This window comes from Pelophylax lessonae (assembly GCF_965119305.1).
Source record: "Pelophylax lessonae genome assembly, chromosome: 6".
In the NCBI taxonomy this organism is placed as follows: Eukaryota; Metazoa; Chordata; class Amphibia; order Anura; family Ranidae; genus Pelophylax; species Pelophylax lessonae.
Window position 1 is genome coordinate 61526365 of NC_138773.1, and position 72089 is coordinate 61598453.

Sequence of the window (72089 nt, forward strand, 5' to 3'; positions counted from 1 at the left end):
AGGAGAGGGTGCGCTCACATAGAGGGAGGAGAGGGTGTGCTCACATAGAAGGAGGAGAGGGTGCGCTCACATAGAGGGAGGAGAGGGTGTGCTCACATAGGGGGAGGCGAGGGTGCGCTCACATAGAGGGAGGAGAGGGTGCGCTCACATAGAGGGAGGAGAGGGTGCGCTCACATAGGGGAAGGAGAGGGTGAGCTCACATAGAGGGAGGAGAGGGAGGGTTAACAGAGGGGGAGGAGAGTGTGCGCTCACATAGGGGGGGAAGAGAGAGTGCGCTCACATAGGGGTAGGAGAGGGTGCGCTCACATGGGGGGAAGAGAGGTTGCGCTCACATAGGGGGAGGAGAAAGTGCGCTCACATAGGGGGAGGAGAGGGAGAGTTCACAGAGGGGGAGGAGAGGGTGGGTTCAAATAGGGGGAGGAGAGGGTGCGCTCACATAGGGGGAGGAGAGTGTGCGCTCACATAGGGGGGGGAGAGTGTGTGCTCACATAGGGGGGGAAGAGAGAGTGCGCTCACATAGGGGTAGGAGAGGGTGCGCTCACATGGGGGGAAGAGAGGTTGCGCTCACATGGGGGGAGGAGAAGGTGCGCTCACATAGGGGAAGGAGAAGGTGCGCTCACATAGGGGGAGGAGAGGATGCGCTCACATAAGGGGAGGAGAGGGAGGGTTCAAATAGGGGGAGGAGAGGGTGCGCTCACATAGGGGGAGGAGAGGGTGCGCTCACACGGGGGGAAGAGAGGTTGCGCTCACATAGGGGGAGGAGAAGGTGCGCTCACATAGGGGGAGGAGAGGGTGCGCTCACATAGAGGGAATAGAGGGTGTGCTCACATAGGGGGAGGAGAGGGTGAGCTAACATGAGGGGAGGAGAGGGTGAGCTCACATGGGGGGAGGAGAAAGTGCACTCACATAGGCGGAGGAGAGGGTGAGCGCACATAGGGAGAGGAGAGGGTGCGCTCACATAGCGGGAAGAGAGGGTGCGCTCACATAGGGGGAGGAGAGGGTGCGCTCACATAGAGGGAGGAGAGGGTGCGCTCACATAGAGGGAATAGAGGGTGTGCTCACATAGGGGGAGGAGAGGGTGAGCTCACATGGGGGTGAGGAGAGGGTGAGCTCATATGGGGGGAAGGAGAGGGTGAGCTCACAAGGGGGGAGGAGAGAGTGCGCTCACATAGGCGGAGGAGAGGGTGAGCGCGCATAGGGGGAGGAGAGGTTCCGCTCACATAGCGGGAAGAGAGGGTGCACTCACATGGGGGGGGGGGGGAGAGAGGGTGCGCTCACATAGGGGGAGGAGAGGGTGCGTGACGACTGCTGGCAGTCAATGGCCCAGTCATGTGACTTGATAACATAATTTCTCTGAGATGCTAAACGTACCATCCCCCTACAATCGCAATAAACACAATATTTCCGAAAACCTGGTTGGCCTACAACAGTGTTTCCCAACTTCATTCTTCAAGTACCCCTAACAGGCCATGCTTTGGGTATTTCCCTTTGATAAAATACACTATATTGTCAAAAGTATTGGGACACCTGCCGTTACACCCACATGAACTTTAATGGCATCCCAGTCTTAGTCCGTAGGGTTACATTTTGAGTTGGCCCACACTTTGCAGCTATAACAGCTTCAACTCTTCTGGGAAGGCTGTCCACAAGGTTTAGGAGTGTGTCTATGGAAATGTTTTACATTTCTTCCAGAATTGCATTGCATGCGTGAGGTCAGGCACTGATGTTGGATGAGAAAGCTTGGCTCACAGTCTCTGCTCTTATTCATCCCAAAGGTGTTCTATTGGGTTGTGGTCAGGACTCACCCCAAACTCGCTCATCAATGTCTTTATTGACCTTGCTTTGTGCACTGGTCAAAATACTTTGGTGGAGGGGGGATTATGGTGTGGGGTTGTTTTTCAGGGTTGGGGCTTAACCCCTTAGTGTCAGTAAAGGGATCTCTTAAGGTGTCAGCATGCCGAGACATTTTGGACAATTTCATGCTCCCAACTTTGTGGGAACAGTTTGGGATGGCCTTTTCCTGTTCTAACAAGACTGCACACCAGTGCACAAAGCAAGGTCCATAAGGACATGGAAGAGCAAGTTTTGGTTGGAGGAATTTGACTGGCCTGCACCTCAACCCGACACATCACTGCGAGCCTGGCCTTCTCGTACAAAATCAGTACCTGACCTCACAAATGCGCTTCTGGAAGAATGATCAAACATTTCTATAGATACACTCTTAAACCTTGTGGACAGCCTTCCCAGAAGAGTTGAAGCTGTTATAGCTGCAAAGGGTGGGCCAACTCAATATTAAACCCTATGGACTAAGATTGGGATGCCATTCAAGTTCATGTGCGTGTAAAGGCAGGCGTCTCAATATTTTTGACAATATAGTTTAGCAGGTTTACCAGGCATTGGGCCTGATGTGGGTCTGCCATTGTTACTGGCAGGGCCGGACTGGCCATAGGGCAGACCGGGCATATGCCCGGTGGGCCGACCTCTGGGCGCATGTCATTTTGTGTGCCAGTCCCAGACAGTGTCCCTCCCTCTGAGTCCCGTCCCAAGCTGGCCCTCCGCGGCCGGCCGGCCGGCCGGCCGCGTATTCTTCTGGCCGGCCGGCCGCCGGCCGGGTATGTCACTGCACTCACTGTAGTGTCCCCCACTCCCCCTAGTCTTAGGCATAGTGGCAGCAGGCTGGCAGCCACCGGGCTGTGCTCACTGCGGCCGGCTCCGTGAAGGGGGAGGAGCTAGGCGGGACTCCTTCCTGCTTGATCCGGGCCTGGCGGGAACAGTGTGCAGCCACACCGAAGACACCGGCACCCAGGGCCTGCAGCTCTGCAAGGTGAGGAAGAAAGGGTACTCTACTCCTCACAAGACACTCTGTCTGCTGCCTGTGCCTCCTCTCATCATCCATCCCACCTCCACCATCCCCTCTGCTGTGCCTCATCCCACCATCCATCCCCTCTGCTGTGCCTCATCCCATCATCCATCCCACCTCCATCCCCTCTGCTGTGCCTCATCTCATCATCCATCCTCTCTGCTGTGCCTCATCCCACCATCCATCCCCTCTGCTGTGCCTCATCCCATCATCCATCCCCTCTGCTGTGCCTCATCCCATCATCCATCCCACCTCCATCCCCTCTGTTGTGCCTCATCTCATCATCCATCCCCTCTGCTGTGCCTCATCCCACCATCCATCCCCTCTGCTGTGCCTCATCCCATCATCCATCCCCTCTGCTGTGCCTCATCCCATCATCCATCCCACCTCCATCCCCTCTGCTGTGCCTCATCCCACCATCCATCCCTTCTGCTGTGCCTCATCCCATCATCCATCCCCTCTGCTGTGCCTCATCCCACCATCCATCCCCTCTGCTGTGCCTCATCCCACCATCCATCCCCTCTGCTGTGCCTCATCCCACCATCCATCCCCTCTGCTGTGCCTCATCCCATCATCCATCCCCTCTGCTGTGCCTCATCCCACCATCCATCCCCTCTGCTGTGCCTCATCCCACCATCCATCCCTTCTGCTGTGCCTCATCCCATCATCCATCCCCTCTGCTGTGCCTCATCCCATCATCCATCCCACCTCCATCCCCTCTGCTGTGCCTCATCCCATCATCCATCCCACCTCCATCCCCTCTGCTGTGCCTCACCCCATCATCCATCCCCTCTGCTGTGCCTCATCCCATCATCCATCCCCTCTGCTGTGCCTCATCCCATCATCCATCCCACCTCCATCCCCTCTGCTGTGCCTCATCCCACCATCCATCCCCTCTGCTGTGCCTCATCCCATCATCCATCCCACCTCCATCCCCTCTGCTGTGCCTCATCCCATCATATATCCCCTCTGCTGTGCCTCATCCCATCATCCATCCCCTCTGCTGTGCCTCATCCCATCATCCATCCCCTCTGCTGTGCCTCATCCCATCATCCATCCCCTCTGCTGTGCCTCATCCCATCATCCATCCCACCTCCATCCCATCTGCTTTGCCTCATCCCATCATCCATCCCCTCTGTTGTGCCTCCTCCCATCATCCATCCCACCTCCATCCCCTCTGCTTTGCCTCATCCCATTATCCATCCCACCTCCATCCCCTCTGCTGTGCCTCATCCCACCATCCATCCCCTCTGCTGTGCCTCATCCCATCATCCATCCCCTCTGCTGTGCCTCATGCCATCATCCATCCCCTCTGCTGTGCCTCATCCCATCATCCATCCCACCTCCATCCCCTCTGCTGTGCCTCATCCCACCATCCATCCCTTCTGCTGTGCCTCATCCCATCATCCATCCCCTCTGCTGTGCCTCATCCCATCATCCATCCCACCTCCATCCCCTCTGCTGTGCCTCATCCCACCATCCATCCCCTCTGCTGTGCCTCATCCCACCATCCATCCCTTCTGCTGTGCCTCATCCCACCATCCATCCCCTCTGCTGTGCCTCATCCCACCATCCATCCCCTCTGCTGTGCCTCATCCCACCATCCATCCCCTCTGCTGTGCCTCATCCCACCATCCATCCCTTCTGCTGTGCCTCATCCCACCATCCATCCCTTCTGCTGTGCCTCATCCCATCATCCATCCCCTCTGCTGTGCCTCATCCCATCATCCATCCCACCTCCATCCCCTCTGCTGTGCCTCATCCCATCATCCATCCCACCTCCATCCCCTCTGCTGTGCCTCATCCCACCATCCATCCCCTCTGCTGTGCCTCATCCCACCATCCATCCCTTCTGCTGTGCCTCATCCCATCATCCATCCCCTCTGCTGTGCCTCATCCCATCATCCATCCCACCTCCATCCCCTCTGCTGTGCCTCATCCCATCATCCATCCCCTCTGCTGTGCCTCATCCCATCATCCATCCCACCTCCATCCCATCTGCTGTGCCTCATCCCATCATCCATCCCCTCTGCTGTGCCTCATCCCATCATCCATCCCCTCTGCTGTGCCTCATCCCATCATCCATCCCCTCTGCTGTGCCTCATCCCATCATCCATCCCATCTGCTTTGCCTCATCCCATTATCCATCCCACCTCCATCCCCTCTGCTGTGCCTCATCCCATCATCCATCCCTTCTGCTGTGCCTCATCCCATCATCCATCCCCTCTGCTGTGCCTCATCCCATCATCCATCCCACCTCCATCCCCTCTGCTGTGCCTCATCCCACCATCCATCCCCTCTGCTGTGCCTCATCCCACCATCCATCCCTTCTGCTGTGCCTCATCCCATCATCCATCCCCTCTGCTGTGCCTCATCCCATCATCCATCCCACCTCCATCCCCTCTGCTGTGCCTCATCCCATCATCCATCCCCTCTGCTGTGCCTCATCCCATCATCCATCCCACCTCCATCCCATCTGCTGTGCCTCATCCCATCATCCATCCCCTCTGCTGTGCCTCATCCCATCATCCATCCCCTCTGCTGTGCCTCATCCCATCATCCATCCCCTCTGCTGTGCCTCATCCCATCATCCATCCCATCTGCTTTGCCTCATCCCATTATCCATCCCACCTCCATCCCCTCTGCTGTGCCTCATCCCATCATCCATCCCCTCTGCTGTGCCTCATCCCATCATCCATCCCCTCTGCTGTGCCTCATCCCATCATCCATCCCCTCTGCTGTGCCTCATCCCATCATCCATCCCACCTCCATCCCATCTGCTTTGCCTCATCCCATTATCCATCCCACCTCCATCCCCTCTGCTGTGCCTCATCCCACCATCCATCCCCTCTGCTGTGCCTCATGCCATCATCCATCCCCTCTGCTGTGCCTCATCCCACCATCCATCCCCTCTGCTGTGCCTCATCCCATCATCCATCCCCTCTGCTGTGCCTCATCCCATCATCCATCCCCTCTGCTGTGCCTCATCCCATCATCCATCCCCTCTGCTGTGCCTCATCCCATCATCCATCCCACCTCCATCCCCTCTGCTGTGCCTCATCCCACCATCCATCCCCTCTGCTGTGCCTCATCCCACCATCCATCCCCTCTGCTGTGCCTCATCCCATCATCCATCCCCTCTGCTGTGCCTCATCCCATCATCCATCCCTCTGCTGTGCCTCATCTCATCATCCATCCCACCTCCATCCCTCTGCTCTGCCTCATCCCATCCCTCCCACCTCAATCCCTCTGCTCTGCCTCATCCCATCCATCCCACCGCCATCCCTCTGCTCTGCCTCATCCCATCTCTCCCACGGCCATCCCTCTGTCTGATCTCCACCCCTCCCATGAGGAAGTGGTGATGGGGGGATAAGGATGACATCAGTGGCAATGGTGGTGAGGATAAGGATGACATCAGTGGCAATGGTGATGAGGATAGGGATGACATCAGTGGCAGTGAACATTGTCATTCCTATCCCCACCACCACTGCCACTGATGTTATCCCTATCCTTACCACCACTCCCACTGATGTCAAACCTATCCTCAACACCGATGTTATCTCTATCCCAACCACCACTGATGTCACCCCTATCCCCACCACCACTGCCACTGATGTCACCCCTATCCCCACCACCACTGCCACTGATGTCACCCCTATCCCCACCACCACTGCCACTGATGTCACCCCTATCCCCACTGCCACTGATGTCACCCCTATCCCCACTGCCACTGATGTCACCCCTATCCCCACCACCACTGCCACTGATGTCACCCCTATCCCCACCACCACTGCCACTGATGTCACCCCTATCCCCACCACCACTGATGTCACCCCTATCCCCACCACCACTGCCACTGATGTCACCCCTATCCCCACTGCCACTGATGTCACCCCTATCCCCACCACCACTGCCACTGATGTCACCCCTATCCCCACCACCACTGCCACTGATGTCACCCCTATCCCCACTGCCACTGATGTCACCCCTATCCCCACCACCACTGCCACTGATGTCACCCCTATCCCCACCACCACTGCCACTGATGTCACCCCTATCCCCACCACCACTGCCACTGATGTCACCCCTATCCCCACCACCACTGATGTCACCCCTATCCCCACCACCACTGTCACTGATGTCACCCCTATCCCCACTGCCACTGATGTCACCCCTATCCCCACCACCACTGCCACTGATGTCACCCCTATCCCCACCACCACTGATGTCACCCCTATCCCCACTGCCACTGATGTCACCCCTATCCCCACCACCACTGCCACTGATGTCACCCCTATCCCCACTGCCACTGATGTCACCCCTATCCCCAATACCACTGCCACTGATGTCACCCCTATCCCCACTGCCACTGATGTCACCCCTATCCCCACCACCACTGCCACTGATGTCACCCCTATCCCCACTGCCACTGATGTCACCCCTATCCCCACCACCACTGCCACTGATGTCACCCCTATCCCCACTGCCACTGATGTCATCCCTATCCCCACCACCACCATACGAAACTACATACAAATTTTGGGGGCGCCTGTGAACAAAAATCCTGATTTTACTACACGTGTAATATATGACCCTGCACACTGGAATGAGAGCAATAATTATAGGATCATTGTTCATGGTAACTCTGAACTGATGACCTCTATGATCTTTAATAGCTTTGCCTATGGAAAATATAGGGTACTGAAATGTGTTGCCATTTTCGGGCATGCATAGTCTTAAGGTTTGACATGTTGGGTATTTATTTACTTGACACAAACTCATCTTTTATATTTTACCCAAAAATTGGGTAATATATTTTTAATGTACCCTAAAATTACCTGTTATCTCTTAGCCTGGGTTCACACTAAATGCAGACTTCATCTAAATAGCAACCCGTCCATGCAAACAGATTGCGGAGTGTATGTTAGGTTAACGACACTCCGCAATCAGTTTCCAAAACGCGGCACGATTTGCAGAATTGGATCGCATGGGTGTGCAGGCTAAATATAACTAAAAAACATAGAGAAACCGGTAGTTGTTCATCATTGGTCATTTTGTTAAAAAAAAAAATGGGCTGCTCAGCCTAAATTGCCCGGGCCTATTTTTTGTCCCAGTCCGGGCCTGGTTACTGGTGATACCTTCAGCCCATTTAAGCTGAATACCCGAGTGTGAGATTGGAGACAATGACCATTCGGGCATCTTTGGTTTGTTTTGTTTATTTTATATTGGGGATGGGAGAAGGGAATGAGTGGGATACTCCTCTGGCTCAACTAGGTAAAATTGGGACACTTTGTAGAAAAATGCCTGTTAGCGCTGTCTTGACGCCAGCTGGATGCCGAGCAACGCTTACTGACCCTTGAAAATCGCTTTTTTACTAAACTGTGCTAGAACTTGACTTATAATCCTCTGGTTAACTTAAAAGATCCTGGACTGTAGTGAAACTTGACTCTTGACACTCTATTAAGTTCAAAAGTCCTGTGAACAGCTCCCTCCAGCCCTTCACTGACTGAGGTAGCTCCTTGTAACTGCTTGTGCTGCTGCAATTCTCAAAACTGCACACTGCACGCTGTACACATTAACTCTTCAGGGCCCAACCACTGGCGCCTTCTTCACACTTTCAGGGTCCTCTACCAGGCACCCCCTTTGCACTTCAGGGTCCTCTCAATAGGCACCCCCTCTGACACTTCAGGGTCCTTTCAATAGGCACCCCCTTTACCGCTAACTAGCTCCTGGATCCCTTGGACCTTCACCGGAGCGGTCCCCTCTCTGCTAGGCAGACCCCCAGGGGCAGTTACAGTACTCACAAACTGGGAATGCTTTCCTGAAACTGGGCCCCCTCAACTCCGCTGGTCCTCGGCACACCAGATCCTCTCTGCAGCTCAGCTCTGCTCTCTGGACTCTCAGGCAGCCACCCAAGACACCCGATCCTTCTGACAGGAGGAGAGACAGCGGTACTCTGCCTCCTGGGACTGTGCTTCCCACCTAAGACGCTGCGTCATGCGCTCCCTTCAAACTTATACCCACTCCCAGAATCCTGTGCAGCAGAATCTGCCTTTCTGGGGTAGATACAGGCCTGAATGTGCCACTGATTGGGTTTACTCCAGTACCCAATGAGAACCCTTCTCATGGAGCCAGTGGGGAGACTTCCCAGTCTCATTAGCTACACCTGGGAGACATGACAGCCCAGCTGAAAATCATGGCCCTGCTGTTAGGCAGCCGAGGCACACTATACTTTACCTAGCTTCTACCTTGTAGGGTGCGACATCGTGTAATTCTCATAAATACCGAGCCATTGACAATGATTTAAAGCCCAATTCCAGGCATAAAGAAAAAAACATTCGCATGCGGTGGGGCTGTGCCCGCACTGTACAGGTCAACACCTTGTCTAGGGGTGAGGAGAAAGTTTATACTCACCAGATCCTTCATTCCACTGGAAAACAGCACTCCCCCATGGTCCAGCAGTGGACTGTTCCGGGTAATGACGTCAGAAACAGTCCACAACTCAAAAGCACTGGAGTGTGGGGGTGCTGGACCGGTCGTGTGCTGGGAGGATCGGAGGATCAGGTTGGTAAATCTCCGCTCTCCTCTCCCTTAGACAAAAATGAGCAGTTAACCTGTGTGGTGAAAGCACGGCTCCACTGCATGGGGAAACTTTTTTTTGCCCATATTTGGGCTTTAAAGCACCTGTACCAAGTGAAGGAAATCCTGGAAACATGGCCTGCTGGGGGTGTTTGAGGACAGGGGGTGGGAAGCCCTGCTCTCCAGGTATGTAGTGTGAGGGAAGCTGAATCTCTCTGCACTGCACAATCATTTCTCACCCTCTGGGGCTCCTAGACTGCTGTGTAATCTTTATTATAAAGGTGAATCACCCCTGTAAAATGCAGGTAGGTGCTCATAGGACGCATGGATGTGAAGTGCATTCAGCAAACAGCTTTTCTATACCATGCAGGCGGGATCATCATGGGGGGGGGGGGGTGGGTGCTGTACATAGCTCACAGCCCCCCCCACCTCAGTACTCCTCTTAGGAACCCTCAGCCCTGATGAAAGCAGTGGGCTGGCTCTTGGGAGGAGTTATGCAAATATAAAAAAAACTCTTGATTGGAGGGTGTCAGTCTGGAGGGGTGGGCGTTCCCAGGTGGGATATATTTGCATACAAACCCCCCTAGGTAACACCTACATGTGATGCTCCGCCTCCATAACTGAAATCAAATGAATAAAAGGGGGCGGACCAAAGACAGTCAGGCTGAGGAGGAAAGGGCTAGATATTGCTGGATGTCCGCCAGCAAGGAAATAAAGCAGGCTCTATATAACTTCCAATACACATTGTGACAAGCTCACAGACCCATTTCAGTCCAGGAGAGGAGCCGTACAACTGTGCAGGACTGAAGGGAAGGCTGGAGGTTTAGCTTTATAGTCTTTGTAAACGTTTGAATATAAAAAAACAAACACAAACATGTCATACTTGCCTGCTCTGTGTAATAGTTTTGCACAGAGCAGTCCGATCCTCCTCTTCTGGGGTCCCCCACCAGAGCTCCAGGTCCCCCCTCTTTATTGGGTGTCCCCATGGAAAGCCGCTTTCCCTGGGTGCACTTATATGTGCTCGCTCCCGAGTCCCTCTGCATCCATTGACACAGATGGCAGGACTCGGCCCCGCCCTGTCACCAGTTTTGATTGATGGCAGTGGGAGCCAATGGCTCCTGCTGCTATTAATCTGTCCAATGAGGAGAGAGACAGCGGCGGGAGTCACTGCGCTCGTGCACATTGCTGGATCGGATCGGGTTCAGGTAAGGAAAAGGGGGGTTCTGGGGGGGGGAGGTGCAGCACAGAAGGTTTTAAGGCTTTACAAGCACTTTAAATGACCCCTCTGCTGCTCGGCCCTAAAAAAGGGCACCTGAAGGCCTCATACATAGGGCGGCGGGTGCAGGAAATTATCCGGCGCCATAGTTGTTTTGTCCTCCGTTGCCCCCACACTGCTGTCCCTTTTTGCCATTGAAATGAATAGGCCAGTGCAAGGTAATGTGGTGCCCACTGAATGGCAGTATATCTATGGATGTGTCAGGTGGTGGCCTGCCAACCAATCAGGTTTAATCAATTATAAATGCATTTGCCAAGTGCCCCCTTTGTGGGGCCTGTGTGTGTATAAAGCCTCGCTTGTCAGTAAAGTTGTGGTAATTTGAAAACATTTCTATATATAAATAGGAGGTGTTCCTGTATGTGAGCTGCTCCTGCGGTCCCTCCTCACCTCTTACATATAGAGGCGTCATCACAGGCGCCCCTCACAGCCTCATCCGCGGTGTCACAATCCCCGGACATGTCTACTCAGCCTCCGCCTCTCACCACAACACTCCGCACCTTGGTGATCTTCTACAGCCTCACACGCCATTGGCAGGCTGGTTTCCATAGCGAGCGCTCCCATTGGTCTCGTCTTCCACCACACCCCTGTTCACCTCATGTCATGCAATGATATTGGATACGCAGCCTAGAGGGCAGTGATGGCGGCGGCCATATTTAGTGAGGGAAAGCAAAAATGCAGTCACATTCTGTGGAGCTGTTATTTACATTTAAAAAAAAAAAAAAGAAGGACACCAATTGATATTAATAAAGAGAAGAAAACTCGCACAATGTCAGGTGGTGTACTGCTCACTGCACTAACATGACACTACTTACTGTCCTGCTAGTTTATACTGCCCTGCACCGTTTCCATAAATTGCCCTAATAAAATAAAAACTGTCACTTCATCTCCGGAAGGTTCTCCCCCTTCCTGACCACGCCATTTTATGTGATTCGCCACTGTGTTGTTTTAACCACTTGAGGACCAGGCCTATTTCTGACACTTGTTTACAAGTTATTATCAGTATTTTTTGCTAGAAAATTACCTAGAACCCCCAAACATTGTATATGAATCTGCCGCTGGGACCACCCTTATCTGAAAGAGGACTGCCCGCCGTTTCGAAAAAGACCGGGATTTTGGCAGCTATTTGCTGCCATTACCCCGATATTTAGCGTCAAAGTACCAATGTAAATCGTCAGCGTGCGGTCGGTAAGTGGTTAAAATTGCACATGTTCATGGAATAGCGACAAACTTTGGTACTTAAAAATCTTAAAAATCTCCAAAAGCGACGCTTTAAACAAACATTTTTACAGGTTACCAGTTTAGAGTTAGAGAGGAAGTCTAGTGCTAGAATTATTGCTCTCACTCGAACGATCGCAGCGATACCTCACATGTGTGGTTTGAACACTGTTTACATATATGGGCGCGACTTGTGTATGCGTTCGCTTCTGCGCGCAAGCTCGAAGGGATGGGGTGCTTTAAATTTTTATTTTTTTTTATTTTTACTTTTTATTTTTACGCTGTAGCTTTAACCACTTTACCACTTTACCACTAGAGGATTTTGCTGTCTTATGTCTGGGCCACTTTTTGCGATTCGGCGCTGTGCGACTTTAACTGACAATTGCGCGGTTGTGCGACGCCAGACCCAAACGAAATTGTTTTTTCCCACAAACAGAGCTTTCTTTTGGTGGTATTTGATCACCTGTGCGATTTTTACTTTTTGCTCTATAAACAAAAAAAGAGCGTTTATTTTGAAAAAATAACAATATTTCTTAAAATTTTTTTATATGAAATTTCCCCCCAAAAAAATGTAAAAATCAAATTTTTAAAAAATTTTTGACCAATTTGTTTTATGCTACCTATGTTTGGTAAAAAAAATCACAATAAGTGTATTTTGGTTGGTTTGCGCAAAAGTTATTGCGTTTACTAACAAAGGGAAAGATAGGAATGTAAACATCCCAATAGAAATAAGCAGGACAGATCCTCTTTAATGTGAGATCTGGGGTCATAAAAACCTCAGATATAACATTTACACCTAAAAGCAATATCAAATAAAAAGTTAAAAAAAAAATTGGCCCTTTAAGGAAATTGGGTTTGATGTCACTCCGGTCCTCCAAGGGCATAGAGATGACCGAGAAGCGGCAGGTGGGGGGTGGGCACCTCTCCTGACTACCATAAAAGAGATCCTGTGGTGAATCCGGATCTGGGACCACTTTTATGTTAAAGCGGACCGCCTACTGTGTAAAAAAATACCAGGGTTATGGCAGTTATCTGCTGCCTAAATGCCGGTATTTAACGGCAAAGTAGCGACGTAAAAACACAGTGGGCAGCCTGGAAGTGGTTAAGAAAAAATGGCAGTTATTTTTTTCTGATTACAAGAAGATTAAAAAAAAAAAAAAAAAATTCTCTAAGTGTATTGCATCTGTATACTGAGTGTACAGCCAGAATTAAAAAAGCTAACAAAGAAAAAAACATCAGTTTTTTCCTTGCTGAGTACCAGGAGATAAAAAAAACAAGAAAAAATGAACTTCTGCTAGCGTATTGGATCTGTATACTGAGTGTACAGGCAGAACTCACAAAGCTCACAAACAAGGACAGGGTCCCTTTAAGAAAAAAAAAAAGTCAGTTATTTTTAGCTGAGTCATGGCTGGGAGGAGCCATGGTTGGGAGGAGCCTGGGAGGAGCCTATATAAGGCAGCTCCCGGAAGGATCCTGGCAGAAACAGAGCGCTCACTGTACCTGTACAGACCTGTTTCTACTCTGGGCGATTGTGTTATTGCGATTCTATTCTAGCAATTTCATTCACATTGATTTCTTTGCGATTTCATTGTGACTCGCTCAGAGCGTTCATTATTCTACATAATGAAGTTATTTCAGCGCAAACGACCTGTTTATCATATGAACACCAATGATATACAGACACATATGGAAGGGGAGATCATTGAACAGCTGGCAGATCCCCCAACCAAGATGCCCACAAAACTGAAGAGTTTTCGGGCTTTCCTACGCGGCTGCATTAGAGCGGCTGCTGGATGTTTTTACGGATTTGGACCAAATCAGACAGAAGACTCTATGGGTAAGTATTGTGGATATTTATAGATACATGGCGGCTGAAACCCTTTCATGGTATCCTTTGTTCTCATGTATGACGGGTCACATTCAGGCAGAATTCACAAAGCTAACAAACCAACACAGGGTCCCTTTGGGAAAAAATGTCAGTTATTTTTTACTGAGTACAAGGAGATTTAAAAAAAAATGCTGTTATTGTATAAGATCTGTATACGGATTGTACAGGCAGAATTCACAAAGCTAACAAACCAGGACAGGTTCCTTTATAACAAAATGTCAGTTATTTTATAACAAAATGTCAGTTATTTTTTGCTGAGGAAGGAGATTTAAAAAAAGAAAAAAAAAAAAGAAAAGGTTCTTTAACTGTATTGGATCTGTATACTGAGTGTACAAAAAGACAGAAAACAATCAGCGCAGACAGATGAACCTAAAGACTAAAACTGCAAGCTGGACACCAAAGATAAATGACTCTTATCTCATACAGAACCATTAATATATATAGTGCAGCGCAATCAGCAGATCATTTTATGAGGGAATAGTCCATAATAAAAGCCAGAAGTCCCAGAACAGTCCATATGGTGCAGGAAAAATGGAAACAGATCGATCCCCTCCCCCTGTGATTACACCGCGCTCACCTGAAATATAAAAATCAGCGCTTTCTGTGAAAGGGTTAAACACCAGAGGCCGATTCCTCACACCCACCGCTTTATACAGGGAACTGGTTAAATCCGGACTGATTCCACTCACCGATAATTACAACATGAAATAAAAAGGCAATCTAAGTGCTCTCCGTATTGAACTGTTTATTTAAAACATAAAAGACAGGAGCGCACTTTCATAGAGAAAAGCAGATGATAACATAACAGCTCTCTCCGGTAACACTGCCCTCTGGTGACGGGAGACGCAGTGCCGCTGTGACAATCACAGCTTCCGACTACAGCTGATCAGAGGATGAGTGAAGAGCGGCTCCACCTCCCGTACATGTATTGTCCAATGAGGGAATTCATCAAGCGGGGGTGGGAAGTCTCACCGTCACCCTCTTCATTAAACAGCATCAAGTGTCAGTCTATGGCTGGGACACAAAAGGCCTCACACTGCCATCTACTGGTAAATTTAAAAATGACAACAAATGAGAAAATGCTTTTCTAACACAGATAACCAAACCTACTACAGATTCAATTAACCTCCCTGGCGGTATGATTGTTTCCGATTTTAGGTGTTGAAAGTGGTACCATTATTTTGCATGTAATTCTTAAGGACGAGCAGCCCAAACCAACTATTTACATGTGATTTTTTTTACTGTGCATTCTTCTTTATAACATCTCGGGTATGATCACAAATAATAGTATAATAAATAATTATAAAAAAGTTAAAGTATATATATATATGTATGTATGTATGTGTGTGTGTGTATATATATACATATATTATATATATATATATATATATATATATATATATATATATATATATATATATATATATATATATACACACAGACAAACACACACACACACATATATATAGTACAGTAAAACTGCAGGCAAGGGCATTGGGGGCAAACTAATGTCAATTTATGTTATTTAGTAATGTAATCCAATAGGATTACAATATATCAGTGTGTTTGTGTGTTTTACTTTTCAAATTTGCCACCGGTTTCACCCCCCTGCGACGTGACGCTCACAGGGAACAGAAGCCGGGTACAGAGCATCAGGCGGAAGATCCGGCCACCCTATGCTGCAGGAACACATCACAGGATCCCGGGACAAGGTAAGTAACCCCTCTACCAGGATCCAGAGATGCTCCCTGGCGGGTACCCCGAGTGTGGCTCGGGGTTACCGCTAATGGCACTGAAATTCCACCCCGAGCCACACTCGGGAATACCGCTAAGGAGGTTAACATAATCACCCACCGCCATCACTACTGATCCTACACCCACAAAAACAAAATAGAGAAACATAAAATACATATAATAAATAGTGTTGAGCGAACACGGACTGTATTATTCGTGTTCGTACCGAATAATTGGATTTTTTTTACCCGAACACGGACACGGACACTTTACTGTATGTTCGGGTAAAAATCCGTGTTCGGTCGTTTTATTTCCGGGTTTTGCATGCTTTGGCGCTCTTTTCATGGCGGGCTTTCAACAGCCAATCAACAATCGTTTAACTGGTGTGCCTTAAGCCATCCCAGCCATGCCTGCAAATGTCTTAGTAGCTGTGATTGGCCGTCTGAAGCATGTGACCAAGTCTTTATAAGTTCGAGGCAGCCGCCGCAGCAGCGTCATTCTGCTGCTTAGCTAAGGGACAGAGCACACATCAATGTGCTGGCTGCTGATTAGGGAAAGATAGGCAGGAAAAAACCATTTGTGTCCGGATAGAATTGAGGGACAGGTCGGAGTGTTTAGGCAGGGCGAGTTGTAGGCATTTTAGGGATAGAGTCTGCTGAATTATAGGGTCAGTGTCTTCTACAAACTACAATCGATATTGCTGTGTGGGGGGTGGGGTGAATCTGCACTCAATCCTGATCTACGATCTCTTCTCAATCCTGTTAGGGACAGAGTCTGCTGAATTTTAGGGAAACTGTGTTCTACAAACTACAATCGATATTGCTGTGTGGTGTGGGATTGGAGATAGGCAGGTGTCAGTGATCCACATCCATTTTTCTGTGTGTGAGCTGCAGTGAACACAATCTTTTTGGGCTGCAGTGAACACAATCTTTTTGGGCTGCAGTGAACACAATCTTTTTGGGCTGCAGTGAACACAATCTTTTTGGGCTGCAGTGAACACAATCTTTTTGGGGTGCAGTGAACAAAATCTTTTTGGGGTGCAGTGAACACAATCCTTTTTGGTGTGCAGTGAACACAATCTTTGTGGGGTGCAGTGAACAAAATCCTTTGTGGGGTGCAGTGAACACAATCTTTTTGGGGTGCAGTGAACAAAATCCTTTTTGGGGTGCAGTGAACAACATCCTTTTTGGGGTGCAGTGAACACAATCTTTTTGGGGTGCAGTGAACAAAATCCTTTGTGGGGTGCAGTGAACACAATCTTTTTGGGGTGCAGTGAACACAATCTTTTTGGGGTGGAGTGAACAACATCCTTTTTGGGGTGCAGTGAACAAAATCCTTTTTGGGGTGCAGTGAACAAAATCATTTTTGGGGTGCAGTGAACACAATCTTTTTGGGGTGCAGTGAACACAATCTTTGTGGGGTGCAGTGAACACAATCTTTTTGGGGTGGAGTGAACAACATCCTTTTTGGGGTGCAGTGAACAACATCCTTTTTGGGGTGCAGTGAACACAATCTTTTTGGGGTGCAGTGAACACAATCTTTGTGGGGTACAGTGAACAGAATCTTTGTGGGGTGCAGTGAACACAATCTTTGGGGGGTACAGTGAACACAATCTTTTTGGGGTGCAGTGAACACAATCTTTGTGGGGTGCAGTGAACACAATCTTTTTGGGGTGGAGTGAACAAAATCATTTTTGGGGTGCAGTGAACAACATCCTTTTTGGGGTGCAGTGATCAAAATCCTTTTTGGGGTGCAGTGAACACAATCTTTTTGGGGTGCAGTGAACAAAATCCTTTGTGGGGTGCAGTGAACAGAATCTTTGTGGGGTGCAGTGAACACAATCTTTGGGGGGGTACAGTGAACACAATCTTTTTGGGGTGCAGTGAACACAATCTTTGTGGGGTACAGTGAACAGAATCTTTGTGGGGTGCAGTGAACACAATCTTTGGGGGGTACAGTGAACACAATCTTTTTGGGGTGCAGTGAACACAATCTTTGGGGGGTACAGTGAACACAATCTTTTTGGGGTGCAGTGAACACAATCTTTGTGGGGTGCAGTGAACACAATCTTTGGGGGGGTACAGTGAACACAATCTTTTTGGGGTGCAGTGAACAACATCCTTTTAGGGTGCAGTGAACACAATCTTTGTGGGGTGCAGTGAACAACATCCTTTTAGGGTGCAGTGAACACAATCTTTGTGGGGTACAGTGAACAGAATCTTTGTGGGGTGCAGTGAACACAATCTTTGGGGGGTACAGTGAACACAATCTTTGTGAGGTGCAGTGAACACAATCTTTGTGGGGTGCAGTGAACACAATCATTGTGGGGTGCAGTGAACTCAATCTTTGTGGGGTACAGTGAACACAATCTCATACTTCTGAAGATTTGAGGGTGCTGCCTGTTCCATACTCCCCCTACTCCTCATCTAGCCTTTTAGGGGTACAAACAATAGTAATTGGGGCCTAGTGTGGTTGTGTACGTGTGATATACATACACTTTTTTTGGATCATATTTTCTATTCCGCTATTTAATCAAAAACCTTTGGGGATCAGTTAAATTGGGGGATAGTCTGTGTTGGTACGTGTGAGAGAGATCCACCTTTCCAAGTTGTTGGGGTTCATCTCATACTTCTGAAGGTTTGAGGGTGCTGCCTGTTCCATACTCCCCCTACTCCTAGCCTTTTAGGGGTACAAACAATAGTAATTGGGGCCTAGTGTGGTTGTGTACGTGTGATATACATACACTTTTTTTGGATCATATTTTCTATTCCGCTATTTAATCAAAAACCTTTGGGGATCAGTTAAATTGGGGGATAGTCTGTGTTGGTACGTGTGAGAGAGATCCACCTTTCCAAGTTGTTGGGGTTCATCTCATACTTCTGAAGGTTTGAGGGTGCTGCCTGTTCCATACTCCCCCTACTCCTCATCTAGCCTTTTAGGGGTACAAACAATAGTAATTGGGGCCCAGTGTGGTTGTGTACGTGTGATATACATACACTTTTTTTGGATCATATTTTCTATTCCGCTATTTAATCAAAAACCTTTGGGGATCAGTTAAATTGGGGGATAGTCTGTGTTGGTACGTGTGAGAGAGATCCACCTTTCCAAGTTGTTGGGGTTCATCTCATACTTCTGAAGGTTTGAGGGTGCTGCCTGTTCCATACCCCCCCTACTCCTCATCTAGCCTTTTAGGGGTACAAACAATAGTAATTGGGGCCTAGTGTGGTTGTGTACGTGTGATATACATACACTTTTTTTGGATCATATTTTCTATTCCGCTATTTAATCAAAAACCTTTGGGGATCAGTTAAATTGGGGGATAGTCTGTGTTGGTACGTGTGAGAGAGATCCACCTTTCCAAGTTGTTGGGGTTCATCTCATACTTCTGAAGGTTTGAGGGTGCTGCCTGTTCCATACCCCCCCTACTCCTCATCTAGCCTTTTAGGGGTACAAACAATAGTAATTGGGGCCTAGTGTGGTTGTGTACGTGTGATATACATACACTTTTTTTGGATCATATTTTCTATTCCGCTATTTAATCAAAAACCTTTGGGGATCAGTTAAATTGGGGGATAGTCTGTGTTGGTACGTGTGAGAGAGATCCACCTTTCCAAGTTTTTGGGGTTCATCTCATACTTCTGAAGATTTGAGGGTGCTGCATGTTCCATACTCCTCTTCCTCATCCTCCCTTTAGGGTAGGAAAAAATTTAATCGGGCCTAGTCTGTGTTTGTACGTGTGAGATACACAGTTTTTTATCCTATTCCGCTATTCAATACACACCCTTTTGGTGTAAAAAACATTAAATTGCGGCATAGTTTGCATATTTGACATTTGCATATATTGTGCCTTGTTGCGCTGTTTTGGGTACTCCACCAACATGGCCAGTGGCAATGACGCCATTCTCAGCTTAACTATCCCACTTCTATGCCTCCTTGAAAAAACAATTTGGGCGATGATGGAAGAGGATGTGGCACAGGATGAGGAGGAGGAGGAGGAGGATGAAGAGGTAACATTTCAAAGGCTTTCAGGGCAGTCATTCGCAAGGGGCTCCGAGGGTGGGTTCCTGCACACACAAACGCCAGGGACACAATTGTCCAGCAGGGGCACAGTTCTGGAGGATGAGGAGGATGAGGAGGAGGAGGAGCTGGAGGAGGAGATGGAACCATGTTCACAGCAGGGTGGCACCCAGGCCAGCTCATGGCCATCACTGGTGCGTGGCTGGGGGGATACAGAGGACACGGACGATACACCTCCCACAGAGGACAGCCTTTCGTCGCCTCTGGGCAGCCTGGCACACATGAGCGATTACATGCTGCAGTGTCTCCACAACGACCGCCGAGTTGCCCACATTCTAACTTGTGCTGATTACTGGGTGGCCACGCTGCTGGATCCCCGTTACAAGGACAACGTACCGTCCTTAATTCACTCACTGGAGCGCGATCGCAAGATGCGCGAGTACAAGCGCACGCTGGTAGACGCCATGCTGCTGGCATTCCCATCTGACAGCGGGGCCACAGTGGAAGCACAAGGCAGAGGAGGAGGAGGAGGAGGTCGCCAACGCAACCAGGGCACCGCCAGCACCTCAGAAGGCAGGGTTAGCATGGCCGAAATGTGGAAAAGCTTTGTCAGCACGCCACAACAAACAGCAGCACCAGCAGCTCAGATGGAACGTCTTAGCAGGAGGCAGCATTTTACCAACATGGTGGAGCAGTATGTGTGCACACGCCTACATGTAGTGAATGACGGGTCTGCCCCCTTCAACTTCTGGGTCTCCAAATTGGGCACATGGCCTGAGCTTGCCCTTTACGCCTTGGAGGTGCTGGCGTGCCCTGCAGCCAGTGTATTATCTGAACGGGTATTTAGCACGGCTGGGGGCGTTATAACAGACAAGCGCAGCCGCCTGTCCAGAGACAATGTGGACAAGCTCACGTTCATTAAAATGAACCAGGCATGGATCCCACGGGACTTTTCCGTACCTTATGCAGAATAGCAATGGATACCGACCTTACACACCCATTGTTCCATTTTTGCTCTTTCTCACTCTTTTGGGGTGTACCCTCATTTAAAATTTTTGAAAAGAAGCAGTGTTGGCTACCTCGTCCTCCTCCTCAGGGCCAGATTAATGTAGGGGCTATTGGAGCTGCAGCTCCAGGCCCCTACCTTTTATATAGGCCCCGGGTTGGCCATATTCACTGTTACCGCTCTTCTGTCACTTGTAAACACAGAAGTCTGGCTTCTATGCTCGCTTCCCCAGGCAGCACCCTCAGAACCTCCCCACACAGCGTGAAGGCCGGACAAGGAGGGACAGTTGGCGATGCATGGATGTGTTTATGGGCTTCAGAGACAGCATCCCATGTTGAATTAGGCATGCATGGCTGCACCCTTCCTCCTCTGGGTGCATGGCAAGGCACGGCCCTTAAGGCCCTTCAAAATCCTCAGCACCAAGCCCATGATGCTATTAATCCGGCCCTGGTCCTCCTCCACCGCCGCTTCCACCTACACCGCCCATAGGTGTGCGCAGCCTATTGCATTAAGGTGTGCACCCCAAAGTTGAAATACACATGCATGTGTTTGCCAGCAGGGAGAGTAATGTATCGGGGCCATGTACCTGTAGGCAAGGAGAAATAGAGCAGAGCAGGTCCCAGGGAGATCTTTCCCATCTCCTCACTGGCAATGCTATGTGCCCTAGGTGATTAGGGTGTGCCCAGGCACACCCAGCACACCCTGTGCGCACGCCTATGTCACCGCCACATCCACCACCACCTCAACCTCCCTCCTACTCCATATGGGCCTCGTCCTTCAGAGATGAAGAAGAACATTGTTTTATTTTTCTGTTTTTTTTTGTTGTTTTAAGTTATTTCCCTATCCACATTTGTTTGCAGAGCACTTGCCATGCTCTTAATTACGTTTTGCTGCCATTTGCAGCACTCTAGCCCTTTCCTTTGGTGTTTTAGAGCCATTTTAGTGCCTTAAAGTTCGGGTCCCCATTGACTTCAATGGGGTTCGGTGTCCGGGAAAAGTTCGGTAAAAGTCCGGGACACGGACCCGGACTTTTTTTTAAAGTTCGGCCGAACCCGTCGAACACGGACATCTAGGTGTCCGCTCAACCCTAATAATAAATAATGATTTGCGCTGACTAAGCCGTCTGATAAAATGACCTCCTCTCCAGTGCTTACACGTTCAATGGCCCAGAATTTTAGTTCTCTGGGATCTCTATTATGATGGATACGGAAGTGCTTGGACACACTATGTGTGACTTTTCCTTTCTTAATGTTACTGATATGTTCAGCAACTCTCACATGTTGGGCTCTCGATGTCCTGCCTACAGAGATGTATAGTAACGAAGTAGAACTACTTAAGTACTGTACTTAAGTACCGAAATGCGGTATCTGTACTTTCCTAGAGTAGAATTTTTTTCTCCTACTTCTACTTTTACTTCACTACATTTTTTCGATGATTTCGATACTTCTACTCAAGTATTTTTTTTTTGTGCTGCATAGTTACTCGTTACTTTTAAAAAAATTACCACTGCCAGAACAGTAGATGGCAGGTTGCATAAAGCTCAAAAAAAATGCGTATAATGTCATTTGTAAATCAGCGCATACGAAAATAAAGGCTGTGTATAATAAAAGCTGCTATACCAAATCTTTCCAATAAAAAGAAAATATGAAACAAACAAATAAATGGTGCTACAGCGCTTAAAGTGCACCAAGAAACTACTAACAAACACAGGTTAATCATTTGAATAAGGCTCGGGTCACACTATTGCGATGCGGGAAGGCTGCGAATTCGCAGCCTTTTCCCGCATCGCACACGCACCCCCGGCAGTTCACACTGCCATATGCGATACGCTGGGGGTGTCAATGTAATCTTAACGACACCCCCAGTTTGATCGCATATCGCAGTGCGATCGTGCAGTTCGCACAGGATGGGATCGCACAAGTGTGAACCGCTGTGCGATCCGATCCTGATGCGGCTGCAAAAATGCCTCCTGTGCGTGTTTGCACCGGGTGCGATGCGAATTTAGCCATACAAACTGTATGGCTAAACTCGCACCGCACAGCTGATCGCATGTAATGTCGGAGCAGTGCGCTCCGACATTACATGCGAACCCGGCACTCGCATTAGTGTGAACCGGGTCTCAATCATTTGAAATAATAAAAACAATATGATGTTCAAACTTTTGACTTATTTCTTTAAGAACTACATAACACAGTACTTGTACTTCTACTTTCAGTACTTGAGTAGAATTTTTTTTTCAAAACTACTGGTACTTTTTACTTTTAGTACTTAAGTAGCAATTTTTTTGAAAAAACTACTTGCAATACTTAAGTAAAAAAAATGTTGAATACTTTAGTACTTCTACTTAAGTAACTTTTTCTGCGAGCACTTCCACTTCTACTCAAGTAATTTTTTGATCGAGCACTTGTACTTTTACTCAAGTAGAAATTTCGAGTACTTTATACAAGTCTGCCTGCCTACATATTGGAAGCCGCAGTTGCATTCCAACATATATACCACACCTTCCGTATTGCATGTAATGAGGTCCCTGATGTTATATTGTTTCCCTGTGCTATAAGCGATAAATTCCTTACGTTTTTTGATGTTATGTTTGGCATGTTTGCATGCAGAACATCTTCTGCACGCAAAATAAAAACGGAAAGGAAAGAAAAAAGCTTATTCTCCTTTAAAACAGGGGGATCAACCACCCCTTGGGCAATTTTATCCCTCAAAGTGCGGGCCCGCCGATAGATAAACTGTGGGCGTGGGGGCAGGACTGGACCCAATATCTGATCCCTAAGGAGAATCCCCAGTATTTGGAGATGATCTTCTCAACTTTTTTATAATGAACATTGTAGTCAAGGATGATTTTGGATTCCTGTTTACCTTTCACTGTCTCTTTTGTGGAATCACCTATAAGGACACACCCATCTAAATTCCTGACCTTCTCCATTTCAACCTCCAGATTACTCTTATTATAACCTTTTTGCACAAACCTTTTGGTCAAAATCTGGGATTGAGAGATGAAATCAGCCTCCATTGAGCAATTCCTTCTCAGGCGAATATATTGGCCCTGAGGGATATTGCACAACCAGGAGGCATGATGACAACTCTCCAATGGGATACACCCATTTCTGTCAGTAGGTTGGAAGTAATTGCGTGTACGGAAGGTCCTCCCCTCTTTAAAAATTAATAAATCTATACTCCACCCTCCACCTCTAAGCCCCCGATTACACTGAATGCGGCACGGTTTCAAATCTGTGCAACTTTATGCACAGATGTCTATGGAAATCGCATCTAAAACCGACAAAAATAGTGCAGAAACTTTCTTGCAAATCAGGCGTCGCACCGATTTGAATAGTTCCATTGCCGAAGATAGTCTGCGACTTGTCATGTGAGTTGGACCTGTCAAATCACATGACAAGTCGCACCAAAGTGAACCGGGGCTGAGGGCTCTTTCACATGAGTAGCCAAGAGAGCGGCTGAGTTGTGGTTTTACCGCACCCTGCCTACACACCCAAACCCTAACAATCTGGTCACAGTTGTGGCATTTTTAACTCAGGCTGTACCATCTGTCAAATTCACCCATTGACTTCAATGCCTGGCCCTGCAACATAAAATTGCCATTAAGCAAAAAATAAACAAAAAAACAGGCACCAGGAGGCAGCGGTAGCACCTCCTGAATACCTGTCAGCTGCTGCTGTACCACCCTCTGAACGGAAATCCTCCAGATCGCTACCGCAAATGTGAAAGAAACCTAAATGCAGACACACATCATCCATTTCACACTCACCACTACCCAGAACACCACTTCCCAGCCACTTCCCATGTTACCCCCTCCAACTTATATTACTGACCATCCATTTCCCAACCCACAGACATCATTCATCAGCCAATTCCCACCCCCAGCATACATACATACCACAGGCCTCTCCATACCTTCTGCTGACAGGCATCACTCCTAGATACTTCCTACCCCCAGCTGACAGACATTATTCTATAGGCTCCTTTCACACTAACGTTCCGATCTGCTCCGCTGTTTTTCACGTGAACCCAATATGAACCTCCATTCTTCTCTATGGAGCGGCGGGTGTAAACGGATGGGGATCCAGTCACACTTTCTGAGCAGCATTGCCAGTTAACAAAGCCCTTGCATTTGTATTCAAATATATTTGTCATTTATGTTAGCCAATCTGATGATTCACAAACCCCTGCCACAATGCACAACCAAGGAGGTGACACCATTACTTCCTGATACAACTTTGCAATTTCCTTTGTGATTGGCCCACTCATTTAACAATGAAAGGTCATCGTCACACTGCTGAAAATACTTGTTGGCGGCTTCTTGACTCTCTGACTTTGAGAAACTATCACAACCAGTGGATTGGGATAAGTGCCAGGCAAACCAGCATTTTTTATGAAGGATAACAATAGCTGCCCCTGTGATGATCAAAATATATGGAGTAGCGCTGAATCTGTTTCAATGTGTAACCAAAATAGGGTGCTCAAATATACATATAGAAATGAATATACATATAACAATGGAATAGCTGCCCCTATGTCCCTGTCGGGTTTATTTCTTGTCCCTGGCACTGGAGTTTTCAACTTATCTCTCTATAATTTGTTGTTGTATAAATAAAAATAGATCAATTGAAGATTAAGGTGCTAAATCCAATTTCTCTTTTTTATTTCAGATATGTACGGAATTTACCACAGACCCAGCTCACACGGCAGGCTTGCCGAAGTGATCGAGACTGAGTGTAAACTCCCCATCGAGACTTCACCCACATGTGATGTTCACATTGAGCATTCACCAGAAAGTGGGATTGGGATATCAGCCACAAGTGATATTCCCATTGAGATTTTACAATGTGACATTGAGATTGAGACTTCACCAAAAAGTGACATTGAGATTGAGACTTCACCAAAAATGGACATTGAGATTGAGACTTCACCAAAAATGGACATTGAGATTGAGAGTTCACCAAAAAGTGACATTGAGATTGAGACTTCACCAAAAAGTGACATTGAGATTGAGACACCCCTCAGCACTGGGGAGATTGTCCCAATCACATTGGATGGCTTCAGATTCCATCGCTTCCTCGGAGCCGGTAGTTTTGGAAAGGTAAGTGGTCAGATCTTTTCCCTGATTTAAAATGTTCAGATAGAGTGGAGGAGGATTAGAACCCCTGTCGGGTTTTATCACTGTCTGGGGCTCCGTTGGAGAAATTTCCCCTCACTTCCTGTCCTGCTGATGCTGATTTCACCAGATAGGAAGAAATTGTGAATCTGAAATAAGGGTACAGACAGAAATCCCCTCCCCCTACTCCACTGCAGAAAAGTATTTTCATTTCTGTGTATGTGGCTGCTGCAGACCTGGACATACACTTTAGTCCCGGATCAGACTATAGCGATGACAGACATCGCATATGATTCGGAGCGCACTGCTCTGAAAATCACATGCGATGTCTGTGCGATGTGAATTTAGCCATACAGATTGTATGGATGAATTTGCATCTGATTCAGACACAACACGCACAGGACCCTTTTTTGGGTCCGCAGTAGAATCAGATCGCATGGTGGTTCAAACCAATGCGATCCGATTCATGTCCGAACTGACAGTGCGCACTGATCTGGGGGTGTCGTTAACTTTGTATTGACTCCCCCAGCAATTCACATATGGCAGTGTGAACTGCCTGCGATTTAAATGTGATGCGGGAACACGTAATGGATTGGCAGGGTTCCCACATCGCATATGTGTGAACCGGGACTAAAAGCCAAATTCATCTTTTTATTTAACTCTAAACACATTCCTGGTGCATCAAAATAAAAGGTTTTACAGTTACTTTTTTATAAAGCAGCTAAAGCCAAAGTAGAAAAGCCTGTCCTCTGCTAACATGCTGCAGAGTGGGGTATTTGCTCTCTGTTGGGAAGCAGTGATCTCTCTACAGTGGTTTAACACGCCCCCTGATAGGTCCAGGCTAGAGTTCTCCAATCAGCAAAGCTCATGTTCCATACTGGGGGGGGGGGGGGGATACACCCATAGATGAAATATTAACCACTTAAGCCCCGGGGGAATTTGGCTACTCAAAGACCAGGCCCTATTTTTGTGATTCGGCACTGCGTGACTTTAACGGACAATTGCATGGTTGTGCGACGCTGTGCCCAAATGAAATTGACGTCCTTTTTTTCCCACAAACAGAGCTTTCTTTTGGTGGTATTTGATCACCTGTGCGATTTTTTATTTTTTGCGCTATAAATGAAAAAAGAGCGACAATTTTGAAAAAAATAACAATATTTTTCACATTTTTTTATATGAAATTCTCAAAAAAAATTTTAAAAATCTAATTTTTTTAACATTTTAGGGCAATTTGTTTTCTGCTACATATTTATGGTAAAAAAAATCGCGATAAGCGTATTTTGATTGGTTTGCGCGAAAGTTATTGCGTTTACTAACTACGGGAAAGATTTATGTCATTTTTGATTTTATTTTTTAACTAGTAATGGCGGCGATCTGAGATTTTTTTTGCGGGACTGTGACATTATCGCGTACAGATCGGACCCCTGACTGACATTTCTGACACTTTTGGGGGTACCAGTGACATTACTACAGTAATCAGTGCTATAAATATGCACCGTTACGGTAAAAATGACAGTGGCAGGGAAGGGGTTAACTTTATTACTGATCAAGGGGTTAAGTGTGTCCCTGGGGGCGTGATTCTAACTGTTAGGGGGTGTGGCTAGTAAATTAGTCACAGAGACATACGATCACATAACAGGATCGCATAGCCTCTGTCATTACTTCAGGGAGAATGACAGACGGCTGTGTTTACATCAGCCGTCTGTCTTTCTCCCTCTCCTGTGGGAGATTGCGAGTGGCCGGCGGACATCGGAGCCGCCGGTCACACGCGCTGGCTAGGCAGGGAACAAGAGGGGGCAGGAGCGCGCCACCGGCGACGTGCGTTTGCCCCCTACAGGCTCATGGGCGAGCGTCGTAGTACTACGTCACTTTGCCCAGGAGAGTCTGACTGCCGCAGTAATTAGTCGTGCGGCAGTCGGCAAGTGATTAAACAATGTGAATGAAATTCTGTAATTGTCAGCTATAATTCTCTCTCCTTCTGTCTATTCCAGGTGGTTTTGGCATCACACACCTCCACCGATGAACTGCTGGCTCTCAAAATCATGACCAAGGACAAATATTACGTCAATGAGATCCTCAATGAGAGCCGAATTCTGCAGGAAGTTCATACCAGCCAATTCTGCATCAATGTATATGGTGCCTTCCAGACAGAGGTAAGTGACTCTACCTTATTTTGTGGGAGAGGTCGGTGTGAAATAGTTAGCCTCTCAAAATACTGCTACTGGACACCTACCTTTCTCACAACCTACCCAAGATTGCAGAGGGATTCCATAGAAACTCATTTTTAACCTTGATATTTCTTTCTTCTGTGCAGGACAATGTATTCTTCGCCATGGAATACCTGAGCGGTGGAGACCTGATGGGATTCTTATCGGAAAGAGCACCACTAGATATCGCAACAACAAGGTAAGACAATGGATACCATAATAACAGGGATGGAGGTAGAACATGGTACTCTGGAAAGATCACATTAAAGTGTAGGCTTGTCCTAGATATGAAATAGATAAGATAATGGGGTACCATGATAACAGGAATGAAGGTAGAACATAGTACTAGAGATAGATCAAATCAACCTGTAGGCTTTTCCTAGATATGAGATAAGTAAGACAATAGGGTACCATGATAATAGGAATGGAGGTAGAACATAGTACTTTACATAGATCACATTAAAGTGTAGGCCTGTCCTAGATATGAGATCGCAGAAAGAAGGTAGAAGATAGGTCTAACAGGTCCTTGCATAACATCATTTTTGTTAAAGTTAGTTTGTAAATGTAAAACATTTTTTGTAATTTTGGATGGAGCGGGGAAACTTTTTTGTATTGCTTCCTGTTTTGGCTTTACATAAGCTGGCCATAGATGGATTACAATTCAGCCAGTTGAGCAGGGAACAGCTGAATTTCCATCCATCTTTGGGCAGGCTGGTTGTACTGAAGTTGAATGACTCCTGTACAACCAGCCTGTCGGGTTTTTTTCACGCTATAGTCACCGGCAGGGATCATTGTATTCTGACTGCTGGGAAACCTCCCGCTGTCAAAATACAGAAGCTCCACAGAAGGAATTCATCAACACTGACTGTGCTGATGAGGGAATTGGGCAATTCTTTTTCCTACAAAATTGCTTAATGTATGGCCGGCTATACAAGTTAAAAGAAACTGTACAATTCAATCATATTTCAACATTTTTACTATCACAAAAACAATTTGTGAGAATTTACCACGTGTATTTCCTACAAATTTATCAGTGATTTTAAATATTCATATAAACCACTTCTGTGTAGTGTGCTAAATTCTGCTGTTACTGGCAGAATTTCAACATGATTTGGTTATAGCATGCATACATGACTATTACTGATAATTGAAGCGTTAGGGTCAATTTTTTGTTATTTTTTGGCTTAGATTACCATACATAATGCTTACCATCAATCTTTTCTGTCTCCCTATCAGATTCCTCACTGCAGAGATCATTTGTGGCCTGCAGTTCCTTCATGGCCGTGGGATTGTACACCGCGATCTCAAACCAGATAACATTCTGATGGATAGCGTTGGACACGTGAGAATCGGCGACTTTGGCTTATCAGCAATAGGTGTGAGCCCTATTTACAAGGCTCTTTATGACTCGGTCGGCACTCCAAGGTACAGGGCACCGGAGGTAAGTATTGATTGGATCTTTTTGGTTTTTCTTTCTTCTTATCAGTAAAATAATCACTAACCACTTGCCGACCAGCTGCTGCAGTTATACAGCGGCAGGTCAGCAGGTTTCCAGGAATGACCGTAAGGTGGTCTGCGGGAGCCATCGTGGGCGCCCACTCGCCAGCGGGGAAGCCGATCCATGGGGCCAGGGGTCACTATTGCCGCCGGGCTCCCGTAATCACTCCCCGTAAAGAGAGTGCAGCGGTCTGCTCTTGTAAACACAGCAGACCGTTGTTCTCTCTGGTATTAATGCAGAGCTCCTGTGTTCCTCCGATTTAGGAACACAGGTCTCTGTATTGATTTTATTAACCCATCCACCCCTACAGGTAGAAAACACCCACTAGGCTCACACTCAACCCTTTGATTGCCCCTGGGTTAACCCCTTCCCTGCCAGTGTCATTATTACAGTAACAATGCATATTTTTTGCACTGATTACTGTAGTAATGCCACTGGTCCCTCCAAAAGTGTCAAAAATGTCAGTTAGGGGTCTGATCTGTCCTCCGCAGTGTCACAGTCCCGCTAAAAATCGCTGATCACGGCCATTACTAGTAAAAAAATAAAATAAATAAAAATGACAAAAATCTTTCCTCTTCCTCTCTCTAGTTTGTAGACGCGATAACCTTTGCGCAATACAATCAAAATACGTTTATTGGGATTGTTTTTTAGCAAAAATTTGTAACAGAATACAAATTGCCCTAAAATTATGAAAAATTAGATTTTTACATTTTTTTTTTGGGAATTTTATATAGCAGAATGTGAAAAACATTTGTTTTTTTTTTTTCAGAATTGTCGCTCTTTTTTTTTATAGCGCATACAAAAAAATCGTGCAGAAGACAGCTCTATTGGTGGGAAAAAAAGGACATCAATTTTATTTGGGTACAGCGGCGCATGACCGCGCAATTTTCCATTAAAAATATACCGCAGTGCCGAATCGCAAAAATGGCCTGGTTATTAACCACTTTAGCCCCGAAAGATTTGGCTGCTCAAAGACCAGGCCCTATTTTGCGATTCGGCACTGCCTGACTTTAACGGACAATTGCGCGATCGTGCGACACTGTACCCAAACGAAATTGACGACCTTTTTTTCCCACAAACAGAGCTTTCTTTTGGTGGTATTTGATCACCTGTGCAATTTTTATTTTTTGCGCTATAAACAAAAAAAGAGCGACACTTTTGAAAAAATATTAATATTTTTCACATTTTTTTATATGAAATTCTCAAAAAAAAAAAATCTAAATTTTTTAACGTTTTAGGCCAATTTGTTTTCTGCTACATATTTTTGGTAAAAAGAAAATCGCAATAAGCTTATGTTGATTGGTTTGCGCAAAAGTTATTGCGTTTACTAACTACGGGAAAGATTTATGTCATTTTTATTGTTTTTTTTTTTAACTAGTAATGGCGGCGATCTGCGTTTTTTTTGCGGGACTGCGACATTGCGGCGGACAGATCGGACCCCTGACTGACATTTTTGACACTTTTGGGAGTACCAGTGACATTACTACAGTAATCAGTGCTATAAATATGCACTGTTACTGTAAAAATGACACTGGCAGGGAAGGGGTTAACTTTTCTGGTGATCAAGGGGTTAAGTGTGACCCTAGGGGAGTGATTCTAACTGTGGGGGGCGTGGCTTGTGATGTAATCACAAGAGACATGCGATCCTACATAGCAGGAACGCATAGCCTCTGTGATTACTTTAGTGAGAATGACAGACGGCTGTGTTGACATCAGCCATCTGTCCTTCTCCCACTGCAGAGGAAGATCGCGAGTGGCCGGCAGGCATCGGAGCCGCCAGGCATACGTCCTGGCTCCCCAGCCAACGAGCAGGGGTGGGAGCGAGCCTCCGGCGGCACGCAATCGCCCCCTAGCTCCTTCCAGCCTAGCGCCGTACATGTACGGCACTTTGCCTGGGAGCACCAGACTGTCGCTGTACAACTGCGGTGGGCGGTCGGCAAACAGTTAAGGGGGAAAATCTTCCGGTCCAGAAGTGGTTAATGACCGTTCTATTCTTTTTGATATTTCCACAGATCTATTTGGAGCAGCCATATGGATATCCCGCTGACTATTTCTCCCTGGGAGTTATAGTCTATATGATGGCGACTGGAAATTACCCATTTATGGGCTTAGACAAGAACATGCTTGCATGCTCCATCCTCAACAATCGTCCACATTTCCCTGAAGATTTTGATATGGATCTCAAGAACCTCATAGGCAACATAGTAAGTAAACGTCATCTGTAGCCAGCAAAAAAATGGCTATTCCATTATTATTTTAAAAACAGAATTACAGAGTTATTGTCTATTTACCATTTTACCATTCATAACCTATTTTTTTGTTGTTGTTACAGCTCCTATGCGAATGGCAAGCTATGAGAGCAATGCTTTGTGAAAATCTGCGAAGCCACCCATTCTTTATGACCATAGACTGGGTGGAACTGGAGGCTGGGGAAGTTAGCCCGCCATTTACTATGAAGATGGTAAGTATAGGAACCACATATGGGTCCTTGGCAGTGCACTGTCCAATGTTCTGCATTTTATATTCTCCCAGCACCTGAGTGTGCATAACCATTTCAAATAGAAGGGCCATCATTGTACATATTCCAATACTAATGTTTCTTCTCTTCACAGTGCCCACCAATTGACCTAATGGCCGAGATGGAAATGGAGGGAATCATTTCTCCTCCCAAAGAAGAAAATGAGCCTGAACTTACAGAAGAAGATCAGGAGCTTTATTGTGGGTTCTCTTTCACCAACAGCAAGTGGGGGGAAGTACAAAGGCCACAGGTGTCATCAGTTTCCCCTGCAGAGGAACCCCTGATCATCAAAAGCCAACAATGAGAAGACAGTTAAGGTAGGTTTTTAGCTTACTGAATTTTGTACACTTGATTCATATACATATATACCTAGAAGAATCCTAGAAGTAGCACCTTTATCTGTTGCAGTAGGATATTATGTCTCTAGGAGCCGACTTTTGTCCCTTCATAAAATCATATTTTGAGAACAGTGTACCAGCTTATCGTAACATATTCTTAGCGTTCATCAACATCCACACAGATTTGTAAATGGCAGCTTTGTAAACATTTCTACCTTTCTCTCTTCTCTTTAACAGATCTGCATTAGAGGATCACTTTGTCAAATCCTCACTGGAGCGTCCTCTACATCTTTACTTTACTGAAGGAGTCTCATCAGCACCTGTCTCCAAGAGAGCAATGCCAAGAATCTGCATTAGAGGATCTCTTTGTCAAATCATCACTGGAGCGTCCTCTACATCTTTACTTTACTGAAGGAGTTTCATCACCGCCTGTCTCCAAGAGAGCAATGCCACAGATCTGCATTAGAGGATCTCTTTGTAAAATCATCACTGGAGCATCCTCTACATCTTTACTTTACTGAAGGAGTCTCATCAGCACCTGTCTCCAAGAGAGCAATGCCACAAGCTCTCTTCTAACCGGATTGTCACAAATTATTTTCTGCAGGTGTGCGTTGGACCGGCTATAAGGGGAGGTTGGAGGCCGGTAGACCTTTTTTTCCCGCAGGTGTGTGTTGGACCAGCTATAAGGGGAGGATGGAGGCTGGTAGACTTTTCTTTACCCACAGGTGTGTGTTGGACCGGCTATAAGGGGAGGTTGGAGGCCGGTAGACCTTTTTTTCCCACAGGTGTGTGTTGGACCGGCTATAAGGGGAGGTTGGAGGCCGGTAGACTTTTTTTTAACCACAGGTGTGTGTTGGACCGGCTATAAGGGGAGGTTGGAGGCCGGTAGACCTTTTTTTCCCGCAGGTGTGAGTTGGACCGGCTATAAGGGGAGGTTGGAGGCCGGTAAACCTTTTTTTCCCACAGGTGTGTGTTGGACCGGCTATAAGGGGAGGTTGGAGGCCGGTAGACTTTTCTTTCCCATAGGTGTGTGTTGGACCGGCTATAAGGGGAGGTTGGAGGCCGGTGGACCTTTTTTCCCCACAGATGTGTGTTGGATCAGCTATAAGGGGAGGTTGGAGGCCAGTTTTTATTTATTTTTTGGCTATCTGGCACTAGATGTGTGTGGAACCAGCAAAAAACACTGACTTGAATATTGTTCCAAGTTGGGAGCGCTATGTGGCTTTACATGCGATTGCAAATATATGAAACCAAAACCTCTGTTTTTTTTTAACAAATGTTTAAAAATAGTTTAGACTTTCAGTTTATTTGTTGCTTAGTCACAATTTAGAAACAATGTTAGAGTAGAGTTAGGGACCGCACTTTGCAGAGGGGCCTTGACGTGGCAGTGTGGCTTCACATATATTTGAAAATTTGCACAACGTTAACCTAACACAAATTTTGGAAACAGTTTAGACTTTTTCCTTATTTTGCTGGCTAGCTGGTAAGTATGCTGGAGGATTTTATGTATTGGATTGTTCTGTAAACTGCCCTGCCCATGTCCACCTTACTTTAAAGGATAAATCCAGGCAAAACCTAACACTAAACCTGCTCTGTGCCACATTCTAACCCTAAACCATCTAACCCTGTAAAGCAAAAATCACTGTACTTACCTATTCTGCACCAAATCCGGTCCGGTCTCCAGCGACGGAAGCTGTGTGCAAGAGAGGATTGACAACGGCTGTGAAATGAATGGTAAGTGACGTCACCCATAGACTTACTATGGGGCTTCCGTTGTCGAGTACCTTCTCCTGCACCCGCCTCCACGCTGAAACCGCCGCTGACAGTTCAGCATGGGACCGGACCGACTTGGTTGCAGTTGCAGAATAGGTAAGTAAATTGATATTTGCTTTACAGGGTTAGATAGATTAGGTTTAGAATGCGGCACAGAGATCAGGTTTAGAGTTAGTTAGGTTTTGCCTGGACTTATCCTTTAAGCACCCAATCACACTTTTGTGCTTTACTGCAATGTAGGCTGACACAAGATACATGTGTTAGCGTGTTGCAGTGCCCTCCATTGTCATTGGTACCCCAACACACTTCTGCCACATATGCATTGTGGCATACCACATTGCACATCCATTGTGCTGTGCTGAGTCAGAAGAAATGGTGCGTGTCTAATTTTTTGTCTATTCTGGTGTGTTGGCAGCCCATTCAATTTAATACAATGCACCAGAACAAGCAGTTGCAAATCCAGTCTTGTAGCTAGTAATAAATTGTTCAGAGGTGCAACTCTTAGGTTACAGAAGACATTCATTCACAGTGACTGGAGTGACAGGAGAGTGAAAAGGAAAATAAGTGGACAGGTTGTTTTGCCCTACATGGTGAAGTCACAGAAAAACACTAAAGAAGATTGTATGGTATTTTTAATTTTTCCCCATTTAAACGTACCTAGGTGGATGCAGCATCTGTCCCCCAGCACCTTCACAATTAGAAACGAGCGATCAAACACCACCGATCGCTCGGTTCTGACAGCTCCCCAAGCAGAGAGCTGCTGACTGTCAGTCAGCAGCACTCTGCTCTGCCCTCTCCTCGCTCATTGGAGGGCTGGGCTGTGAAGAGGCAGGGAGCGGCTGGCTCAGGCTCTCAGCGGCATCACTGAGAGGCTGACCTGGGTGTCAGTCCAGGCACCTGGCATTCCATGCATTAAGATGAAAAGCCTTCTCTGTGCAGCAGCCCCCCCAATACTTACCTGAGCCCCACCTCGATCCAGTGATGTTGCACGAGAACTTCGGCTGCCCAACAACATTTTCGGCTTCTGTGCCTCAGCCAATCCTTCCTGATTGGCTGAGACACAGCAGCCGGTGCAATTGGCTCCCACTGCTGTCCATCAAAGTCAGTGAGCATATGAGGAGAGAAAGGAGGCGGAGTTGAGCCATGGCTCCATGTCTGAATGGGCACACATAGCTGCGGCTGGGCTCAGGTGCCGCCATAGCAAACTGGTTGCTGTGGGGGGACTCGGAAAGAGGGAGGGGCCAGGAGCGCTGGTGAGAAACCCAAGAAGAGGAGGCTCTGGGCTGCTCTGTGCAAAACCACTGCATTGAGCAGGTAAGTATGACATGTTTGTTATTTAATAAAAAAAAAAAAAAGACTTTAACCACTTAAAGACCAGTCGCTGCAGATATACTGCGGCAGGCTGGCTCTCCTGTGCAAACCAACGTATGGGTACGTCAGCTCGCAGGAACGGGTCTCATGCGTGCGTGCACGCCGCTAGCGGTACGATCGCCCGCCTGCTCTCTAGCCCTGCAGTGAAGCAACTGGTCCAGCGGCCGCGATGGCCACCGGGAACCCGGCGATCGCTGCAGGGACTGACAGAAGGTGGTGTGCCGTTGTATAAACGGCAAACCGCTCATCTGTCACTGATTGAAACAGGGCTCCTGTGTTCCTGTTATTTCCATCCACCAAGTCTGGCCCCCACACAGTTAGAATCACCCCCTAGGTACACATTTAACCCTTTGATCGCCCCTGGTGTTAACCCCTTCCCTGCCAGTGTCATTATTACAGTAACAGTGCATATTTTTAGCACCGATTACTGCAGTAATGTCACTGGTCCCCCCAAAAGTGTCAAAAATGTCAGTTAGGGGGCCGATCTGTCCACCGCAATGTTGCTGCCATTACTAGTAAAAATAAATAAATAAATAAAAATGACATAAATCATTCCCCTAGTTTGTAGATGTGCAAATCAATAAAAATACACTTATTGGGATTTTTTTTTTACAAAAAATAGGTGGCAAAATACACATTAGTCAAAAACAATGAAAAAATTTGATTTTTAATTTTTTTTTTTTATTGTAAATGTTATATAGCAGAAAGTGAAAAATAGTTTGTTTTTTTTTTTTCAAAATCATCGCTTTTTTTTGTTAATAGCGCATAATCAAAAAAACGCGGATGTGATCAAATACCACCAAAAGAAAATGGATTTTTGTAAGATCTTACCGTAAAATCCTTTTCTCTTAAGCTCATTGACAGACGTAGTACCCGCCCCTCTATCATTGAGTTGGGTTGGGTTAAATTCTCTGTTACTGCTTTAGAACAGAACTGATTCCCTGTAGCAGAGAGAGGGAGGATATACCCTCTGGGACTGCCCCTAAGGTGGAGCCAGAACGTTTTGTCTTTCTGCCTAGTCCTACTCCTGCGGAGACAACATAACCCAGCTCTTGAGAATCAAGAAGACTACGTCTGTCAATGAGCGATAGAGAAAAGTAATTTGTGGGGAAAAAAAAAGGACGTCAATTTTATTTTGGTACAGCGCGGCACGACCGCGCAGTTATCAGTTAAAGTAACGCTGTGCCGAATCACAAAAAATGGCCTGGTCATTAAGGGGGCAAATCCTTCCAGTCCAGAAGTGGTTAATATCTCTTTAAGGGTACGTTCACATTGGAGGCGGGTTTGAAATCATGCGTGTTCAGCTGAACTCGCACGATTTCAAACCTGCTTTTAATTGTGAGTTTGGTGGGTGATTTGAAAGACATCTGCGCAGTGGTGTCTATTGAAATCGCCCCCGAAGTCGCCAAAAGTACTGCAAGAACTACTTTTGGAAACCGATTCGGACGATTCAAACCGATTTGGACGGTGCCATTGCTGGAAATAGGCTACGATTTGACATGTCAAATCACCCCGATGTGAACGGGAGCTAATACTTCAATGCAGGCCCGAATGCAAGTGCATAGGAAAACAATATTTTATATTCACCCTGTTCACACCACAATGCTGTGTTGAGGTGGGTTGTGATTCGATGCATAAAAATGTAGCATGCATGCAGTTTTTACACAGAACAACTCATTGCACGGCTTGTTACTGCACCACTGAATGTCACCTTGTGCTAGACATAAATAAAGTGTCATTTTTTGTCCCTTCAATAAAGTTAAAAAAGTAAACATTGCGATGCATTGTAACAACACATCACACCATCCCTAGGCTTTGTATTATTTTTTGTACTGTCTGCATTGGAGCAGACGTTTCCATCTGTAAGGCTGTCCTCTCTCCTGCCTGAGCTCAACTCTGATGACAGAAACTCATATAACAAAGTTTCTGTAACAATTACAAGAAATAAATTTACAGCCTTTGTTTTTTTGTTTCAAAAAACTTTATTGGGTTTTATTCCAGCATGGTTTATACAATGAACAGGTATGTGACAACAATATGGTCAAAGAGAGTCAAAATGATACAAACAAATGCAAACAAAAATAACCAAAAACATAAGTTAGCCGGCTCGCAGGCCTGGTGAACCATATGAAACAAATATCAGGCCCTGAAAGAAAATCGCATGTGCGATGTGGTGTTTGTAGAATACAGGGTGATATTCTAGGATCGCTTATCCCTACGAGGGGGAGTGAGGCCTGACAAAGGAGTACATCTAGGCTTAGTTACAACATCAGGGGAAACAAGTGTAGCAGTACTCCCATGGGAGCTGCTGAGTGTGGGTTCCCCTGGGTTACCATTAGCAACAGTAGGACATTTATGCATATTTCCATGTGTGATTACCTCAGACAAGAACCAGTCCTGTTTCTTTGGTTTTTAGGGTTTATTGAGAACTTGGGTAGGAGAAGGGATGAGTGGGATACTCCAACAACTGAACTATGCACGAAATAGGCAGGGACTATATAGAATTGCTGATTGACGCTGGTTAGCGCTGACTGATGCTGATTAACGCTCTATGGTCACGACTATGCCACGACTATGCCGCTTACTTTAGCTTCATCTCTGACTGTGAAAAGTCCTTTAAGCTCCCTAAGGTACTCTTTCCTGAGGTAGCTGACTTGTACTGTTGAGACACTTTAGGGCCCTTCCTGGCGCCCTCTTTATTCCCTATTTTTCAGGGTTTCACAACTTGGCACCCCTTTTACTGCAACATCTTGGGTTAGCTGGCCCTCTGATCCCCTTGACCTCTCTGGAGTGGTCCCCACTCTTAGGGAGACCCCTGGGCAGATCTTGAGTACTCACAACACTGGTTTTCCAGAAGAATCCTGCACCACAGCTCCACTTGGTCAGCACACAATGGATCCTCCAAAGCATAGCTCATCCCCTGGTCCCTAGGCCGACTGCTTGGACCACCTTCCTCTGCAACGAGAGGAGAGACAGTCGTCACCCTCCTCCTGGGACCCAGCTTCCCGCCCAAAGACACCCTGTCACATGCTCCCCTCCTATTTATGTGCAATCCCAGGATGCATTGCAGGAATGCCCTCCCACTGGAACTGACATACAACAGAGTGTGTCACTGACTAGGTTTCCTGCACTGTCCAATGAGCTCCCTCATTGGCTGCAGTGGGGACACTCCCTCAGACCCAGTGAATCACACTTGGAAACGTGACAGGTTCAACTAACAGATCAGACCCTCCTGATAAGCAGAACAGGGCCATAACTACGCTTTACCTACCACCTACCTAGGAGGGTGCTACACAAGCTAACCAACATCAGGCGATTTACAAGCTGTAGGTCTGATAGGGCCTGGTAAGTGTATGGGACCCCAGGAGAAAAACAAATGACTCTGTAGTGATGGATCCCATGAACATAGTAATAAGAAGTTAGAATTTAGACGAGTCTAGTACGGCTCGTCCCTCTGGCATCTAAGGTAACAAAACAGGTATTAATTGAGCAGGCAGCCAGGTGCCCGCTCTTGCCAAGTCAGTGGTGCATGTATCATCACTTTGAGGTCAGTTTAGGGAGTGCCCGTGAAGATGTGGCGGGGAGGAGTGCAATTAGAAGGGTAAGTGAGAGTAAGATACTAAAACCCGAGAGTGTTGGAGGTCCGGGGTAGGACAGATCAAGGCGGGGGGGGGGGGCATTGCCTCCATCATACCCTGACCTTATGACCTGCACACAACCCAGTACCCCCCAGATCACTCAGGGTGCAAGGTAGAGGATATAGAATGCAGCGGCTGGTCAATAGGGGGCGCAGGCTAGTCACTGTGTAAAATCAGGATAAAAAAAAAAGTGTACCTTTAATATGGTAGCGGGGTGCTGGACACATTGCTGGCTATGGGAGGGGTGGGGGCTTTGGCATCATGTGACTCTTTACTTGTAAGGTGATTGGCGGCCTTTTAGAGTGTCCTCTGGGGGCACAGCGATGCGCCCCGAACACTCCCACTCTCCGTCTGCCGTCTTGTGATTGGTCCAGCCTGGCAGCATAGCACCAGGCTGGACCGTGAAATGCTGCATCCAAGTAGTGTGTAGCCTGCAGGTCGGTTCACATTCAGCAGATAGTGGGGCTTGACAGCTGCTCGATCCCGCCCACCCCCGACATCCCCCCGAGGTTTGACAGCTGGTCTTTCTCCCTGCAAGCAGTTACATTACATGACAGTGTCACACACACTAAGCTCCCTCATTGGCTCCCTCTTGCAAGCCTCACTATCTGCTGAATGTGAAACTCCCCCTCTCCCCTGTTAGTGTCCATAAGTGGTGCCTATCAGTGCCCAGTAGTGCCACCTATCAGTGTCCAGTAGTGCCCACCAGTGCCACCTCATCAGTGCCCATCAGTACCACCTATCAGTGCCCACCAGTGCCACCTCATCAGTGCCCATCAGTACCACCTATCAGTGCCCACCAGTGCTGCCTCATCAGTGCCCATCAGTACCACCTATCAGTGCCCACCAGTGCCGCCTCATCAGTGCCCATCAATACCACCTATCAGTGCCCACCAGTGCCACCTCATCAGTGCCCATCAGTACCACCTATCAGTGCCCACCAGTGCCCCCTCATCAGTGCCCATCAGTACCAGCTATCAGTGCCCATCAGTACTACCTAACAGTGCCCACCAGTGCCACCTCATCAGTGCCCACCAGTGCCACCTCATCAGTGCCCATCAGTGACACCTCTCAGTGTCCATCAGTGCTGCCTATCAGTGCCACCAATCAGTGCCACCAATCAGTGCCCACCAATGCTGCCTATTAGTGCCCAGGAGGGCTGCCAATCAGTGCCCAGTGGTGCTGCCAATCAGTGCTGCCTATCAGTGCTGCCTATCAGTACTCATCAATGCCACCTATCAGTGCTGCCAATCAGTGCCCATCAGTGCTGCCAATCACTGCCCATCAGTGCCAATCAGTGTTGCCAAGCAGTGCCCATCAGTGCTGCCTATCAGTCCCTATCAGTGCCACCTATCAGTGCTGCCACTCAGTGCTCAACAGTGCTGCCTATCAATGCCCATGAGTGCACTGAGTGCAGGGATGGGGAGATTAACTCAGTAACCAGGCACATTGTCCATGGGGGGGGGGGGTGGCCTTGTTGGGCACAACTGAAATCTGTTGATGTGTATTAATGCCACATGCCTAATAAAGTTAAATATCTCCATACTCTCCAGCGGATGTGTGGTCCTCGGGCGCGCTGATGACCGGACTTTGTGTCCGCTCTATCTTCGCTGCGGCCGCTCCGGGCTGCCTATTGTGGCCCATTCAAGGGCGGCACTGCGTTGAGGACCTGACCCGCCCACATTGCGCATGACGTCATGCGCATGTGGCGTCGGGTTGAGGGTCATATTAGGCGGGGCTACACTACACTGTCTCTCAGGAGATGGCCTTTCCTTTATGGACTTTTTTCCAGCTACTGACGCATCCCTTTAAACTTTACATCGTTTTCCTGTTTTTTAGATGATCTATTGCCTAGGCTAAGTATTTGGCCCACGGAACATTTCTCAATGGCACAGCTTGCTCTTTGCCTGATTCGAATTACCATCACTATACTATCCTAATTTGCCCCTGTCCATCTGGCATATTTTCAAAAGGTAACTCCTTCCTTTATTTGGCTTGCCTTTTTAATCAAGGCTACCCTTATGTTGTACAAATTTTCTTGGGATGCTGACATGCTTATTACTGCCCATTTAGGATCAATAATGGTCTCAGGACTCCAGCTCCAGCTGCATTTTTACCTTGGCTGATCTCCCTATTTTATGAGATATGTGTGTCTTCCTCTGGAAACACGAATAGGTATTAAGCATTTATATACAAAATCCATACCCTTTATGGAGATGGTGGATACATTCGCTCTCCTTTCTCAGCGTAGATTTATCATATTTTTTCCACTCTATCTTATAACACCCATTTGGGATAGCCCACTGTCCTGATTACCCCTCCACATCCGCTGGGGAGACGTTTTCTGGGGGGGGCACTTTCTTCTCATTCGGATTCAGTTTGTTGTTTGCACGGTGGAGGCTCTGGATGCACTTGGTGGTCCACACTCGCATGCATTTATGACTATATATGTACATGTACACACTAATAACTGTTGTTGTTGTTATATCATACAGGATATTCAAGGCATATTATACTCTATGTGTTCTACACCCCTGAAGAAGCGGACCCCTTGTGCCCGCGAAACATGTCGGGAATTGTCTGATGCTCCTCATTGGACCTAATTTACTACACATTGTTGCCTTACGCCTATATGCCTCATTCTGTACTTCATCTCATATATGCTTAATGTAATTCTATGTATATTATGATTTGCATCATATATCCTGGTTTTAATATGTACCAATAAACTTTTTTAGTTTTTACAAACACTTTTTCATTTTTGCCCTATCTGGTACCTAAAAAATCCCATCAGCCCTCCATACCTTTCCTACTGCTCTTGTTTCCTTTCTCCTATTTTCCTTCACCATTTTTTGTCCTCTCCCTTTTTCCTTCCCGTTTCTTCCCCCTCCTCTCCCCCCCCCCTCCCCTCCCTCCGTCTCCCTTCCCCCCTTTTCCCCCCCTTTCCTTCCTTTTCTTCCCTCCTCCCCCCCCCTTTCCTTGTCCCCCTTCCCTTTTCCCCTCCCTTTCCCCAGTCTTTCCCCCTTTTTTCTTCTCTGTTCCTCATCTATTTTTCTGTTTACTTTCCCATTTCCATCCAGACCCATGCCCTTACACCTTGGGCTTGTGCCTATTTTCTCAGAGAATAGGTACAGGAACTGTCACCTTCTGAGTCACCCTTCGTCTTTGCCCCCTACCCACCTTTGAGCAGGGTCCCTAGGTTTCACCCCCTACCAACCTTCCAGTACAGCCCCTTTTAGAGAATGCAGAACAAAGTATCATTTGTGCTACTAAGTATTTTGCTACTAAGTATTTTCGCTGGGGCCTCCCTGCAAGTGTTGGCGACTGTATCTCACATAGTAATGTAATAAGAATTTTCCTCAAAAGTTCCAAGGAAATATAACAGTGTAAACCATTCAAGACATCTAGATTACTTTGGGCAGAGGGGGTATAGCTCAGTGGTAGAGCATTCGACTGCAGATCGAGAGGTCCCTGGTTCAAATCCAGGTGCCCCCTGGAATACCCTAGCCCCGTATCCAAATGGAGAAGAGCAAAAAAATTACAAAAACAAATATTTCAAGGGAGACATGATGGAGCATTTAATGCAAATACACATCCTGCTTTGAGTTGAAACAATATGTACACAGGGAAGTCTCTGGTCACATTTAAAAGAAAAATCAAAGCCTGTGTATTTAGTGAGAATGGTGATCACTGACTGATTGCATTTCATTTGAAAAATATGCACCTGGAGGTGGGTAGTAGGTGTGTGAGTGCTTCCAACCAGCCCCTGTAGCAGCTACCCCCTTTCTGATGTCCATATAGAGGAGTGTGACTACGAGATATTCAGTATCCAGAGGAGATATCCCCTTAAGTCTACAGGTTGACAAGTGATACCTGAAACGCTCTTGAGAGTGTTAATGGAGGTGAGCGGCCATTACACCTATTTGTTTGGAATTTCAGCTCACTAAAGAGTCGCACTGGGAATCACCGGAATTATTTGATTTTTTTCACCTGTTATGAACTTCAATTTTTTCTATTTGCACTGATTTTCATCTGGACTGGGACTTTTGATTCATGATTGATTATTCATCAGTTATCTCAGTGCATGATTCACTTTGTGATATTATTATTCACCACGTCACTTTTTTGATTTTGATATTTTGTCTTGCTGAAGAGCTGACAGTGGTTTGCCCTTCAGAGGGCTTTTTTTCATTTTCTTCACATTTTCTTCATATTTACCCTTATTTGCCGATTAAGTTTTATTTAGGCTATTATTATCACTTGTGCCACTGATTCAGTGATTTTTTCACTCTTTTACGAAGAGCGACAACAGTTCACTCTTCATAGGGCACTTTAGTTAATTTTATTTTTTGACCAGATTTCTTTGGATAATATTATTATTTTTCAACACTTTCTTCACGTCTATGTAGGACACTGTTTGTGTTCATCCAGCAATTATAATCATTACTATTTGAGCACTTTTTGAGGACATCCACACTTATTATTTGAAGAATTTTTCATCTTCTTTTTTTGCAATTATTACTGTTACCTTCATCTCTTTCTCACCCTTGATTTTGGGTTCACGTATTGTAGATCTTTACACGCATCACTGCACTTTATAGTTATTTCTATATATTTATCTTTTATCACTTTGGCACCTTTTAGCACTTCATAGATTATACATTTTATTATCAAGTGATCTTTATGCATTATTAAGTGATTATTTTTATAGGAGACCACGAGGGACAGAGAGCCCTTGTTCCAAATCAGGGACAGTCCCTCAAAATCAGGGACAGTTGGGAGTTATGCATAAGGATGAGCGAAACAGCAGCTCCACACTTGTTCTTATGTTCATGGAAGTGGCTAAAAGAGTATAGGGTGTGCTCACATAGGGGGAGGAGAGGGTGTGCTCACATAGGGGGAGGAGAGGGTGCGCTCACATAGGGGGAGGAGAGGGTGCGCTCACATAGGGGGAGGAGAGGGTGCGCTCACATAGAGGTAGGAGACGGTGCGCTCACATAGGGGGAGGAGAGGGTGTGCTCACATAGGGGGAGGAGAGGGTGCGCTCACATAGAGGTAGGAGACGGTGCGCTCACATAGGGGGAGGAGAGGGTGTGCTCACATAGGGGGAGGAGAGGGTGCGCTCACATAGGGGGAGGAGAGGGTGCGCTCACATAGAGGGAGGAGAGGATGCGCTCACATAGGGGGGGAGGGTGTGCTCACATGGGGGGAGGGGAGAGTGCGCTCACATAGAGGGAGGAGAGTGTGTACTCACATAGGGGGAGGAGAGGGTGCGCTCACATAGGGGGAGGAGAGGGTGTGCTCAATGGGGGGGAGGAGAGGGTGCAATCACATAGGGGGAGGAGAGGGTGTGCTCACATATGGGGAGGAGAGGATGTGCTCACATAGAAGGAGGAGAGGGTGCGCTCATATAGAGGGAGGAGAGGGTGTGCTCACATAGAAGGAGGAGAGGGTGCGCTCACATAGAGGGAGGAGAGGGTGTGCTCACATAGAAGGAGGAGAGGGTGCGCTCACATAGAGGGAGGAGAGGGTGTGCTCACATAGGGGGAGGCGAGGGTGCGCTCACATAGAGGGAGGAGAGGGTGCGCTCACATAGGGGAAGGAGAGGGTGAGCTCACATAGAGGGAGGAGAGGGTGCGCTCACATAGAGGGAGGAGAGGGTGCGCTCACATAGGGGAAGGAGAGGGTGTGCTCACATAGAGGGAGGAGAGGGTGCGCTCACATAGAGGGAGGAGAGGGTGCGCTCACATAGGGGAAGGAGAGGGTGAGCTCACATAGAATAATAATCCTTTGGTGGAGGGGGGATTATGGTGTGGGGTTGTTTTTCAGGGTTTGGGCTTAACCCCTTAGTGCCAGTAAAGGGATGTCTTAAGGTGTCAGCATGCCGAGACATTTTGGACAATTTCATGCTCCCAACTTTGTGGGAACAGTTTGGGATGGCCTTTTCCTGTTCTAACAGGACTGCACACCAGTGCACAAAGCAAGGTCCATAAGGACATGGAAGAGCAAGTTTTGGTTGGAGGAATTTGACTGGCATGCACACTCAACCCGACCTCAACCCGACACATCACTGCGAGCCTGGCCTTCTCGTACAACATCAGTGCCTGACCTCACAAATGCGCTTCTGGAAGAATGATCAAACATTTCTATAGATACACTCTTAAACCTTGTGGACAGCCTTCCCAGAAGAGTTGAAGCTGTTATAGCTGCAAAAGGTGGGCCAATTCAATATTAAACCCTATGGACTAAGATTAGGATGCCATTCAAGTTCATGTGCGTGTAAAGGCAGGCGTCTCAATACTTTTGACAATATAGTGTAGCAGGTTTACCAGGCATTGGGCCTGACGTGGGTCTGCCATTGTTACTGGTGATACCTTCAGCCCATTTAAGCTGAATACCCAAGTGTGAGATTGGAGACAATGACCATTCGGGCATCTTTGTTTTTTTTTATTTATTTTATATTGGGGATGGGAGAAGGGAATGAGTGGGATACTCCTCTTGGCTCAACTTGGTAAAACTGGGACACTTTGTAGAAAAATGCCTGTTAGCACTGTCTTGACGCCAGCTGGATGCCGACCAACGCTTACTGACCCTTGAAAATTGCTTTTTTACTAAACTGTGCTAGAACTTGACTTATAATCCTCTGGTTAACCGCTTGCCGACCGCCGCAAGTAGATTTACTGCGGCGGTCAGCCCCTGCCAGGCAGAGTGACGTTAATTAACGTCACTAGCCTGGGAGGGTCTGGGGAGCGAGCGCGCGCCCGCGGAGGCGCGCTCCCACGCGGTCACGGACCCCCCCGCGCGTGTGACTGGCAGACCCGATGTCCGCCGGTCACTCGGCGATCGGCGGAGGAGAGGGAGAAAGTCAGGCGGCTTGTGTAAACAAGCCACCTGCCATTCTCCTCGGTGTAAAGACACTGATCACACGGATCTACTATGTAGATCCGTTGATCAGTGTCCTTACAGCTCAAGCCACAGCCAATCACAGTAGAAAGCACGCCCCTAGGGACACACACAGCCCCTCCCTCCCAAATAAACTTAACCCCTTCACTACCAGTGTATTTTTACAGTAACAGTGCATATATATATATAGCACTGATTACTGTAGAAATGTCACTGGTAACCCCAAAAGTGTCGAAAATGTCAGTCAAGGGTCCGATCTGTCCGCCGCAATGTTGCAGTACCGCAAAAAAAAATCGCAGATCGCCGCCATTACGCGTTAAAAAAAACAACAACAAAAATGACAAAAATCTTTCCCTTTGTTAGTAAACGCGATAAACTTTTGCGCAAACCAATAAAAATAGGCTTTTTGCAATTTTTTTTACCAAACATAGGTAGGATAAAACAAATTGGCCGAAAATGTTAAAAAATTTTGATTTTTACATTTTTTTTTTTGGGAATTTCATATAAAAAAATTTGAAAAAATTGCTATTTTTGCAAAATGTACGCTATTTTTTTGTTTATAGCGCAAAAAGTAAAAATCGCACAGGTGATCAAATACCACCAAAAGAAAGCTCTGTTTGTGGGAAAAAAAGGACGTCAAATTCGTTTAGGTACAGCGTCGCACGACCGCGCAATTGTCCGTTAAATTCACGCAGTGCCGAATCGCAAAATACCCCCTGGTCTTTTAGCAGGAAAATCCTCCGGGGCTTAAGTGGTTAACTTAAAAGATCCTGGACTGTAGTGAAACTTGACTCTTGTCACTCTATTAAGTTCAAAAGTCCTGTGAACAGCTCCCTCCAGCCCTTCACTGACTGAGGTAGCTCCTTGTAACTGCTTGTACTGCTGCAATTCTCAACACTGCACGCTGTACACATTAACTCTTTAGGGCCCAACCGCTGGCACCCCCTTCACACTTTCAGGGTCCTCTACCAGGCACCCCCTTTGCACTTCAGGGTCCTCTCACTAGGCACCCCCTCTGACACTTCAGGGTCCTTTCACTAGGCACCACCTTTACCGCTAACTAGCTCCTGGATCCCTTGGACCTTCACCGGAGCGGTCCCCTCTCTGCTAGGCAGACCCCAGGGGCAGTTACAGTACTCACAAACTGGGAATGCTTTCCTGAAACTGGGCCCCCTCAACTCCGCTGGTCCTCGGCACACCGGATCCTCTCTGCAGCTCAGCTCTGCTCTCTGGACTCTCAGGCAGCCACCCAAGACACCCGATCCTTCTGACAGGAGGAGAGACAGCCATACTTTCCCTCCTGGGACTGTGCTTCCCGCCGAAGATGCTGCGTCATGCGCTCCCTTCAAACTTATACCCACTCCCAGAATCCTGTGTGGCAGAATCTGCCTTTCTGGGGTAGATACAGGCCTGAATGTGCCATTGATTGGGTTTCCTCCACTACCCAATGAGAACCCTTCTCATGGAGCCAGTGGGGAGACTTCCCAGTCTCATTAGCTACACCTGGAAGACATGACAGCCCAGCTGAAAATCATGGCCCTGCTGTTAGGCAGCCGAGGCCCACTATACTTTACCTAGCTTCTACCTTGTAGGGTGCTACATAGTGTAGTTCTCATAAATACCGAGCCATTGACAATGATTTAAAGCCCAATTCCAGGCATAAAAGAAAAAAAAAAGATTCCCATGCGGTGGGGCTGTGCCCGCACTGTACAGGTCAACACCTTGTCTAGGGGTGAATTGTCTAGGGGTGAGGAGAAAGTTTATACTCACCAGATCCTTCATTCCACCGCAAAACGGCACTCCCCCACGGTCCAGCAGTGGACTGTTCTGGGTCCACTGAGCCCGCTCTGGGCGTAATGACGTCAGAAACAGTCCACAACTCAAAAGCACTGGAGTGTGGGGGTGCTGGACCGGTCTTGTGCTGGGAGGATCGGAGGATCAGGTTGGTAAATCTCCGCTCTCCTCTCCCCTAGACAAAAATGAGCAGTTAACCTGTGTGGTGAAAGCACGGCTCCACTGCATGGAGTTGGGCTTTAAAGCACCTGTACCAAGTGAAGGAAATCCTGGAAACATGGCCTGCTGGGGGTGTTTGAGGACAGGGGGATGGGAAGCCCTGCTCTCCAGGTATGTAGTGTGAGGGAAGCTGAATCTCTCTGCACTGCACAATCATTTCTAACCCTCTGGGGCTCCTAGACTGCTGTGTAATCTTTATTATAAAGGTGAACCACCCCTGTAAAATGCAGGTAGGTGCTCATAGGACATGAATGGATGGATGTGAAGTGCATTCAGCAAACAGCTTTTCTATACCATGCAGGCGGGATCATCATGGGGGGGCTGGCAGGGTGCTGTACATAAAATTTCACAGCCCCCCCCCCCCCACCTCAGTACTCCTCTTAGGAACCCTCAGCCCTGATGAAAGCAGTGGGCTGGCTCTTGGGAGGAGTTATGCAAATATAAATACTCTTGATTGGAGGGTGTCAGTCTGGAGGGGTGGGCGTTCCCAGGTGGGATATATTTGCATACAAACCCCCCTAGGTAACACCCACATGTGATGCTCTGCCTCCATAACTGAAATCAAATGAATAAAAGGGGGCGGGCCAAAGACAGTCAGGCTGAGGAGGAAAGGGCTAGATATTGCTGGACGTCTGCCAGCCAGGAAATAAAGCAGGCTCTATATAACTTCCAATACACATTGTAACAAGCTCACAGACCCATTTCAGTCCAGGAGAGGAGCCGTACAACTGTGCAGGACTGAAGGGAAGGCTGGAGGTTTAGCTTTATAGTGGTTGTAAACGTGCGATTATAAAAAAAAACACACAAACATGTCATACTTGCCTGCTCTGTGTAATAGTTTTGCACAGAGCAGCCCCGATCCTCCTCTTCTGGGGTCCCCCACCGGAGCTCCAGGCCCCCCCTCTTTATTGGGTGTCCCCATGGAAAGCCGCTTTCCCTGGGTGCACTTATATGTGCTCGCTCCCGAGTCCCTCTGCGTCCATTGACACAGATGGCAGGACTCGGCCCCACCCTGTCACCAGTTTTGATTGACGGCAGTGGGAGCCAATGGCTCCTGCTGCTATTAATCTGTCCAATGAGGAGAGAGACAGCGGCGGGAGTCACTGCGCTTGTGCACATTGGTGGATCGGATCGGGTTCAGGTAAGGAAAAGGGGGGTTCTGGGGGGGGGGGGAGGTGCAGCACAGAAGGGTTTAAGGCTTTACAAGCACTTTAAATGACCCCTCTGCTGCTCGGCCCTAAAAAAGGGCACCTGAAGGCCTCATACATAGGGCAGAGGGTGCAGAAAATGATCCAGTGCCATAGTTGTTTTGTCCTCCGTTGCCCCACACTGCTGTCCCTTCCTGCCATTGAAATGAATAGGCCAGTGCAAGGTAATGTGGTGCCCACTGAATGGCAGTATATCTATGGATGTGTCAGGTGGTGGCCTGCCAACCAATCAGGTTTAATCAATTTAAATGCATTTGCCAAGTGCCCCCTTTGTGGGGCCTGTGTGTGTATAAAGCCTTGCTTGTCAGTAAAGTTGTGGTAATTTGAAAACATTTCTATATATAAATAGGAGGTGTTCCTGTATGTGAGCTGCTCCTGCGGTCCCTCCTCACCTCTTACATATAGAGGCGTCATCACAGGTGCCCCTCACAGTCTCATCCGCGGTGTCACAATCCCCGGACATGTCTACTCAGCCTCCGCCTCTCACCACAACACTCCGCACCTTGGTGACCTTCTACAGCCTCACACGCCATTGGCAGGCTGGTTTCCATAGCGAGCGCTCCCATTGGTCTCGTCTTCCACCACACCCCCGTTCACCTTATGTCATGCAATGATATTAGATACGCAGCCTAGAGGGCAGTGATGGCGGCGGCCATATTTAGTGAGGGAAAGCAAAAATGCAGTCACATTCTGTGGAGCTGTTATTTACGTTTAAAAAAAAAAAAAAGGACACCAATTGATATTAATAAAGAGAAGAAAACTCGCACAATGTCAGGTGTTGTACTGCTCACTGCACTAACATGACACCACTTACTGTCCTGCTAGTTTATACTGCCCTGCACCATTTCCATATATTGTCCTTATAAAATGAAAACTGTCATTTCATCTCCGGAAGGTTCTCCCCCTTCCTGACCACACCCCTTTTTGTGATATGCCACTGTATTGTTTTAACCACTTAAGGACCAGGCCTATTTCTGACACTTGTTTACAAGTTATTATCAGTATTTTTTGCTAGAAAATGACCTAAAACCCCCAAACATTGTATATGAATCCGCCGATGGGACCACCGTTATCTGAAAGAGGACCGCCCGCCGTTTCGAAAAAGACCGGGGTTTTGGCAGCTATCTGCTGCCATAACCCCGGTATTTAGTGTCAAAGTACCGATGTAAATCGTCAGCGCGTGGTCGGTAAGTGGTTAAAATTGCACATGTTCATGGAATTACGACACACTTTGGTACTTAAAAATCTCCAAAAGCGACGCTTTAAACAAATATTTTTACAGGTTACCAGTTTAGAGTTAGAGAGGAAGTCTAGTGCTAGAATTATTGCTCTCACTCTAACGATCGCAGCGATACCTCACATGTGTGGTTTGAACACTGTTTAAATATATGGGCGCGACTTGTGTATGCATTCGCTTCTGCGCGCAAGCTCGAAGGGATGGGGTGCTTTAAATTTTTATTTTTACTTTTTATTTTTACACTGTACCTTTAACCACTTTACCACTAGAGGATTTTGCTGTCTTACGTCTGGGCCACTTTTTGCGATTCGGCACTGTGCGACTTTAACTGACAATTGCGTGGTCGTGCGACGCCAGACCCAAACGAAATTTACGTCCTTTTTTTCCCACAAACAGAGCTTTCTTTTGGTGGTATTTGATCACCTGTGCGGTTTTTACTTTTTGCGCTATAAACAAAAAAAGAGCGTTTATTTTGAAAAAATAACAATATTTTTAACATTTTTTTTATATGAAATTCCCCCCCCCCCCCCAAAAAAAATGTAAAAATCAAATTTTTTTAAATTTTTGGCCAATTTGTATTATGCTACCTATGTTTGGTAAAAAAAAAAAATCTCAATAAGCGTATTTTAATTGGTTTGCGCAAATGTTATTGCGTTTACTAACAAAGGGAAAGATAGGAATGTAAACATCCCAATAGAAATAAGCAGGACAGATCCTCTTTAATGTGAGATCTGGGGTAATAAAAACCTCAGATATAACATTTACACCTAAAAGCAATATCAAATAAAAAGTTAAAAAAAAAATTGGCCCTTTAACCACTTAAGCCCCGGAAGATTTTACCCCCATTCCGACCAGGGGGTATTTTGCGATTCGGCACTGCGTGACTTTAACGGACAATTGCGCGGTCGTGCGACGCTGTACCTAAACAAATTTGGCGTCCTTTTTTTCCCACAAACAGAGCTTTCTTTTGGTGGTATTTGATCACCTGTGCGATTTTTTGATCACGCGCTATAAACAAAAAAAGAGAGTCAATTTTGCAAAAATAGCAATATTTTTCACATTTTTTTATATGAAATTCCCCGAAAAAAAAATTTAAAAATCAAAATTTTTTTACTTTTTCGGCCAATTTGTTTTATGCTACCTATGTTTGGTAAAAAAAATCTCAAAAAGCGTATTTTGATTGGTTTGCGCAAAAGTTATCGCGTTTACTAACAAAGGGAAAGATTTCTGTCATTTTTGTTGTTTTTTTTTTTAACGTGTAATGGCGGCGATCTGCGATTTTTTTTGCGGTACTGCGACATTGGGGCGGACAGATCGGACCCTTGACTGACATTTTTGACACTTTTGGGGTTACCAGTGACATTTCTACAGTAATCAGTGCTATATATATGCACTGTTACTGTAAAAATACACTGGTAGTGAAGGGGTTAACTTTATTTGGGAGGGAGGGGCTGTGTGTATCCCTAGGGGCGTGCTTTCTACTGTGATTGGCTGGGGCTTGAGCTGTATGGACACTGATCAACGGATCTACATACTAGATCCGAGTGATCAGTATCCTAACAGCAAGGAGAATGACAGGTGGCTTGTTTACACAAGCTGCCTGACATTCTCCCTCTCCCCCGCCGATCGCCGAGTGACCGGCGGACATCGGGTCCGCCGGTCACACGCGCGGGGGGGTCCGTGACCACGCGGGAGCGCGCCTCCGGGGGCGCGCGCTCGCTCCCTAGACCCTCACAAGCTAGTGACGTAGCCCTACGTCACTTTGCCTGTGAGGGGCTGACTGCCGACGTAGATCGGCGTTAGGCAGTCGGCAAGTGGTTAAGGAAATTGGGTGGTGGGGGGCAGGTGGGGGGTGGGCACCTCTCCTGCCTCCCATGAAAGAGATCCTGTGGTGAATCCGCATCTGGGACCACTGTTATGTTAAAGCGGACCGCCTACTGTGTAAAAAAATACCAGGGTTATGGCAGTTATCTGCTGCCTAAATGCCGGTATTTAACGGCAAAGTAGCGGCGTAAAAACACAGTGGGCAGCCTGGAAGTGGTTAAGAAAAAATGTCAGTTATTTTTTTCTGATTACAAGAAGATTAAAAAAAAAAAAAAAACAATTCTCTAAGTGTATTGCATCTGTATACTGAGTGTACAGCCAGAATTAAAAAAGCTAACAAAGAAAAAAACATCAGTTTTTTCCTTGCTGAGTACCAGGAGATAAAAAAAAAACAAGAAAAAATGAACTTCTGCTAGCATATTGGATCTGTATACTGAGTGTACAGGCAGAACTCACAAAGCTCACAAACAAGGACAGGGTCCCTTTAAGAAAAAAAAAAGTCAGTTATTTTTAGCTGAGTCATGGCTGGGAGGAGCCATGGCTGGGAGGAGCCTGGGAGGAGCCTATATAAGGCAGCTCCCGGAAGGATCCTGGCAGAAACAGAGCGCTCACTGTACCTGTACAGACCTGTTTCTACTCTGGGCGATTGTGTTATTGCGATTCTATTCTAGCAATTTCATTCACATTGATTTCTTTGCGATTTCATTGTGACTCGCTCAGAGCGTTCATTATTCTACATAATGAAGTTATTTCAGCGCAAACGACCTGTTTATCATATGAACACCAATGATATACAGACACATATGGAAGGGGAGATCATTGAACAGCTGGCAGATCCCCCAACCAAGATGCCCACAAAACGGAAGAGTTTTCGGGCTTTCCTACGCGGCTGCATTAGAGCGGCTGCTGGATGTTTTTACGGATTTGGACCAAATCAGACAGAAGACTCTATGGGTAAGTATTGTGGATATTTATAGATACATGGCGGCTGAAACCCTTTCATGGTATCCTTTGTTCTCATGTATGACGGGTCACATTCAGACAGAATTCACAAAGCTAACAAACCAACACAGGGTCCCTTTGGGAAAAAATGTCAGTTATTTTTTACTGAGTACAAGGAGATTTAAAAAAAAATGCTGTTATTGTATAAGATCTGTATACGGAGTGTACAGGCAGAATTCACAAAGCTAACAAACCAGGACAGGTTCCTTTATAACAAAATGTCAGTTATTTTATAACAAAATGTCAGTTATTTTTTGCTGAGGAAGGAGATTTAAAAAAAAGAAAAAAAAAAAAGAAAAGGTTCTTTAACTGTATTGGATCTGTATACTGAGTGTACAAAAAGACAGAAAACAATCAGCGCAGACAGATGAACCTAAAGACTAAAACTGCAAGCTGGACACCAAAGATAAATGACTCTTATCTCATACAGAACCATTAATATATATAGTGCAGCGCAATCAGCATATCATTTTATGAGGGAATAGTCCATAATAAAAGCCAGAAGTCCCAGAACAGTCCATATGGTGCAGGAAAAATGGAAACAGATCGATCCCCTCCCCCTGTGATTACACCGCGCTCACCTGAAATATAAAAATCAGCGCTTTCCCTGAAAGGGTTAAACACCAGAGGCCGATTCCTCACACCCACCGCTTTATACAGGGAACTGGTTAAATCCGGACTGATTCCACTCACCGATAATCACAACATGAAATAAAAAGGAAATCTAAGTGCTCTCCGTTTTGAACTGTTTATTTAAAACATAAAAGACAGGAGCGCACTTCCATAGAGAAAAGCAGATGATAACATAACAGCTCTCTCCGGTAACACTGCCCTCTGGTGACGGGAGACGCAGTGCCGCTGCGACAATCACAGCTTCCGACTACAGCTGATCAGAGGATGAGTGACGGGCGGCTCCACCTCCCGTACATGTATTGTCCAATGAGGGAATTCATCAAGCGGGGGTGGGAAGTCTCACCGTCACCCTCTTCATTAAACAGCATCAAGTGTCAGTCTATGGCTGGGACACAAAAGGCCTTACACTGCCATCTACTGGTAAATTTAAAAATGACAACAAATGAGAAAATGCTTTTCTAACACAGATAACCAAACCTACTACAGATTCAATTAACCTCCCTGGCGGTATGATTGTTTCCGATTTTAGGTGTTGAAAGTGGTTCCATTATTTTGCATGTAATTCTTAAGGACGAGCAACCCAAACCAACTATTTACATATCATTTTTTTTACTGTGCATTCTTCTTTATAACATCTCGGGTATGATCACAAATAATAGTATAATAAATAATTATAAAAAAGTTAAAGTATATATATATATGTATGTATGTGTGTGTGTGTGTGTGTGTGTGTGTGTGTGTGTGTGTGTGTGTGTATATATATATATATATATATATATATATATGTATACATATATTTTATATATATATATATATATATATATATATATATATATACACACACAGACAAACACACACACACACACACATATATATAGTACAGTAAAACTGCAGGCAAGGGCATTGGGGGCAAACTAATGTCAATTTATGTTATTTAGTAATGTAATCCAATAGGATTACAATATATCAGTGTGTTTTACTTTTCAAATTTGCCACCGGTTTCACCCCCCTGCGACGTGACGCTCACAGGGAACAGAAGCCGGGGTACAGAGCATCAGGCGGAAGATCCGGCCGCCCTATGCTGCAGGAACACATCACAGGATCCCGGGACAAGGTAAGTAACCCCTCTACCAGGATCCAGCGATGCTCCCTGGCGGGTACCCCGAGTGTGGCTCGGGGTTACCGCTAATGGCACTGAAATTCCACCCCGAGCCACACTCGGGAATACCGCTAAGGAGGTTAACATAATCACCCACCGCCATCACTAGTGATCCTACACCCACAAAAATAGAGAAACATAAAATACATATAATAAATACATAAAAACAAAGAAAATAAAACCATAAAATATAAAACCCCTCAAGATTATCTGTCAGAGATGAAGCAGTTGAGGTCGAACTCCTCGTTCAACCCCAACGGGGACAACACTCCTGTTTTAAAAATCCAAAATGATTTGCACTGACTAAGCCGTCTGATAAAATGACCTCCTCTCCAGTGCTTCTTAACACGTTCAATGGCCCAGAATTTTAGTTCTCTGGGATCTCTATTATGATGGATACGGAAGTGCTTGGACACACTATGTGTGACTTTTCCTTTCTTAATGTTACTGATATGTTCAGCAACTCTCACATGTTGGGCTCTCGACGCCCTGCCTACATATTGGAAGCTGCGGTTGCATTTCAACTTATATACCACACCTTCCGTATTGCATGTAATGAGGTCCCTGATGTTATATTGTTTCCCTGTGCTATAAGCGATAAATTCCTTACGTTTTTTGATGTTATGTTTGGCATGTTTGCATGCAGAACATCTTCTGCACGCAAAATAAAAACGGAAAGGAAAGAAAAAAGCTTATTCTCCTTTAAAACAGGGGGATCAACCACCCCTTGGGCAATTTTATCCCTCAAAGTGCGGGCCCACCGATAGATAAACTGTGGGCGTGGGGGCAGGACTGGACCAAATATCTGATCCCTAAGGAGAATCCCCAGTATTTGGAGATGATCTTCTCAACTTTTTTATAATGAACATTGTAGTCAAGGATGATTTTGAATTCCTGTTTACCTTTCACTGTCTCTTTTGTGGAATCACCTATAAGGACACTCCTATCTAAATTCCTGACCTTCTCCATTTCAACCTCCAGATTACTCTTATTATAACCTTTTTGCACAAACCTTTTGGTCAAAATCTGGGATTGAGAGATGAAATCAGCCTCCATTGAGCAATTCCTTCTCAGGCGAATATATTGGCCCTGAGGGATATTGCACAACCAGGAGGCATGATGACAACTCTCCAATGGGATACACCCATTTCTGTCAGTAGGTTGGAAGTAATTGCGTGTAGGGAAGGTCCTCCCCTCTTTAAAAATTAATAAATCTATACTCCACCCTCCACCTCTAAGCCCCCGATCACACTGAATGCAGCACGGTTTCAAATCTGTGCAACTTTATGCACAGATGTCTATGGAAATCACATCTAAAACCGACAAAAATAGTGCAGAAACTTTCTTGCAAATCAGGCGTCGCACCGATTTGAACAGTTCCATTGCCGAAGATAGTCTGCGACTTGTCATGTGATTTGGACCTGTCAAATCACATGACAAGTCGCACCAAAGTGAACCGGGGCTGAGGGCTCTTTCACATGAGTAGCCAAGGGAGCGGCTGAGTTGTGGTTTTACCGCACCCTGCCTACACACCCAAATCCTAACAATCTGGTCACAGTTGTGGCATTTTTAACTCAGGCTGTACCATCTGTCAAATTCACCCATTGACTTCAATGCCTGACCCTGCAATGTTAAATTGCCATTAAGCAAAAAAGAAAAAAGAAACAAAAAAACAGGCACCAGGAGGCAGTGGTAGCACCTCCTGAATACCTGTCAGCTGCTGCTGTACCACCCTCTGAAAGGAAATCCTCCAGATCGCTACCGCAAATGTGAAAGAAACCTAAACGCAGACACACATCATCCATTTCACACTCCCCACTACCCAGAACACCACTTCCCAGCCACTTCCCATGTTACCCCCTCCAACTTATATCACTGACCATCCATTTCCCAACCCACAGACATCATTCATCAGCCAATTCCCACCCCCCAGCATACATACATACCACAGGCCTCTCCATACCTTCTGCTGACAGGCATCACTCCTAGCTACTTCCTACCCCCAGCTGACAGACATTATTCTATAGGCTCCTTTCACACGGACGTTCCGATCTGCTCCGCTGTTTTTCACGTGAACCCAATATGAACCTCCATTCTTCTCTATGGAGCGGCGGGTGTAAACGGATGGGGATCCAGTCACACTTTCTGAGCAGCATTGCCAGTTAACAAAGCCCTTGCATTTGTATTCAAATATATTTGTCATTTATGTTAGCCAATCTGATGATTCACAAACCCCTGCCACAATGCACAACCAGGGAGGTGACACCATTACTTCCTGATACAACTTTGCAATTTCCTTTGTGATTGGCCCACTCATTTAACAATGAAAGGTCATCGTCACACTGCTGAAAATACTTGTTGGCGGCTTCTTGACTCTCTGACTTTGAGAAACTATCACAACCAGTAGATTGGGATAAGTGCCAGGCAAACCAGCATTTTTTATGAAGGATAACAATAGCTGCCCCTGTGATGATCAAAATATATGGAGTAGCGCTGAATCTGTTTCAATGTGTAACCAAAATAGGGTGCTCAAATATACATATAGAAATGAATATACATATAACAATGGAATAGCTGCCCCTATGTCCCTGTCGTGTCGGGTTTATTTCTTGTCCCTGGCACTGGCGTTTTCAACTTATCTCTCTATAATTTGTTGTTGTATAAATAAAAATAGATCAATTGAAGATTAAGGTGCTAAATCCAATTTCTCTTTTTTATTGCAGATATGTACGGAATTTACCACAGACCCAGCTCACACGGCAGGCTTGCCGAAGTGATCGAGACTGAGTGTAAACTCCCCATCGAGACTTCACCCACATGTGATGTTCACATTGAGCATTCACCAGAAAGTGGGATTGGGATATCAGCCACAAGTGATATTCCCATTGAGATTTTACAATGTGACATTGAGATTGAGACTTCACCAAAAAGTGACATTGAGATTGAGACTTCACCAAAAAGTGACATTGAGATTGAGACTTCACCAAAAAGTGACATTGAGATTGAGACACCCCTCAGCACTGGGGAGATTGTCCCAATCACATTGGATGGCTTCAGATTCCATCGCTTCCTCGGAGCCGGTAGTTTTGGAAAGGTAAGTGGTCAGATCTTTTCCCTGATTTAAAATGTTCAGATAGAGTGGAGCAGGATTAGAACCCCTGTCGGGTTTTATCACTGTCTGGGGCTCTGTTGGAGAAATTTCCCCTCACTTCCTGTCCTGCTGATGATGATTTCACCAGATAGGACGAAATTGTGAATCTGAAATAAGGATACAGACAGAAATCCCCTCCCCCTTCTCCACTGCAGAAAAGTATTTAAATTTCTGTGTATGTGGCTGCTGCAGACCTGGGCATACACTTTAGTCCCGGATCAGACTATAGCGATGACAGACATCGCATATGATTCGGAGCGCACTGCTCTGAAAATCACATGTGATATTTGTGCGATGTGAATTCAGCCATACAGATTTTATGGATGAATTTGCATCGGATTCAGACACAACACGCACAGGACCCTTTTTTGCGTCCGCAGTAGAATCAGATCGCATGGTGGTTCAAACCAATGCGATCCGATTCATGTCCGAACTGACAGTGCGCACTGATCTGGGGGTGTCTTTAACTTTGTATTGACTCCCCCAGCAATTCACATATGGCAGTGTGAACTGCCTGCGATTTAAATGTGATGTGGGAACACGTAATGGATTGGCAGGGTTCCCACATTGCATATGTGTGCAGTGGCGGTTCTACATTAAATTGCTCCCCGGGCGAGACTCCCTCCCGGCGCCCCCCCCAAAAAAATAACATGACAAAACTTCATAAACTGCAGAAATTATACCCCCTGTTGCGTTTAGTGGGCATTACTGATGAATGGGGCCTTGCTGCAACCATGTGCACTGCATGCAGTTGCAGCACAATGGTGGTGCATATAGGGAGAAAAAACTAGCAGTGAAAAGGTGACATTGCCTCCATACTGTCTGTAAATGCCTCTGAAAAGCAATCTGAGAATGGATTGCTTTTCAGTGGAGCAGCATTCTCTTTCTTAATGATCTAATGGCTTCAGTTCTTTCCGATTCAGTGACTCTGGCTCTGCATCAAGCATGCAAATCAGCTGCATGCTTTTTCCAGGTCAGGGACTCAGAAAGAAAAAAAAAGAGAAGACAATAGATCAAAAATACTGCCAGACTAATAGCCGGTCAGAGATGGCAGCCTTGGAGCTTCTAATAAGCTTGCTATTGGGTTCTCTCATTTCTAGTTATGTGCCTGCTGATAAAGCATATTATTCCCACAAGAACATGTACCTTACAGAAAAATGACAGCTTCCAATGCCTGCACAAGTATCCCTATAAATCTCAATATATACACTGAAATGCCTAAATAACCATCTAGATAGGTCACTGGACATGTGCTGAGCCACACAGGAACAGAGATGAATAAGAGCTGTTCTCTTGAAATATAATGCTCTTCAGTCTTTGCCTTGTTACCTTACTGACTGTGCACTGGGAGCTCCAGAAAGTAATTGCACTTGTATCTGAATAATCTTCTGTGAAGTATTTTTACTGGGGACAAAGCCAGTTATTGACAGAGGCAACAAGATTGGATTGCAAGCGGTTAAAAAGATTTGTGACAGCTTTATCCATTGTTTCCCTGTCTTGGACTCCATTTTATCTTCTCCTTATGGCTAGCTTTCACTAACTTAACAGAGGACATGGCATGAGAACGGGTTGATTCATTTGCAAAACAGTCTGACAAGTCTGACTCACTCTGCTCTCTCCCCCACTGTCGGCGGACACTGCACACTGTCACTGACTCACTGTTGAGGAGGAAGTCCGTAGCTGAAGGCTGTCTGCTGAATCTGAGCGCGCGCTGTTCAAAGTCATTGCGAGGGCGGAGCTGCGGGCAGGGCTATTGGACAGGCACAGAGGCCAGCCCCCACCACAGTTCGCCCAATCGCAGGGCGCCCGCCGGCCATCCTGAGCATGAAGAGGATTGTGACAGCTGCACTCAGCGCAGGGAGACAAGCTATAAGGTCAGACAGCCCCTCCTGCCTCTCCCACTGCGCGAGACAAGTCCCGGCCATGGCACAGGCTAGCACAGATGATTTTTCTTTTTACTCCACCAGGTTCGTGTGCTGAGTGCCGCCCCCCCCATGTGATGCCGCCCCGGGCGGCTGCCCCATCCGCCCGTGCCTAAAACCGCCACTGTATGTGTGAACCGGCACTAAAAGCCCAATTCATATTTTTATTTAACTCTAAACACATTCCAGGTGCATCAAAATAAAAGGTTTTACAGTTACTTTTTTATAAAGCAGCTAAAGCCAAAGTAGAAAAGCCTGTCCTCTGCTAACATGCTGCAGAGTGGGCTATTTGTTCTCTGTTGGGAAGCAGTGATCTCTCTACAGTGATTTAACACGCCCCCTGATAAGTCCAGGCTAGAGTTCTCCAATCAGCAAAGCTCATGTTCAATACGGGGGGGGGGGGGGGGGGGTGTACACCCATAGATGAAATATTAACCACTTAAGCCCCGGGGGAATTTGGCTACTCAAAGACCAGGCCCTATTTTGTGATTCGACACTGCGTGACTTTAACGGACAATTGCATGGTTGTGCGACGCTGTACCCAAATTAAATTGATGTCCTTTTTTTCCCACAAACAGAGCTTTCTTTTGGTGGTACTTGATCACCTGTGAGATTTTTTATTTTTTGCGCTATAAATGAAAAAAGAGCAACAATTTTGAAAAAAATAACAATATTTTTCACATTTTTTTTATATGAAATTCTCAAAAAAAATTTAAAAATCTAATTTTTTTAACATTTTAGGGCAATTTGTTTTCTGCTACATATTTATGGTAAAAAAAAATCGCAATAAGCGTATTTTGATTGGTTTGCGCAAAAGTTATTGCGTTTACTAACTACGGGAAAGATTTATGTCATTTTTGATTTTATTTTTTAACTAGTAATGGCGGCGATCTGAGATTTTTTTTGCGGGACTGCGACATTATGGCGTACAGATCGGACCCCTGACTGACATTTTTGACACTTTTGGGGGTACATTACTACAGTAATCAGTGCTATAAATATGCACCATTACTGTAAAAATGACAGTGGCAGGGAAGGGGTTAACTTTATTACTGATCAAGGGGTTAAGTGTGTCCCTGGGGGCGTGATTCTAACTGTTAGGGGGTGTGGCTAGTAAATTAGTCACAGAGACATACGATCACATAACAGGATCGCATAGCCTCTGTTATTACTTCAGGGAGAATGACAGACGGCTGTGTTTACATCAGCCGTCTGTCTTTCTCCCTCTCCTGTGGGAGATTGCGAGTGGCCGGCGGACATCGGAGCCGCCGGTCACACGCGCTGGCTAGGCAGGGAACAAGAGGGGGCTGGAGCGCGCCACCGGCGACGTGCGTTTGCCCCCTACAGGCTCATGGGCGAGCGTCGTAGTACTACGTCACTTTGCCCAGGAGAGTCTGACTGCCGCAGTAAATAGAAAAAACAGAAAATAGTGTTCTATATAGGGCTCAGGGAGGTTCACTACATTATAATGAACACCACATCAATAATGCATGGCAGACCTCTACTGTATTACCCTGATCTGTATGGTGACCGTTGGCATAAGCATAAATATCGAAAAACCAAAGACAAGAGGTTGGGAGACCATGAGAATACAGATGTGCACTGTTACCCAATAGCCCAACCGCCAACTAAGGGCACCACAGACGTGTTTTAATATAAAAAGGTATGAATTTATTAGGCACGTATGCCTTAAAATATGAATTCAAGACAGAAACAGACAGTAAGGTGGTAAACCATGGTGACACAAAAACAACAAAAATTAAAATCAATAATTAGGCACCCATGCATATTGGAACATACCATTCAATCTTAAACACTTGGACCCTGCGCAAACCAGCATACCTGGTAGGCTGGATAATACGCAAGGTACAGTGTGAGGACCTCAGAAGTTGTAGAGTACCCCTCTAACAGTTATGATGAACAAAACCTGGCTGGGATTCACCAGAATGGTAAACTGAATATAATGAGATATCTCATAAGGAAGATATTGGTGGCATAGAGGACTTCCAGCCTGTTGATCTACAATTAACTGCCAGCGGGATTAATCAAAATTAGATCGTTGATTGCGGTGGATAATTCCCCAAAGTTTAGGAGGTATTGAACGATGTGAACTTGATGGTCTGTGGAAAATTCAGAATTAGATCATCGAGGTAAGGACAGTCCTTGATATTAAGGATAAGTAAGAACCGCAGTAAATAGTCGTGCGGCAGTCGGCAAGTGATTAAACAATGTGAATGAACTTCTGTAATTGTCAGCTATAATTCTCTCTCCTTCTGTCTCCTCCAGGTGGTTTTGGCATCACACACCTCCACCGATGAACTGCTGGCTCTCAAAATCATGACCAAGGACAAATATTACGTAAATGAGATCCTTAATGAGAGCCGAATTCTGCAGGAAGTTCATACCAGCCAATTCTGCATCAATGTATATGGTGCCTTCCAGACAGAGGTAAGTGACTCTACCTTCTACTTATTTTGTGGGAGAGGTCGGTGTGAAATGGTTAGCCTCTCAAATTACTGCTACTGGAGGACACCTACCTTTCTCACAACCTACCCAAGATTGCAGAGGGATTCCATAGAAACTCATTTTTAACCTTGATATTTCTTTCTTCTGTGCAGGACAATGTATTCTTCGCCATGGAATACCTGAGCGGTGGAGACCTAATGGGATTCTTATCGGAAAGAGCACCACTAGATATCGCAACAACAAGGTAAGACAATGGATACCATAATAACAGGGAGAGGTAGAACATGGTACTCTGGAAAGATCACATTAGTGTAGGCTTGTCCTAGATATGAAATAGATAAGATAATGGGGTGCCATGATAACAGGGATGAAGGTAGAACATAGTACTAGAGATAGATCAAATCAACCTGTAGGCTTTTCCTAGATATGACATAAGTAAGACAATAGGGTACTATGATAATAGGGATGGAGGCAGAACATAGTACTTTACATAGATCACATTAAAGTTTAGGCTTGTCCTAGATATGAGATCGCAGAGAGAAGGTAGAAGATAGGTCTAACAGGTCCTTGCATAACATCATTTTTGTTAAAGTTAGTTTGTAAATGTAAAACATTTTTTGTAATTTTGGATGGAGCGGGGAAGCTTTTTTGTATTGCTTCCTGTTTTGGCCTTACATAAGCTGGCCATAGATGGATTACAATTCAGCCAGTTGAGCAGGGAACAGCTGAATTTCCATCCATCTTTGGGCAGGCTGGTTGTACTGAAGTTGAATGACTCCTGTACAACCAGCCTGTCTGGTTTTTTCATGCTATAGTCACCGGCAGGGATCATTGTATTCTGACTGCTGGGAAACCTCCCGCTGTCAAAATACAGAAGCTCCACAGAAGGAATTCATCAACACTGACTGTGCTGATGAGGGAATTGCGCAATTCTTTTTCCTACAAAATTGCTTAATGTATGGCCGGCTATACAAGTTAAAAGAAACTGTACAATCACATTCAATCATATTTGGACATTTTTACTATCACAAAAAAACAATTTGTGAGAATTTACCACGTGTATTTCCTACAAATTCATCAGTGATTTTAAATATAAACCACTTCTGTGTAGTGTGCTAAATTCTGCTGTTACTGGCAGAATTTCAACATGATTTGGTTATAGCACGCATACATGACTATTACTGATAATTGAAGCGTTAGGGTCAATTTTTTGTTATTTTTTGGCTTAGATTACCATACATAATGCTTACCATCAATCTTTTCTGTCTCCCTATCAGATTCCTCACTGCAGAGATCATTTGTGGCCTGCAGTTCCTTCATGGCCGTGGGATTGTACACCGCGATCTCAAACCAGATAACATTCTGATGGATAGCGTTGGACACGTGAGAATCGGCGACTTTGGCTTATCAGCAATAGGTGTGAGCCCTATTTACAAGGCTCTTTATGACTCGGTTGGCACTCCAAGGTACAGGGCACCGGAGGTAAGTATTGATTGGATCTTTTTGGTTTTTCTTTCTTTTTATCAGTAAAATAATCACTAACCACTTGCCGACCAGCTGCTGCAGTTATAAGGCGGCAGGTCAGCAGGTTTCCATGTATGACCGTAAGGTGGTCTGCGGGAGCCATCGTGGGCGCCCACTCGCCAGCGGGGAAGCCGATCCATGGGGCCAGGGGCCATTATTGCCACCGGGCACCCGTAATCACTCCCCATAAAGAGAGAACAGCGGTCTGCTCTTGTAAACACAGCAGACCGTTGTTCTCTCTGGTATTAATGCAGAGCTCCTGTGTTCCTCCTATTTAGGAACACAGGTCTCTGTATTGATTTTATTAACCCATCCACCCCCACAGGTAGAAAACACCCACTAGGCTCACACTTAACCGTTTGATTGCCCCTGGGTTAACCCCTTCCCTGCCAGTGTCATTATTACAGTAACAATGCATATTTTTTGCACTGATTACTGTAGTAATGCCACTGGTCCCTCCAAAAGTGTAAGAAATGTCAGTTAGGGGTCTGATCTGTCCTCCGCAGTGTCACGGTCCCGCTAAAAATCGCTGATCACGGCCATTACTATAAAAAAATAAAATAAAATAAATAAAAATTACAAAAATCTTTTCTCTAGTTTGTAGACGCGATAACCTTTGCGCAATACAATCAAAATACGTTTATTGGGATTTTTTTTTAGCAAAAATTTGTAACAGAATACAAGTTGGCCTAAAATTATGAAAAATTAGATTTTTACATTTTTTTGGGAATGTTATATAGCAGAATGTGAAAAATATAATTTTTTTTTCAGAATTGTCGCTCCCTTTTTGTTTATAGTGCATAAAAAATAATCGTGCAGAAGAAAGCTCTATTTGTGGGAAAAAAAGGACATCAATTTTATTTGGGTACAGCGGCGCATGACCGCGCAATTTTCCATTAAAAATATACCGCAGTGCCGAATCGCAAAAATGGCCTGGTTATTAACCACTTTAGCCCCGAAAGATTTGGCTGCTCAAAGACCAGGCCCTATTTTGCGATTCGGCACTGCCTGATTTAACGGACAATTGCGCGATCGTGCGACGCTGTACCCAAACGAAATTGACGACCTTTTTTTCCAACAAACAGAGCTTTTTTTTGGTGGTATTAGTACACCTGTACAATTTTATTTTTTTGCGCTATAAACAAGAGTGACAATTTTGAAAAAATATTAATATTTTTCAAATTTTTTTATATGAAATTTAAAAAAAAAAAAGAAATTCTCAAAAAAAATAAAAAATCTAAATTTTTTAACGTTTTAGGCCAATTTGTTTTCTGCTACATATTTTTGGTAAAAAGAAAATCGCAATAATGTTGATTGGTTTGTGCAAAAGTTATTGCGTTTACTAACTACGGGAAAGATTTATTTCATTTTTATTGTTTTTTTTTTAACTAGTAATGGCGGCGATCTGCGTTTTTTTTTGCGGGACTGCGACATTGCGGCAAACAGATCGGACCCCTGACTGACATTTTTGACACTTTTGGGAGTACCAGTGACATTACTACAGTAATCAGTGCTATAAATATGCACTGTTACTGTAGAAATGACACTGGTAGGGAAGGGGTTAACTTTTCTGGGGATCAATGGGTTAAGTGTGACCATAGGGGAGTGCTTCTAACTGTGGGGGGGCGTGGCTTGTGATGTAATCACAAGAGACATGCGATCCTACATAGCAGGAACGCATAGCCTCTGTGATTACTTTAGTGAGAATGACAGACGGCTGTGTTTACATCAGCCATCTGTCCTTCTCCCACTGCAGAGGAAGATTGCGAGTGGCTGGCAGGCATCGGAGCCGCCAGGCACACGTGCTGGCTCCCCAGCCAACGAGCAGGGGCGAGAGCGCGCCTCCGGCGGCACGCAATCGCCCCCTAGCTCCTTCCAGGCTAGCGCCGTACATGTACGGCACTTTGCCTGGGAGCACCAGACTGCCGCTGTACAACTGCGGCGGGCGGTCGGCAAACAGTTAAGGGGGAAAATCTTCCGGTCCAGAAGTGGTTATTAACCGTTCTATTCTTTTTGATATTTCCACAGATCTATTTGGAGCAGCCATATGGATATCCCGCTGACTATTTCTCCCTGGGAGTTATAGTCTATATGATGGCGACTGGAAATTACCCATTTATGGGCTTAGACAAGAACATGCTTGCATGCTCCATCCTCAACAATCGTCCACATTTCCCTGAAGATTTTGATATGGATCTCAAGAACCTCATAGGCAACATAGTAAGTAAACGTCATCTGTAGCCAGCAAAAAAATTGCTATTCCATTATTATTTTAAAAACAGAATTACAGAGTTATTGTCTATTTACCATTTTACCATTAATAACCTATTTTTTTTTTGTTGTTGTTACAGCTCCTATGCGAATGGCAAGCCTTGAGAGCAATGCTTTGTGAAAATCTGCGAAGCCACCCATTCTTTATGACCATAGACTGGGTGGAACTGGAGGCTGGGGAAGTTAGCCCGCCATTTACTATGAAGATGGTAAGTATAGGAACCACATATGGGTCCTTGGCAGTGCACTGTCCAATGTTCTGCATTTTATATTCTCCCAGCACCTGAGTGTGCATAACCATTTCAAATAGAAGGGCCATCATTGTACATATTCCAATACTAATGTTTCTTCTCTTCACAGTGCCCACCAATTGACCTAACGACCGAGATGGAAATGGAGGGAATCATTTCTCCTCCCAAAGAAGAAAATGAGCCTGAACTTACAGAAGAAGATCAGGAGCTTTATTGTGGGTTCTCTTTCACCAACAGCAAGTGGGGGGAAGTACAAAGGCCACAGGTGTCATCATCTTTACTTTACTGAAGGAGTTTCATCACCGCCTGTCTCCAAGAGAGCAATGCCACAGATCTGCATTAGAGGATCTCTTTGTAAAATCATCACTTGAGCATCCTCTACATCTTTACTTTACTGAAGGAGTCTCATCAGCACCTGTCTCCAAGAGAGCAATGCCACAAGCTCTCTTCTAACAGGATTGTCACAATTTATTTTCTGCAGGTGTGCGTTGGACCGGCTATAAGGGGAGGTTGGAGGCCGGTAGACCTTTTTTTCCCGCAGGTGTGTGTTGGACCAGCTATAAGGGGAGGATGGAGGCTGGTAGACCTTTCTTTACCCACAGGTGTGTGTTGGACCGGCTATAAGGGGAGGTTGGAGGCCGGTAGACCTTTTTTCCCGCAGGTGTGTGTTGGACCGGCTATAAGGGGAGGTTGGAGGCCGGTAGACCTTTTTTTCCCGCAGGTGTGTGTTGGACCGGCTATAAGGGGAGGTTGGAGGCCGGTATACCTTTTTTCCCGCAGGTGTGTGTTGGACCGGCTATAAGGGGAGGTTGGAGGCGGGTAGACTTTTCTTTCCCATAGGTGTGTGTTGGACCGGCTGTAAGGGGAGGTTGGAGTTAGTTAGGTTTTGCCTGGACTTATCCTTTAAGCACCCAATCACACTTTTGTGCTTTACTGCAATGTAGGCTGACACAAGTTACATGCGTTAGCGTGTTGCAATGCCCTCCATTGTCATTGGTACCCCAACACACTTCTGCCACATATGCATTGTGGCATACCACATTACACATCCATTGTGCTGAGTCAGAAGAAATGGTGCGTGTCTAATTTTTTGTCTATTCTGGTGTGTTGGCAGCCCATTCAATTCAATACAATGCACCAGAACAAGCAGTTGCAAATCCAGTCTTGTAGCTAGTAATAAATTGTTCAGAGGTGCAACTCTTAGGTTACAGAAGACATTCATTCACAGTGACTGGAGTGACAGGAGAGTGAAAAGGAAGATAAGTCAACAGGTTGTTTTGCACTACATGGTGAAGTCACAGAAAAACACTAAAGAAGATTAAATGGGGAAAAATGAAAAATCCCATACAAACTTACCTAGGTGGATGCAGCATCTGTCCCCCAGCACCTTCACAATTAGAACCGAGCGATCAAACCCCACCGATCGCTTGGTTCTGACAGCTCCCCAAGCAGAGAGCTGCTGACTGTCAGTCAGCAGCACTCTGCTCTGCCCCCTCCTCGCTCATTGGAGGGCTGGGCTGTGAAGAGGCAGGGAGCGGCTGGCTCAGGCTCTCAGCGGCATCACTGAGAGGCTGACCTGGGTGTCAGTCCAGGCACCTGGCATTCCATGCATTAAGATGAAAAGCCTTCTCTGTGCAGCAGCCCCCCCAATACTTACCTGAGCCCCACCTCGATCCAGTGATGTTGCACGAGAACTTCGGCTGCCCAACAACATTTTCGGCTTCTGTGTCTCAGCCAATCCCTCCTGATTGGCTGAGACACAGCAGCCGGTGCAATTGGCTCCCATTGCTGTCCATCAAAGTCAGTGAGCATATGAGGAGAGAAAGGAGGCGGAGTTGAGCCATGGCTCCATGTCTGAATGGGCACACATAGCTGCGGCTGGGCTCGGGTGCCGCCATAGCAAACTCAGAAAGAGGGAGGGGCCAGGAGTGCTGGTGAGAAACCCAAGAAGAGGAGGCTCTGGGCTGCTCTGTGCAAAACCACTGTATTGAGCAGGTAAGTATGACATGTTTGTTATTTAATAAAAAAAAAAACAAGACTTTAACCACTTAAAGACCAGTCGCCGCAGATATACTGCGGCAGGCTGGCTCTCCTGTGCAAACCAACGTATGGGTACGTCAGCTCGCAGGAACGGGTCTCATGCGTGCGTGCCTCTGCCGGTACGATCGCCCGCCTGCTCTCTAGCCCTGCAGTGAAGCAACGGGTCCAGCGGCCGCGATGGCCACCGGGAACCCGGCGATCGCTGCAGGGACTGACAGAAGGTGGTGTGCCATTGTATAAATGGCACACCGCTCATCTGTCACTGATTGAAAACAGGGCTCCTGTGTTCCTGTTATTTCCATCCACCAAGTCTGGCCCCCACACAGTTAGAATCACTCCCTAGATACACATTTAACCCTTTGATCGCCCCTGGTGTTAACCCCTTCCCTGCCAGTGCCATTATTATAGTAAGAGCATATTTTTAGCACTGATTACTGCAGTAATGTCACTGGTCCCCCCAAAAGTGTCAAAAATGTCAGTTAGGGGGCCGATCTGTCCACCGCAATGTTGCTGCCATTACTAGTAAAAATAAATAAATAAAAATGACATAAATAATTCCCCTAGTTTGTAGATGCGCAAACCAATAAAAATACACTTATTGGGATTTTTTTTTTTTACAAAAAATAGGTGGCAAAATACACATTAGTCAAAAACGATGAAAAAAAATTAGATTTTTAATTTTTTTTTTTTATTGTGAATGTTATATAGCAGAAAGTGAAAAATACAGGTTTTTTTTTTTTTTTTTTTCGAAATCATCGCTTTTTTTTGTTAATAGCGCATAATCAAAAAACCGCGGATGTGATCAAATACCACCAAAAGAAAGTCATTTGTGGGGAAAAAAAGGACGTCAATTTTATTTTGGTACAGCGTCGCACGACCGCGCAGTTATCAGTTTAGGTAACGCTGTGCCGAATCGCAAAAAATGGCCTGGTCATTAAGGGGGCAAATCCTTCCAGTCCAGAAGTGGTTAATATCTCTTTAAGGGTAGGTTCCCATTGGAGGCGGGTTTGAAATCATTCAGCTGAACTCGAACGATACCAAACCTGCTTTTAATTGTGAGTTTGGTGGGTGATTTGAAAGACATCTGCGCAGTGGTGTCTATTGAAATTGCCCTGAAGTCACTAAAAGTACTGCAAGAACTACTTTTGGAAACCGATTGGGACGATTCAAACCGATTCGGACGGTGCCATTGCTGGAAATAGGCTACGATTTGACATGTCAAATCACCCCGATGTGAACGGGAGCTAATACTTCAATGCAGGCCCGAATGCAAGTGCATAGGAAAACAATCGTTTTATATTCACCCTGTTCACACCACAATGCTGTGTTGAGGTGGGTTGTGATTCGATGCATAAAAATGTAGCATGCATGCAGTTTTTACACAGAACAACTCATTGCACGGCTTGTTACTGCACCACTGAATGTCACGTCGTGCTAGACATAAATAAAGTGTCATTTTTTGTCCCTTCAATAAAGTTAAAAAAGTAAACATTGCGATGCATTGTAACAACACATCACACCATCCCTAGGCTTTGTATTATTTTTTGTACTGTCTGCATTGGAGCAGACGTTTCCATCTGTAAGGCTGTCCTCTCTCCTGCCTGAGCTCAACTCTGATGACAGAAACTCATATAACAAAGTTTCTGTCACAATTACAAGAAACAAATTTACAGCCTTTGTTTTTTTTGTTTCAAAATACTTTATTGGGTTTTATTCCAGCATGGTTTATACAATGAACAGGTATGTGACCAAAATATGGTCAAAGAAAGTCAAAATGATACAAACAAATGCAAACAAAAATAACCAAAAACATAAGTTAGCCGGCTCGCAGGCCTGGTGAACCATATGAAAACAAATATCAGGCCCTGAAAGAAAATCGCATGTGCGATGTGGTGTTTGTAGAATGCAGGGTGATATTCTAGGAGCGCCCATCCCTACGAGGGGGAGTGAGGCCTGACAAAGGAGTACATCTAGGCTTAGTTACAACATCAGGGGAAACAAGTGTAGCAGTACAGTAATCCCCGCTACATCGCGGTTCAGTTTTTGCGGTCCCGGTAATTCGCAGATTTTTTTGTAATGTTATTTTACTATATAAATCATTAAAAATGAAAGATTTTTGTGTTTTTCATAGCTCTTGCTCTGTCTCCAAGTATCTTTTATGTGTTTAAATGAGTTTCTATTGTTTTAAAAGTGTGTTTAAAGACCTTAAAATGCTTCTACACGTACAGTGACAGTAAAAAAATCATGCCTACAATGCATTTTAATAGGGTTTTTCTATTTCGCGGAATTTTACTTTTCGCGGCTGGGTCCGGAACGTAACCCCCGCAATGGAGGGGGGTTTACTGTACTCCCATGGGAGCTGCTGAGTGTGAGTTCCCCTGGGTTACCATTAGCAACAGTAGGACATTTATGCATATTTCCAAGTGTGATTACCTCAGACAAGAACCAGTCCTGTTTCTTTGGTTTTTAGGGTTTATTGAGAACTTGGGTAGGAGAAGGGATGAGTGGGATACTCCAACAACTGAACTATGCACGAAATAGGCAGGGACTATATAGAATTGCTGATTGACGCTGGTTAGCGCTGACTGATGCTGATTAAAGCTCTATGGTCACGACTATGCCACGACTATGCCGCTTACTTTAGCTTCATCTTTGACTGTGAAAAGTCCTTTAAGCTCCCTATGGTACTCTTTCCTGAGGTAGCCGACTTGTACTGTTGAGACACTTCAGGGCCCTTCCTGGCGCCCTCTTTATTCCCTATTTTTCAGGGTTTCACAACTTGGCACCCTTTTTACTGCAACATCTTGGGTTAGCTGGCCCTCTGATCCCCTTGACCTCTCTGGAGTGGTCCCCTCTCTTAGGCAGACCCCTGGGCAGATCTTGAGTACTCACAACACTGGTTTTCCAGAAGAATCCTGCACCACAGCTCCACTTGGTCAGCACACAATGGATCCTCCAAAGCATAGCTCATCCCCTGGTCCCTAGGCCGACTGCTTGGACCACCTTCCTCTGCAACGGGAGGAGAGACATTCGTCACCCTCCTCCTGGGACCCAGCTTCCCGCCCAAAGACACCCTGTCACATGCTCCCCTCCTATTTATGTGCAATCCCAGGATGCATTGCAGGAATGCCCTCCCACTGGAACTGACATACAACAGAGTGTGTCACTGACTAGGTTTCCTCCACTGTACAATGAGCTCCCTCATTGGCTGCAGGGGGGGACACTCCCTCAGACCCAGTGAATCACACTTGGAAACGTGACAGGTTCAACTAACAGATCAGACCCTCCTGATAAGCAGAACAGGGCCATAACTATGCTTTACCTACCACCTACCTAGGAGGGTGCTACACAAGCTAACCAACATCAGGCGATTTACAAGCTGTAGGTCTGATAGGGCCTGGTAAGTGTATGGGACCCCAGGAGAAAAACAAATGACTCTGTAGTGATG